Source organism: Elephantulus edwardii, unplaced genomic scaffold, assembly GCF_000299155.1.
Source record: "Elephantulus edwardii isolate Elephantulus edwardi_28Jun2011 unplaced genomic scaffold, EleEdw1.0 scaffold00072, whole genome shotgun sequence".
NCBI lineage: Eukaryota > Metazoa > Chordata > Mammalia > Macroscelidea > Macroscelididae > Elephantulus > Elephantulus edwardii.
The window spans coordinates 5,166,530-5,238,265 of NW_006399822.1; the positions used below are offsets into that span (position 1 = coordinate 5,166,530).

The 71,736-nt window shown below is 44.9% G+C and overlaps 2 protein-coding genes across 2 annotated transcripts; one reads left to right on the forward strand and one right to left on the reverse strand.

The window, feature by feature from the left end:
• Positions 1–515: 515 nt before the first annotated feature.
• LOC102866331 (estradiol 17-beta-dehydrogenase 2-like) lies at positions 516–39,764 on the reverse strand. Its single transcript, XM_006888804.1, has 5 exons — positions 39,494–39,764; positions 16,532–16,744; positions 12,850–13,035; positions 4,360–4,497; positions 516–868 (listed from the first exon to the last, which is right to left on the reverse strand). The coding sequence occupies exons 1-5, from the start codon at positions 39,762–39,764 to the stop codon at positions 516–518; spliced, it is 1,161 nt and encodes a 386-aa protein (XP_006888866.1).
• Positions 39,765–67,180: 27,416 nt separating this feature from the next.
• Positions 67,181–69,524, forward strand: SDR42E1 (short chain dehydrogenase/reductase family 42E, member 1). Its single transcript, XM_006888805.1, has 2 exons — positions 67,181–67,248; positions 68,411–69,524. Exons 1-2 carry the CDS (start codon positions 67,181–67,183, stop codon positions 69,522–69,524), a joined length of 1,182 nt encoding a protein of 393 aa, XP_006888867.1.
• The last annotated feature ends 2,212 nt before the right edge of the window (positions 69,525–71,736 follow it).

The following is a 71,736-nucleotide window of genomic DNA, read 5'->3' on the forward strand; positions in this document are numbered from 1 at the left end:
GAATAGGATGAGTCCTCAGAAGAAGAGCATACACTTGAGAAGACACACAAAGTGGCAGGGGCACTGTGAAGACAGGGACAAAACCAGTGAAAAGAGAGAAGGGCACTGAGGAGCCATCTGACATTTTCTGTCCTTTTCTCTTTTTCCTCTTCTATGCTAGCTGGCACTGGACCACCCTTGATTTGAAATCCAGCTCTGTCATTGTGAGCTGTGGAAGAGTGGACTCAGAACTTAGCCTCTCAATCTTTAATGCCCTTGTTTATTAAGCAGAGGTGATGCTACTTTACTCAGGTCCTTGATAAGAATTAGTTGAGGAAATACTTTAAATGTATCTGTGCAGAATAGGAGCTCAACTCTAACATTCTCAGTGGAAGTCACTACCATGTTCCAGTCTTTTAAACACAGAGTCCTAGCCAACCAATAGAGTCCATATGGAATGCCTGGGCAGAAGAAATTAACTTTACTTGAAATTTCAAAGTGGGAACATTTCCCCCTCATATGAAGTCTATTGCTGCCTATGTGGCTTTCTTCCAGACAGGCATGCTTAGACTTCTGGGCTTCGTCTTGAAATCTACTTCTTTATAAAGATAATCGAACACCACAGTGGGGACCAGGGAGATGACACAATGCCACAGAAAGGATGACTTTCCTGGCGTATACAGAGCAAAGGGGCTTTTCGCAGCGATTGCATGGTGGACATCCAGAAGCAGGGGTGTGTAGTCAGCCTCACCCGCTCTGTCAAATATGCGGATGATATTTCGCTGGGCAAGAATATACTCCTGGCCATAGTCCTCCAGCACATCAGGGGACAGGTCATCCAAAAGACTCCTCTCCAGTTTGTCCCACGTTTCTTTTGTGCCTGCAATATCTAGGACAAGAGAAGAGAGACAGGTGAGCCGGGTTCCAAAGAGGGAAAGATCCCAGCAGGGAAATCCTTCCCCTGGAATGATGGAAAGCCCACAGCTCCCGTTTAGGTACTGATCTTTTCAAACTTCTTGTGATGTAAGTGAAACTGCAGAACAGGATTGGTTTTCAGTGCAGCAGTTCACATACAACTTCATTTCATGTCACTGAGTAAAATCCACAAAGTCTTCCCATTTCCCCCCTCCACCATGTTTATCATTTCTATTCTTCCTTTATTTCCTTTCCACACCTGTCCTCTGAACTTTATTATCTCCTGGCCAGCACTGCCCATTTGACTGCTCGTGCCCCAGCCCTCTTTTAAATGCATACTCCTAAGGGAGTATGCTACTCTATAAATTTTTCTTGAAAGCTACATCCAGAAATGGGCCCCAGTCCCCTCTGCTTTCTCTATTACAAATAATGCTTTGAGAAGAACTACTCAGAGCCAAAGTCTCGTGTCTGTTTTTGTCTTATAAACAGGAGTTCCCCTGGTGTGCCCACCCTGTCAGATGGCAGGGCACATACGTTGTGGGTTGTGATAACAGGTGATTTTCCCAAAGGCTGCAGATGTCCATACAGTCTCCTGCGAAGCCTGAGATTTCTGGGAGATGGCCTGGGGACAGGCCTTTGTGCAGTGGAGCTGGGGAGCTTCACAGAAGTGTAAGCCAGTGAAATCCAGTTAGCCTCCCACAAACACAAATGGGTTTAGTGGCTCAATTCTTTCTTTTTTCCCCTATTGTTCTTTTGTTTGGGTTTTTATTCCCCCCTACTAATTTATTTACAAAATGCGAATAAAAATTTGAACAAATTCTTTCAATTTCTCTCACTCCCCCACCTATCAAATTGTACAACCCAATGATTAATCCCCTCTCCCCCGACCCTGCACATCCACATCCCTCTGTTCCAGCCCCTCCCACCCTGCCTGGATCCCTATACTCATTCTACAATAACAATTTTATACAATATTTATCCTTGTGGGACTGAGTTAGTTCCCTCAGCATATTGCTCCCCAGTCCCTCCCAAGTTAGGTAATAATTTACAAAGTTATTGCTCCTGCGTGCTGCATAGTATTCCATTGTGTGAATGTATCATAATTTCTCAGTCCATTTGTTTGTGGTTGGACATTTGGGCTGTTTCCATGTTCTTGAGATGGTGAATAATGCCGCTGTGAACATTGGTGTACAAATTTCAGTTTGTGCCTCAGTTCTCATATTCTCAGGGTATATTCCAAGTAGTGGAAGAGCTAGGTCATATGGAATTTCTCTGTTCAGCTTTTTAAATAGGTACTAAACTGCCTTCTAGAATGGTCGCACCATTTTACAGTCACACCAACAATGTATAGAGTTCTTTTCTCACCACATCCTCTCAAACATCTATTACTTGATGCCCTGCTAAGCTTTGCCACTGTTCCTGGAGTGAGATGGTGCCTCATTGTGGTTTTGATTTGCATCTCTCTTAATAGTGGCTCATTTCATGTCTTGAAGGTACAGCACATCACTAGCAGGAGTGATTGTCCTGACTAATACTCTGGAGGCTCCCACTTCTTGAAAGATACATCTGTGTGAACCACAGTTCCATTAACTACTTTCCCCTCCTGCCTCCAGCTGGACATGGGTGTTAGGTGGTTGGTGGTCGCATTTGTTAAACTGCACGTGTGTGATGTGGCTCCTGTGCACGTGGTCTGTTTTGCAATTTGGAAAAGTAATACCTTGACAGCAGTTCCTCAGAAATGTAAATGCATAGTGTATGGGAGCACTGAGTCTCCATCAATGGTGATAAAACAGTATGGGAAGAGATGGTGAGGACGGGGTCCACGCCATTGAATTGTGCCTGTAGGCATGGTTGAATGTGTAAGTGGCTGTGTACATTTTCACCGAGATGAAGGGACATATTTATGAACTGGTATGCCCAGGTGCTTCGGAAAGAATGTATGCGAAGTGGCTAGCATAGAAGAGCACAGAAATGCCAAGTCATTGCCGTCAGGTGGGACTCGCTCTTGGGTGGGCTACCAGTGGGTCTCTGCAGCTGTAAGTGCACTGGAAGGGATGGCTCATCTTTCTCCCTTGGAGCTGCTCGTGGCTCCAAACCACTGGAAGGGTCGGCCTTTGGGTTGGCATGTCACTCCCTACAGACTGCTCCATGAGCAAGGGCCGCCTGCCCTGAATGATAGCTGTGACCATCACAGATGATCCTCAGATCTGGAGTCAAAGAGTGCTGTGTCACCAAACTCTTCAGCCCATTGCCAGGTTCAAGCTCAAGTGAGCGCCTTCCCTTCTGCCCTCTCTCAGCCAGCTCTCCTCTCACTCTTTATCCCCTTCTTTATCTGGTGTTCTTAGATTAGTATGTCACCATAGCTAAAGTACCCAGAGTGATTTAACCAAGCTCTAGTCTGGGTATTGTGGTGAAGGTGTTTTGTTAAAATGTTGTTGATATTTACAGTTCGTTTATGGCAAGTAAAAGTGATGTTTATCAATAACTTGAGCAGGACTCATGAAATCTGATGAAAGTCTTAAGAGCAAAAACTGAGCTTTGCCTCAAGGTTACAGCATCAGTCGTGAATTTCCAGCCTGCCCTCCAGACTTTACAGTTACCAGTCCCTACAGTCACCTGAGCCTGTTCCTTGGCATTAGGTTTCTCTGTGTGTATGTGTACAGATAAGGCACTCTAGTGGCTTAGTACATTACATGTAGTGCTGTTAACCTAAAGGTCAGAGGTTGAAATACGCCAGGTGCTCTGTGGATGGGCAATTTCCTCCTTGTAAGCTTTACAGTCTCGGAAACCAAATGGAGAGCACTGTGAATTGAACTGGCCTCACCAGCAGTGGCTCCCCGCGCACACGTTTGTTAACATTGGTGTGTATGTGCCGAGTTTCTGGACATCATCCAGTCTTCTCGGACTCATGGAGACCCTGTGTGGGTCTGAGTGGAACTGTCCTCCAGCAGGTTTTCAATGTGACGGGTTGTTTTTTTTTTTTCAGAAGTAGAAGGCCAGGGCTTTCTTCTGATGCACCTCTGAGTGGATTCTAACTTCCAATCTTTCAGTTAACTGTCAAGGATGATAGTCATTTGCACCAACCAGGGATCAGAGAAGGAAGCAAAGGTTGAGCCCATCCTAAGAGAAGAGATCTACCCATCTCAGTGCTCTCTGGCCAACCAGTGAGGGTTTCAGTTGGAGCTCTGTTGGGAACAGAGGCCTAATGAATTCATTCACAGGGAGCCCTGGTGGGACAGTAGTTATGTGCTTAGCTTCCAACCACATAACAGCAAGTTGAACGTACGCGGCACTCAGTGGAAGGCAGACGAGGCAGTCTGTTCCCTTAAGGATTACAGCCTCGGACCCAGGGCAACTCTGCTCCGTCCTAGAAGGTCACTGTCAGAATTGGCTTGAGGGCAGTGGGTTTGATTTGAGTCTGGGGTATTCCTGAATGACTTGAGATGCCACGACTCTGACACTTACTTGTTTTGAAGCCTCCGGGGTGAATGACAGAGACTTTAACTCCCCATTTGAGAAGTTCTTGCCTTAAAACTTCCGAAAACATGGTCAGAGCTGCTTTGGAGCTGGCGTAGGATGCGACCTTCTTCATTCGGATCTTTGCTGTAAGAGTGAGGAAAAACACCACGTCTGATTCATTTGTGCCCGTGATATTTAAACAGCACCAGGACAGGCTGGGCCGCAGGAGCAATGGTCTCACCGACAACCCTCCTGTCGGCCCACCTGCTAAGTCATCTCATTGTTTGACTCCCACAGAGGCTCCCTCTCAGCTGGTCCAAGGGTGAACCCAAGTCAAATCTCCCGCCCACCCAGCTTCTAAGCCTAATGTGGCCGAGGTGAGACAAAGACCCTCCATCCTAGTCTTGACCTTCCAGCCCAGACACAGGGAAGGTAGTGGCTTAACTTGGTAGTTCCAAAGTTGCTGTAGGGGGCGCTGTTGGTGGTTCAGATTGCTAGAACTCACGTTCCATACAGGAGACCCAGGATGGACTCCCAGCCCTCACTCATGACCCCCCCCCCCAGAGAGGCGCACCACCCTGTCCGCCACTGTCAGTGCAGATCAGACTGTTCTGATCCACAAGGTTTTCACTGGCTGGTTTTCAGAAGGCGAGCGCCAGGCCTTTCACCCCAGCCTGTCTCAGGCTAGAAACTCAGCTGAAACTGTTCACCGTCATGGCAGCAACACACAGGCCTGTACAGACAGAGAAGTGGTGGCTGTTTCCGATGTGTTGACAGCAGTCAAACCTAGGCCTCTTGTCACAATGTGATGGGTGGAGGGAGGGGTGGGTAAAGGAAAGGGGAAAGATCTGGTGTGAGAAACAATGTATAGGAATTTTGTAAATAAGCCCGTATAAAATTTAAAAAATATTGGAGGGAAAAAATATCTCATTGCTGTAGAGTCAGAACTCTCAAAGCTGACTCTCCAAGGGTTTTCAGAGGCTGTGAGTCCCTTGGGGAGACTGCCATCTTTCTGCCTTGGACCTGCACAGGAGGAGGGGGTTTGACCACTGACATCCTCTGCCCTTGGGAACGTGGGTAGAGGCCTAACAGTCAGAGACAGGAGAGAGGCCCTAAGGCCACTTTGGTGTCATTTTTTAAACTGTGAAGCAGTAACATAGTTTATTTTATGCGAAATATGGGATATTGTTACTATCAAAAATGAAATTAGTAGTTTAATAAATTTATAAAGTTGTTAATGTTATTTAATCTTTCCTACTGAGCAGTTTCTCCTACCCAATGCCTTAACATTGTCATGTTACCATCTTTTTTTAAAATGTATTTGCTTATAGCCTTTCATGCACTATATTTTATATAATTAATTACACCCCCTTCTTAAAGTCCTCATAGATTGTTTGCTATTCCTTCACTCCCGCCATCAGACCACTAGCCTCTTCTATACTAGTAACCTTCCTTCTTTCTGCTGCCTCCTTCCCCCCTTTGTTTTCTTTTTGAAACATTTATACACATCTTGTTCTCACAGTAGTGATCTTACGCAGTGTTTATCCTTACGTGACTGAGTTATTTCACTCAGCAAAACAATATCTGTTCTCTCTCATGTTTTATAGTGTTTTACAAAATCGTTATCATTCCTTAGTGCTGTATAGTATTCCACTGTATGTCACAATTTCTCAATCCATCTGTATTTTAAACCAGGCTGCTCGTTGGAGGCAAGGATTCTGGGGCTTTGTCTGACATACTTTGGACATGTTGTAAGGAGAGACAGGTCTTTGGAGAGGGACATCATGCTGGGTAGAGTAGAGGGACAGCACAGGAGAAGACCCTCTATGAGGTGGATTGATTCAGTGACTGGGGTAATCAGGATGGGTGTGTCAGAGGCAATGAGATTGGCACAGATGCTGCTGTACGCCCCTATTCTGCAGAAGACACCTCCTCAAAACAGTGCTGAGTCAAAGGCCACCCCACTCTGTTGGTTTGAATCCCTTAGCAGCTCCATGGGAGAACGATGATGGACAGTCTCTTCTGGTGTCATTTACAACCCCAGAAACCTGATAAAGGTCACTTATGAGTTGATTCTGACTCAAGGGCAATGAGTCCAATCAGTAGTGCTGATGTTGAGAAGTCCCACCCTACAACAGACAGAACATAACCCCATTTGACAGAAGCTGAAGTGGAAGCTAGGTCAGTGAGATGACTGCCCCAGGTCAGCCATTAGACAGAGAGAGTTTGTTAATTTCCTGTCAGTTGACTGTCTGCGTGGTAGCCTGTGTGGAAGAGCACAGAACCCTGCAGTCTGCACCAGGCTCGGAACCACTGCACATCCTGTTGTGCAGTCGTTGTGCCAGTTCAACTCCTGCAGGACCTTTCTCATGTCCACTGGCCGTCTGTCCATTTGTCACACTATGGTGACTTGCCATCTGTCTGTTTGTCATACTGCAGCAGCTTGCATGTTGCTGTGATGCTGAAAGTGGTGCTGCTGGTGCTTCAAATGCCAGCATGGTCACCCTTGGGGGACTGGTCTCAGCAGAGCTCCACACTAGATAGACTGGGCAGAAAGGCCTGGCAGTCTAATTCCCAAGACCCACCAGCGGTGATCTGAGCAAACAAGGAGGCCAATGTCCACTCAGTCATATAAAACTAGTCAGTGGTTGATCATCTGTCACTCCTTTGTCATCTCCATGTAAGCCCCTTTATACCCAGCTTTGAAATATTTGCTTTTGCTGGAATCAAAATTGTCTCCCTACATGCACATAGAGTAACTGCTCAGAAGAAACCTTTTGCTTTCTAAAAAAAAAAGATCAGCCAGGGAATCAAGAGCAGAGACTCAAGCCACTGCTCCAGTTCGCAGTCGTAAGGCCAGAGTTGTCTCCTGTGATTCACCTTTAGCTTCTCTCATTCCAGGACAGCATACACCCAGGCATCGATATTTACTTTGCAATTTCCTAAGATGCAGAAGAGCCAGGAAAGACCTTGACCCCTCACAGACATACAGATTTTTTTTTTTCACTTTATACAATCATTCACAGTTGCTACCTCCTACCTTAAATCCTTAGTTAAACATTTAACTCGATTGCCTTGCTGGAATTGGGTTAAAGAACTATACCGTTTGTGTGGGGCACATGGTATACCTGCCAGTACAGAAAGAGAAACACTAGGTGTGGTTTTATTTGTGACGAGGTATTTCCTGGGTTTATCAGCACATGTTTTGCTGTGTGGCTATGAACAGTAGGAGCAGAGATAACTCAGTGGCACAGGCAGGGGCAATGAACCAAAGGCCACAGGTGCCCATGAATCAGTCTCTTGCCAGATGTCATGGCAGACTGGGTTTAAGATCGTTAACCTTCACCCAGGGGAGCTCTGGTGGCCTAGTGGGCAAGAAATTTCACTGATAACCCACAGACAGGTGGTTTGAATCCATGAGCTGCTTTACAGGAATCTCCCGTGCCATTGGCAACCTCTGAAAACCCGCTGGAGGGTCAGCAATGAGTTGGCTCCAGCTCGATAGCACTTCACAACAACAACCTTCACTGAGAGCTCTGGGTGCCAGTCCTCAGGCAGCTGCACTGCTAACCCAAAGTCGGCACCTCTTTAAGGGTTCGAATCCACCCTCTGCTTCTCAGGAAAAAGATGGCACATCTCCTCTCGTGTGATTTAAAGCCTCCCAAAAGCCATTGGAAGTTCAGCTAGGAGTCACTTCCTACTCAGTGGCAATGAATTTGAGGGGAACTTTTGTTAGCTTTTTGGTTTGGTTTTGTTTTTTTATGTTAACCTTCAGTCACTGTGCCCCAAGCCCAGTGTTGACATTTGAACATGCGTCATTTCATCTCATTGCTCCCTCAGCTGTTTCTGTTACCCCATGTCAGGATGTTATGAGCTGCTAGGTCAGGACCCACTCACTGATCCTCCTGCTGCTATTTGGCTGTGAGTCACACAGGAGGAGACTGCCCATCTTACTCCCACGAAGCAGCTGATGGATTTAAACAACGTGCTTCTGAGCTGGTAGTGCATCTCTTTACCCAGCAGGCCGACACAGCTCCCATGTTAAAATGAGAAAGCTACGAATAGAGATTCTGGAAACTGCCCAAAATCACACCATGATTATGAGTAGAAGGCACAGGATGCTAGTCTGGCTGGTCTGCAATCACTCTATTCAGCTGTATTGTCTGTGGCTTAAACTTGACTCTTTCTGCATGTTTGACCAAACGACATCTCTCTTCCCTCCCTCTCTCTTTTTTTCTTTATGGATGTGAGATGTGGCAGGAAAGGGTGCATCCTTGCTGTGACTTCCTTTACCCACCCTGATGCCTCCCATGGGAATGGGTTTAGTTGTGATTATATTGACCCTCTTACTTCCTGAGAATGGAGTAAGGTCAGTGAGGCTGATGGGAAGAGGAAGATGGGAAAGATCCTGTGGGAAAGTCACTTCAGGTTCTTTGGGGGGCTGGTGGATGGTGGTTCCAAATGGTGCAGTTCAGCCATCGGGGAAGAGGCAAATAGTGAAGGACATGAAAACACAAGTCCATAGTTCAAATACTAGTTCTAGCCAGAGAGCCAGTCACTGAACTCTTCTGAACCTTGATTTTCACAACTCTTACATGAAAATGGTACAGGAAGCTCCGATGTCTTAGTGGTAAGGAGCTGTGCTGCCAACCCAAAGCTTCAGATCTACCAGCTGCTCCTCAGGAGAAAGCAAAGCAGTCTCCTCGTGTGTTCCTCTGAAAGCCCACTGGAGGGACAGATAGCATTTGGTTCCAATTCAATGGAACATAACAACAGTGCTTGCAGCAAGCAACCCTGGTAGTGCAATGGTTAAATAATTCAGCTGCTATCCATGACACCAGAGGTTCAGTAAGGGCAATAGGAACAGAGGTAGCTTGGCGTCACAGGCATCGGTGTCACAGACAGAGGCAAGGGCCAAAGGTCCCAGGGGCACATGGATTAGTCTCTCTCCAAATTCCATGGCAGACTGACCTGTGGACCACTAACCTTCACCCACGGGGGCTCTCCTGGCCTAAGGGCTGATTGCACTGCCAATCCAAAGGCAGTCGCTCCATGGGAAAGAGAAAAGTAAGACTACTTCTGCAAACATCGACAGTCTTGGAAATCCTATGGGCTGTTCTGCTGTGTTCTGCAAGGTGGTTCTGGTTAATCCTTACTACACAGGGCTACTGGGATTACATAGCTGATAAATCAGTTGCCACTGAGTTCATTCTCACTCACATGTTAGACTATAACTGGGTCTCCAGCACTGATTCTTTTGGAAGTAGATCATCAGGCCTTTCTTCTGAAATGTCTCTGCAACATACTCGAACCACCAAATTCTTGTTTAGAGGTGGGCATTAGCTATACCATCCCAGACTCCGTATGTCTGAGAACAGCCATGTTGTTGTCTGGTCGAGTTGAGTATGACTCATGGCGACCCTGTGAACAACAGGCTGACCCCTGTCCTCTCCTGTGCCATCCTCACACTTCCTGACACACTAAAGCCCACTGCAGCAGTCACCGTGTCAACCCACCTGGTCGAGGGTCTTCCTCTCCTTTGCCGTCGCTCTGCCCTTCTGAACATTCTGTCTCTCTCCCAGGAATAGCCCTGCTAGATCAGTGGTGGTCAGAGGTAGAGGGCAGGGAAGGGTGAGGAATGAGAGATGGTCCTTAATAGGTACAAGATCTCTGTTTGGAGCGATGAAAATGTTCTGGAATTGGCGAGGATTTTGATTATCCTAAATACCACTGGATAATGTATTTATACCACTTAGGGTAAACCTTGACTGTTCTGATCTGATATTGCAGTTCACTTTCCCCTTCTCTAACTCGGAATCTTTGCTGTTGTTTCACAAAATGCACCATTATGTTCTGGGAGTGCCCCCTTTTATTCTCCACAGAAGGAAACTGTATGTATCTCTTAGGAACTGTGTACACTCACCCCATCCATCTTCTCACAAGCCCTCCACCCTGAATGATAAGTACACTTCCTACCTCTTCTGCTTTCTTGCTGCTGTAAAGGACTAGTCTGTAGTCCTCTCACCGCCTCCCGTGTAGCCCTTGTGCATTTTACTTAAGTGTGTGCCAGATGATAGGGGAGCTCTGGTGGCTTAGCACTGCCAGCCTGAAGACAGGTGCTTTGAATCTACTAGCTGCTCCAGAGTCCTACAAGTGAAATTACTCCTAAAAGTGAAATTATTCCTAAAGTTTCTTGAGGCCACTGTGATTCAGAGTTAGGCATCGTCAAGGACGTATTCCTACATTTGGGTGACTGGCTGGATGGGAGAAAAGACTTAGAGGTCTGGGGGGATAGAAGCCCAGGAGCTTCAAAGACGTGAAGGTGGAATGGTGGGGAGAGGATAGAATGAAGCCAAGAGAGCAAGTCCTGAGTACTAGGAATCTTGTTTCAGACATGTTGACTAGGTCGTCACGGTGAGGACATAGGTGGAAATCGTAAGGCTGATCGTGGAGAGTGACTGAGCTTGGACAGAAATGAGGCATGTTCTCATTGTAACACTCAGAATTCCCTCTACATGGAAACACGTTTAAAAGGAGGACGAAAGCCAGGTTTAGAGATGACTTCAAAGGCCATATAGAAGGTATGTGAATGGCAGGCTTGGCATTTGGGAGTGCATTGCTCACCCACTAATTCATGTACTTTTCATTCATCCACAAGCTAGCATTTACTTCATTCATGAATTAATTACTCAATATTGGGCATATTGTACATAGAACACAGAAAAGTGATTACTAGAATAAAAATTCTCAGTGAGCAAATAGAAGAAATTCCCTGGTCAGTATGTCAAGGTGAGTAAAATGCAGTCATGTCACTGAGGGGGTCCTAAGGTTGTAGTGACACTAACAGAGAACGTGATTCCAGGGTCCACAGCAGTGCTGGCAGCACTAGTTGCACTGGCAGGGGTGGACAGGTTGGTACCGTGGTGTTGGTCAGTAAAGTTGTAGCATTGCTAGGGTTGGCGTCACTCAAAACCTGGTGTGGTCACTCGTCCACACTGCCGCCTACATCTTCCCTTTCCACTTCCTGTCACTCCTGTATCCACCAGTTCTGGTACAAGCAGGCAGGCAGGCAACTGTCCCTACCACTGCTGAGGAAGGAGGGTCTCTGTCTCGGTTGACGGAAGACAGTAGGAGGCTCGGGGAGCTGTGTGGAAATACCATGCAGCATGCCGGGGTGGAGCTGTTCCTTCTTCCTGTGGAAGGGGGCGGAATTTGTAGGTCAGCCCTGCCCAGTGGAAGGTTCTGTACTGGGTCACACCAACCCTAGTGACACCACTGAGAAAGTCACTAGACACTCCAGTAAGTACATGAGTGAGTCAGGAATGCTTTAGACTTCCAGAAAGACCAGACCATATCAGAGAACTGAGAAAGGTGAAGTATTCACACATGGCATTTATCTGAAGGCTAAATTCAAAACAAAGATGAAGTGCCAGTGCTGAAAATTAGTTTCTTCAGTATTACTTTCCTTCAGCAAGGCAGAAAGAAATTGGAAATAATATGTTGAGATTCTCAAACAAACTGAAATACCATGCTCGTTGCTCCTGACCATCCCACACACATTCTTCTCATCTCTGCCTCTCTCCTCCTCCTTTCTCCCTCCCTTCTACCTTCTTCCTTTTACCTCTCAGGCCAGGCCAACCAACAACACTGCTGAAACGCACTCATCAAGCAATTGGTTCCAAGAGAGTGGCTTGGGCAAAGCCAGGAAAACAAGTAAGTTGGACAGTCATAAGTGTCCAGGAAGTACAAAGACCCTTCAAACAGAAATCCCTGTAGAACTATTAGTCACATTAAAAAAAAAAATCTAGAAATAAAAATCCAGCTAGTTGGACTCTTTCTTCTAGAAAGAAGCAGCTTACTTGGAGACCACTGATTAAATAGTACAGAGGAGCACCTCCCACCCTCTGGTTGAAAGAGCGCCTTGAACCCAGAGCCCACCCTATGAGTGTGACATAAAGCAGAGTAAGACCTTCAAGAATCACAGTTTGAAAAACGTTTGTCCTAAAAGAAGAGACGTGAAACATATATACATAAGCAGTACACGGAAAAAGGAGATCGTTCAGACCTTGGTTCAAATTGTTGACTCTTAACCAGAGAGAGAAAAGGTGTATCCTATCTCAACAGCATAGTGATTGCCAGTCACCGGAAAAACATTATTAGGTGGTGAACTTAGACATGGAACCCTAACAATGCAAATAGAAAGTATTAGTTTACACATCTTGCTGGGGACAATGGAAAAAACCCGAGTTTAAGGAGAATTAAAAACAAGTTACCTACAATGCTGACAAGGGAGATTTTTCTTTTTAAATCTAGGGAGTGTATGTTGGTCATTTCATTGTGAAGATGTATCATGAATGGACTAACTAGAAGGCATTTTGTTTGTACAAGACAAGACTTGAAAAGAATGGTTCTATTTGTATTGAATGTTCCATTTGACTAGCCCCAGTCCAGCCCTGTATGAACTCACAGTTTCTTGTTGGACAAAGACCGACTTACCTGCCATGCTGCTGATGTTCACCAGCCTCCCCTTGGATTTCCGAAGAAGAGGCAGAAACATCTTTGTGACTGCTACAGGACCAAAGAAGTTCACGTCCATGCATTGTCTGAAGTGGGTGATGGGGACAAGCTCCCCTTCAGCGGGGAATCCAAGGATCCCTGCATTGTTGATCAAGGCCCACAGTCCTAAGGACACAGAGGAATGGCTTTACAATGGGCAAGACAGGAGAGTATGAGGACTTCTTTGTTGCTATTTTATGACTGGGGGGAATATGTACACAGATAATTGGGTTCTCATGTAACCGCTTCTGTCTTGTTCAGTGACATTTGCTCTGTTTTCCATGGCATATCAACATTCTCATGATTTCCCTTCTGCTTGTTCCGTGTCTATTAGTCTCACCTGCTCTCATCTTTGCCTTCAGGTAAAGGTTGAGTATTTTGTCTCATTCAGGTAGCTCTTTAAGCAGCACAGTACTTACCGGTGATATTGTTTGTTTCCCAAGCCTGTGTGTTATTTAGCTGAAAGGTGTCCTCGGGACGTCTCAGGGTGATAGAAAGACCTGGAGTTTCCTCCTGTCTCAGTCTAGTACGTCTGACCTATCTATCTATTTAATTAATTAATTAAAAAAAAGAGTAGTATTCTCCTTCTTTGTCTCGTTCTATCTGGAATTGCTTATTGTATCCTTGATCAAAAGGAAAGCATAAAAATATTTAACACTCAGGCTTGAGATTAACAGCAATTTCTTTGAGATTTAGAACAACAGACAGTTTGTTGAAGCTCCTAATCTCACCTCTGTTAACTATGGTGATGGATAAGGTTGTTTCAGTTTAGCTGCCATGACCCTCTGCTGTGATAGTTACAATGTAGTCATGCCCTTGATGAGATCTGATGTGATGTAATTTCCTCTGCTATGAGCAGTTGAAAGGGAGTTTCTTTTGGACTGTGGCCTACCTCGAATGTATATGGGTTTTCCAGCAAAATTTTCTTGTTTCTTTTGCTGAAGTTGCATCCGACCTTGTTACTATATGACTTCGGGTTCTTTGGACTTGATGCAGTGGTCTGCCATATTGCCTGACAATCTTGGATTCATCAGCCTCTGCACCCAACAGCCCACCGTCTGACTCACTAATCTCTGGTTGTCAGGAGAAGCCACCAGTCTGACATCTGTTCCATAGCAGTACACCAGCGACTGCATTCAATGCTGACTGATGACTCAGCTCATTACCATTGAGTCAGTGCTGACCCAAAGCGAACCTCTGTTGGATTTCTGAGGCTGAAAATCATGAGGAGGAAGCTCCCTGTCCTTCCCCTGAGGAGCCACTGGTGCGTTCAAACAGCCAGCGATGTTCAGCCTTTGAGTTACCAGCGCAGCCCACTCCACACACAGGACAGGCACCAGAGCCCCCTGCTTATAGCATTAAGCTAATGAATGGGCAACAGGAGCCAGTGCTCGTACTCACTTTGATTCTAAGTGCTCTTTTAAATTATCTACATTTATACACATTTTACCGTTCTTTTCTTAATTGCATTTCACAGATACTGTATATTGTACGGATTGAAGGTTTGTGACCACCCTGCATCTGTTGTCATCAGTTTCCCAACAACATGTATTCACTCCTGTTTATCCATGTCACAATTTTTTTCAGACTTTTCCATAATGCTCTTACAAGCTCAGAACTTCACTACCATGCGGTGAGAGTGTGAACGTCATATGCCCTGAGAAATCCAATCCCTGTGATCACTTCATTCCATGGTCACTGTACGACAGTGGTTGGGAACTGAACCTGCCACTTCCAGAGGAAGTTACACTGATAAAGGCTGCATTTGTCTATCAGTTCAAATCCAACCACAGCTCAACGGGAGAAAGAGGGGGAATCTCTCCCCGTGATTTTCAGCCTCTGAAACTCAGTGGGAGGTCAGCTGTGGGTTGGTTTTGACTTAATGACAATGAACAAATGGGTTTTTCATGCTTGTTTATTGGTTTGGCTAATCCTCTAGCTTGGAAGCAGGAGTGGCATCCACTTCTGTAAATAGCTTGCCTCATGAAACCCTATGAATCTAGAGAGAGGATGAAAGTCACGCAAGTGTCGAGGGCTTTCGTTCATCGGGTCGCTATGAGTCGCCTCCGACTCAACGGCACTTAACAACAACAAGTCTTCTAACTATCCATAGAAACAGATAACATTATTCTCTTTTAGCTAGTACATTAGCTTGTAAAGAGGATGTACACTGCACGTACTGAAGGCCTCATAGGAAATTCCAGAATAATGCAAACACATGAGAAGATTCAGCTAAGAGACAGATCAAAGTCCACCGCTGTCAGGTTGTTTCCAACTCATATTAACCCTCCCTCACGTTTGCTAGGCTGTAAATCTGTAAAGGAGGAGAAAGCTGCTTGTTAACCCTCCCTCACATTTGTTAGACTTTAAATCTATAAAGGAGGAGAAAGCTGTCGTTAACCCTCCCTAACATTTGTTAGGCTTTAAATCTATAAAGGAGGAGAAAGCTCATCGTCCTCCCTAGAGCTGCTGGTGGACTCAAACTGCTGATCTTTCGGTTAGTAGCCCAGTGCATTACACACTATGCCACCAAGGCTAAGAAGCAGAAAGGGTACTAACCACGTGCCTTGTACACTTGAACCAACCCTCTGAAGCCAGCTGGCCTTGCCCATGGTATGACCAGGTTCACTGCCTCTCTTGCTTTCGCAGGCTTGGATGAGGCTCTGTCATTTGCATCCAGAGGAGTCCTAGTGGCTACAGACTTCTCACCCTCACAATGCCTGGTGGTGAGGAGTGGGAAATAAACAGATAGCTACAGTGGCACATGGGTGAATTAAAGAGATCGTGAATGTGTGCCTTCAGGAAGGCCATGCAAAGGTTACAATGTGCTGGAGCTGGGTCTTCTGTGGATAGCTCTGCAGCTGGACAGAGGCACAAAGCTTAGCAAAAGGGAGTAGAGGAGAGCCAGACATTTCAGAAAGAGGAAGGAAGCTGTGTGTGCGAAATGAAATGAGCACATCTTGGTGTTGGAACCATTTACAGTTTACTGAGAAAACCAGCAAGTACTATGGGGTTTTGCAGGGCCCACTAAATCTAAGACCTCTTAATCTTAATGACTATGGGAGTCCTTGGTATACAGTAAAGAAGTTGGTGGACAGATCTCCTATTTGCGTGTTTGTTCTGTTTTCCTCAGGGTACATATGTTCCTTGAGAGCGCTAGTGGCCTAGTGGCAAGAAGCTGCACTGCAGACCCTAAAGCATGTGGTTTGAGGCTACCTGCTGCTCTGCAGGAGGAGGGCAGTCTCTTCCTGTATAATTAGCTGCCTCCGAAAACCTGCAGGAGGGTCAGCTATGGATGTCACAACTCCATTGTACACAGCAACAGCACAACAACATGGAGCTGCTAGCCCAACGGTCAGCAGTCTGAGTCCACCAGAGGGAGAAAAATGAGAAATCAGTCTAATACAGTTTACAGTCTTATGAGTTGGAATGAACTGAGTGGCAGTTGTGCCTTGAGTATACAGTAGGCACTTAGCAGACATGTCTTCAAGCTCAGCCAGTGGCCAAAGTGAGTAGAGAGTGATGGTAACAAAAGGACAGAGGCAGAGGCAGGTGTCTGTGAGGAGGGAATTCTGGAGGCTAAGAGGAGTGGACAAGATGGGAGACGCAGCTGGAGGCATACCTCTGTCCTGCACCTTCTCCTCCACCTTTCTCCGGGCCTCTCGTATCTGCTCTGAGTTGGTGACGTCCATCTGGATCACGGAGAGCCGAGAGGAGCAGGTTCTTCGCAGTTCCTCTGCTCCTGATCCATTCTCGTTCAGCACTGTCGCAAATACCGTGAAGCCCAGCTCATCCAGGTACTTGGCCAAGCCATGACCAATCCCGGAATCAGTACCTGCAAAGGGTGAAAGCCATAGAAAGTAAAACCAAAGAGATGAGAGCATTGATTTCATAATGAAGTTGTGGTTTTGGTGATATTTATTTCTCTGTTCTCTGAAAAGGAAGCTGGATTGAAGGCATTGGCAAAACATAAGACCTTAGGAACGGATAGGATACTGAATTGACTTGTTTCAGTTAAAAGATACAGCCTTGGATGTGCTCACCAGTCTGTGCCAGGAAATTTGGAAGACAGCTCTCTGGCCAACAGATTGGGAGAAGTCCATATTTGTTCCCATTCCCAAGAAAGGTGATCCAATTGAATGTGGAAAACTCTCAAACAATATCATTGATATCACATGCAAGCAAAATACTGCTGAAGCTCACTAAAAAATGGCTAGAACAGTACATAGAAAGGGAGCTACCAGAAGTTCAACTGGGATTTAGAAGAGGCTCTGGCACCAGGAATATCACTGCTGATGTCAGATGGATCTTGGTTGAAAGTAAAGAATACCAGAAGAAATTCTATTTATGCTTTATTGACTATGCGGAGACATTTGACTATGTGGATCATAACAAGTTGTGGCTGACATTGAGAAGGATGGGAATCCCAGAGCATTTAGTTGTGCTCATTTGAAACCTATACCTGAACGAAGAAGCTGTTGTACAAACAGAGCAGGGGAACACTACAGGGTTTAAAATTAAGAAGAGAGTGTGTCAGGGTTGTATCCTCTCATCATACCTATTGTATCTGTATGCTGAGCAAATTATTTGAGAAGCTGGACTCTATAAAGAGAAATGGGGCATCAGGATGGGAGGGAGACTCATCAGTAATCTCTGTTATGCAGATGACACAACCTTGCTTGCTGAAAGCAAGGAGGATTTGAAACACTTGTTGCAAATCAAGGAATGCAGCTTTCAGTATGGATTGCATCTCAGTATCAAGATAACAAACATTCTTACCACTGGATCTATAGGCAATATCATAATGGATGGAGAAGAGATTGAAACTGTCAACAACTTCATCTTACTTGTATCCACAGTTAACACTGTTAGGACCAGCAGCCAGGAAATAAAGAGATACAATGCACTCAGAAAGTCTGCAGTTAGGGACCTCTTCAGATTATTGAAGAGTAATGATGTCAGTTTGAAGACAGAAGTGTTTCTGATTTAGGCCATGGTCTTTCAAGTCACTTGCTGTGCATTTGAGAGCTGGACAATGAATAAGGATGACAGAAAAAGAGTTAACACCTTTGAACTGTGGTGTTGGAGAAGAGCACTGAACATCCCTTAGATAACCCAAAAACCAAATATGTCTTAGAGAGGGTGCAGCTGGAATGCCCTCTGAAGACAAGAATGATGAAGTTTGCCTCACGTACTTTAGACATATTGTTCGAAGGGGCTATTCCTTGGAGTGGGACATGATGCTTGGAAGCGTGGAGGGTCAGCAGAGGAGAGGAAGACACTTGATTGATGTGGTAACTGCTGCAGTGGGCTCTAATGGTGGATTTGAGCCATTAGAGAGACATAGCCTTTGGATTGGGGAAACAAATCCCTATCCCACTAGAGCTCCCTCTCATAAAGATTTTAACCCGGGAAGCCCCATTGTGCTGTTCTACTCTGTCTGGTACGGTTACTGTGGATCAGAATTGACAACACCCAACAATGATTCAGAATCGACCTAATGACAATGGACTTGGTTTTTATTTGGGGAAATAGAAAGAAATGGGCTGATTTGTCAGGTGGCATGAATGGTCCAGGAATATGGAGGCCAAAGAGGACTGGAGGGGGGAGGGAGAGGACTTGAGAAGAAACTCGAAACATCCAATTTGTTGTGACTTCCATCACTCCATAAGATGGTTGGTAAAATATTCTGTGCAAACTAGTAAGACTTGAGAATAGCTTGTTGTGGGGTTGGGTTTTTTGGGTTTGTTTGGTTGGGTTGTTGTTGTTTTTTTTTGAGACATAACAAAATATGGAGCCTTGCTTCCAAGTAGGCTCAGGGTAATAACAGAGGCTGCCTACAAGGGTCCGTTCCAGGTGGGTTGTAGAAAAAGAAAGCTCTTGGCCATCTGTGCGTTTTGTGTCCAGGCTTTACCCTAACCTCGGCCTTCCCTCTTAGTGGCCTAGCAGTAAGGACTTGGCGCTGCCAGGCCAAAGATAGATGGTTCAAATTCTCCAGCTGTTCCGGGAGAGAAAGGGGGGCAATCTCCTCCTGTGAAGTTAATTTATAGTGTCTGCAAACCTCCTGAAGATTTCATCTGTGAATTGGTTCAGTCTGCCCCTATAGAGATGGCAGCCTTCGAGACTTTATGGATAATTCTTTTTGGTCTTGTAGACTCACTATGAGTCAACATTAATTTGTTGGCCATAGTTTGGTTTTTGTTTTATGGGTTAGGGATGGTAGGGGCAGTAGGTGGGTATCAGGAAGACCTATATGATGATGGAGTAGTTGTGTCCTGATTGGAGTGGCTGGTCAACAGTCTACATTCGTCATAAAATTAGGTAGAACTGGACACAAATGTGGCAGTGCCAACTTGCTGATTTTGTAACTGTGCTACAGCTAGCTGCATCAGATGTCACCACTGTTGGAAATGGAATGAAAGGAGCAGTAAATCTTTCGATGCATCTTTGTAACTTTCTTTAAATGCATAATTATTACAAAATTAAAAGTTTAAAAAGGTAATGACTCGTTGCCAGTTCTGGAGACTGGTGACCTATTGAGTAAGAGGTTGTGCTGCCAGCTTGAAGGCAGGCAGTTCGGATCTACCAGCTGCTCCACAGGAGAAAGATGGTCAGTCTCCTTCCATGTGATTGCCAGCCTCTGAAAACCCACTGTTAGGTGAGCTGTGAATCTGTTCTGACTGCATGGCAGTGGGAGGGTGAGTTACAGGTTCTAGGTCTTTGGACCATCATCATGGGAGACATCAAGATCAACTGGTATAACTTCATACACAAACACAATGTTCTACACTCCACTCAACGAGTTGCAGCTGAGATCTTAAAAGTTGCAAGTAGCCATCTAAGATGTAATTATGGGTCTCTTCCTTGCCTAGAACAAAGAAGAGAAAATGAAAAGCAAAGATGGACTTAAACAATTAAGCCAAAGGACTAATGGACTAAATGACCTGATGATATTTATGTTATCTTTGGGGATTTAACCTATTTGATGTCAGCACCCTGTTTCTCTGAGTGCCCCTTATCACAGGAAACTGACTGAAGAATATTTCTCCTTTTGCTCATTTAAATTACATTCCATCCTTTCTTTCCTTTCTGCCTTCCTGTTGCATTCACTCAACAAATATTCACTGAGTGTATTCTGTTAATCTGTACTGTTTTAGGCAAGAAACCATCAAAAAGACAAAAAATCTGTGTCTTTATTAAAAAAAATCATCTGTCTTCATGGAGATTATATTCAAGTAGGGAGAAGAGAGATTAAAGAAACAAGTAAACTGTGTAGTATGTTAGATTTTCCTGGAAACCCAAAGCAAGGGAGGAGGCTTCTTTCTTTTCTTCTTTTTGTTTGCCTGGCTTCTTGCCTGCATCAATAGGTGCCTATTATGCCCAGATAGAATGCTAGAGGCTAGAGGGACAGGGAGTTACAAAGGAGGAAAACAAAACCCAGCCACATCGCTAGAAAGCTCACGGTGTAGGGGGAGCACCGCCTGTACACACCTAGAAGACAGGAACACACCCTTTTGGATAAGGTGTCTGTTCTCCAGCTGCTGGGTTCCAGTACCTGACCCTACCTGCTGAGCCAGGGAGGCATCAGAGAGGAGTTGAATTTCAGATGGATCTGAAAGAATTAATGGCAGTTTGCCCAGGAGAAAAAAAACCAGACCTACAGCACGTCAAGTCCAGCTGCTCACAGCCCTCAGTCAGGGTTGCCTAGGATGGAAATTTTTACCACAGGAGACTGATGCACCCCTTCTCCCATGGAGAGTAGATTCAAACTGCCTTCATTTTAGTTTTTAACCCAACACTTCATGCACTGTGCCTGTAATTAAATGATGAAATGCATTAGGAAAATCTGTGGCATTTCATCAAAAGATCGAAGAGTCTCTTTAAAGTATTAAAGAGCAGATATGTCATTTTGAGGAGTAAGGCATACTTGAGCCAAGCTGTGGTCTTTTCAGTCACCTCATCTACATGTGAAAGCTGGATAATGAATAAAAAAGGCTGAAGAATGGTTGCCTTTGAATTGTTTTGTTGGCAAATAATATAAAATAGACCACAGACTGCCAAAAAGAGCAAGCTAGTTTGTCTGGGAAGAAGTTCAACCAGAATGTTCCTTAAAAGTCAAGATGCTAATATTTCACCTCACATATGGGGCAGGTTATCTGGAGGGGTCATTTCTCAGAGTGGGTCATCATGATTGGTAAAGGAGGAGGTCAGCAGAAAAGAGGAAGATCCTTAACAAGAGAGATTGACACAATGTCTGCAACAGTGAACTCAAATGTATCAACAATTTGAGGAGAACCAGGGCCGGGCAGTCGTTTTTCCTATTGTTCATAGTATCACTATGAATTGGGACCAACCCTGTGGCACCTAACAGTAGCAGCAATAATAAAAAATATAAAATGTTTCCATTGCCAGTTAACTAAGAAAAGCAGGGGTAAGACTTGAACCTATATCCTATATGAGTCTGAAGTGCAATTTTAAAACTGTTTTAATCCACCATGTTCTGAGTATAGTAAATCTTTGTACATCAATGGCCAGTATATTTTTCAACCAGTGGAGTTATTTGAGGCAGTAAGAGTCCAGCCCTGGTTATTACCAGCCCTGGTGTCTCAACAATGAAGCACTCAACTGCTAAACATAAAATCAGCATTGTGAGCCGTCCAGTAGAAAATGGGACAAAGATTGGCAGTCTGTTTCCAGAAAGATCACAGCTTGGAAAAATATATGAAGGACTTCCATTTTGTCACATGCAGTCACCATACATCTGAACTGACTCCAGACAGAGTAGAGAAATTGTCTATTTTTCCATTTTTAATATTTATTTTATTAATAATAAAAAGAAATATACTATATTTTTATTATTAAAGTGTATAAAGAATAAGTGATGAATTTTCAGACCAATTCCACTCACAGCCAGCATGCAAACTGATGAACAGAATGTATCCAGTTTACAGAAATGTTCCTTTGCCTTCTTCCAGCCTTCTTCACTCCTACAGGGTACCTCTTCCCCCATTTCTAAGAGCAAAGACAAGTTTACCTGATTTTCCTTTAAATAAATGGAATCATGCATTAATTTCCACAGGGCGCACATTTCTTTGACTCATTTTCCTATGCTTCCAAGTAGTTGATTTAGCAGAATTTTCTTTTTAAAGATCCCAGCCATCTACTTCACAAACAAAATTATAAGTAAACTAATACCTGTAAGAACACGTTAAGCAACTACATAGAAAAATTAATAATTCTACATTACTTCATACAAAGTAAATTGACTTAAGAATAATACTGAAAAAGGGCTGACTTCTGGAGAAAAAGCCGAATTGACCCCCGTATCCTGAGGTGGCTTCATTGCACCACTCTCTTAGTTTTCTTTTCAAAGAGTTCATGTCCCCGTAGATCTTTTTCACACGAAAAGTGTTTTCCTGGCTGACAGCATGCCAAACAAAGCCACTCACTCACTCATCTGCTTTTAAATCTAAAGGAGCAAGATGCTGCCTGCCAGACTTGGCTCGTATACTGTTCCTGGACCCACCAAGTCTCTAGTTGATGGAAGTTTTTATCTTCTGTTTTATAAACAATCAACTGCCATTGACTTAGCTCCTCAGGACAGAGAGAGCCCATCCTTGATGTCCATGCCAGCACCTGTCTTCTGATGTTTTTGTAGACACTATTCAAGCAAAGCTGGCTTTCCCTTAGAACTTCCTCACTCCAGGATTCCTAACGGGTCAGAAGTGGTATGAGGAGAAACCTGTTTGCCAACTCTACTCAGACACAGAATGGTATATGATTTTCTAGTTGGAATTGGGCTTTTCATTTCTACTTTGTTCTTCCCACATCTCTCCCCAAATCCTAAATTTTCTCTAGCTCCTATTTGTCTTAGGTCTAATGCCCTGTCTGGATTTCAATAACCTCTATAGCTTTCTCACATCTAGCCAAACATGCTGTATTTACGGAACTCAGGAACTACCTTACATTCCAATTGGATTAGTTTCTGCATTGTCAGACACAGGTCCCTGCATTTAGTATCCTGTGTGTTCCTGTATATTCTAAGATTTATTAATTCACACATTCTTCCAACAGCTGTTTCTAAAGAACCTACTGTTTCATCCATTATTCTGGCTTACAGGGAAAGAGCAGTACATCAGATTCTCTGAATGCCCATCTCATAGAGCTTCTGTCATAGATCGAGATAGGAAGCATCCAACAATCAAGTCAATGCATATGGCAGCAAATAGTGGAGTGTGCTAGAAAGAATAACAAAGACTGAGGAAGAGGATGTCACATTCTGTAGGAAGGTATGAGAAGGCGCCTGGGAGGAGTGGAGAGGATGTCTGAGGGGATGGTGGAATAGGCAAAGGAAGAATACAAAGCCTCTCAGACATGAATATGGGTGGAGGGAGAAGAATGAATGGGGAAGAAAAGCCCACGAAGTGAAACAGCAGTAGTTCTGGGTCAGGCCATGTGGGGTCTTCAGAGCCATGGTGCTCTACTAGGGGTGGTTCTACATTCCAGAGGGCACTTGTTAAAGTCTAGAGACATTTCTAGTTTTCACATCTGGGAGTGAAAGTCTTCCAGTGTCTAGTGGGTAGAGACAAAGAATGTGGTTAAAGTGCAGAGGACAGAGCCACAACAAAGAAAGATCCGGCCCAAGACGTCAACGGTGCTGAGGTGGAGAAACCCTGGTTAGGATAAAGGTGCGAAGGCGAAGAATGATGCAGAAGAAGTAGTAAAGTGTGGGAGGAAAGCCACAGCAGATGCAAAAGCTGTAATGCCAAGAAAAGTTGGCACTTCAGGGGATGAAGGATGAGAGAGGCAGCAAGGGCAGGACCACTAAGTCCTGGGAGAGAGATTGGGTTTTATTCTTGGGACAGTGGAAAGTCCTTGAAGGGTTTTAAGACAGAGAGGAGTATGTGGCTCCTTTGCTGAGAACGTTTAGAAGGACAAGTGTATAATGAAAGTGGTGGGAGCAGACTAGAAGACACTCTAGTCATCTTGCTAGAGTGAATGAGAGAGGGAAGGCAGAGAAGGGGGTGTATCAGCATGTGTTTGAAAGCAAGTATTACAGCCCAGGGGATGAGCTGGATTTAGAGGGAGAGGGAAGGAGAAACAGAAACTAGGGAGAAGTTCTTGGGGCTCAGATTCCTGAAGAGTGTGTGATAGTGCAACTTATAAATTTGGGAGGCTATTTGGAGGAACCTCAAAACAAGAGCTCAGTGTTGGACATGTAAAATCTGAGACACACCGAAGAACTGGGTGCATAAGGTGTTGGGAAGAGGTGTTGCTTTTCCAGGGCTTTGGACTGTGATTCTCACATGGTTGACTGTGGAGTTGGTTCGACCTTCTGTTGACGTAATACATAACCGAATTGAAAGGCAGCCTAGTCCTGTACTGTCCCCAGGATTGTTGATATGCTTGAGCCTATTTTTGAAGTGACTGTGTCAATCCTCTTGGGAGGGGTGGAGATTGGCCTCATTTTTTCTGACTTTACCAAACACGATGTCCTTTTGGAACTATTGGAACCAGATCTGGTCTATTCTCCAGGTCCACTTAAAGTCTCATGTCCGTCAGAGTCCTCAGAAGTTACAAGTTGACGACTAAGACCATCTCTCCACCACTTCCTTGTTGCGTTTTCACCGGCACTCTTTGCTGCAGTAACCTGAAATGCAGAGGCACACTCTCATTCCATCCAGTATCTGCTGCATGTTGGATGATGTGCACAAACCTCTGCCTTGGAGTTATGCTCTCCAGGTCTGTCTTGGAGATGTGGGTGAACATCATTGCTTATATCTTGGGCCTAATCTCTGTCTAAGCTCTTCTCTCTGAAATTTTTTTCTCTTCAAGAGTTTCATTCATCTTGTCTGATATAGTGGAGTAACCTCATTGTATCTCCAAATATTGGGCTATTCCATTAATTCCAGCCCCTTTTTTCCAAATGTCCCCTGGCCTGTTAGGGCCAGACAAAACAAAGAGAATATGATGAGGAGGACCCTGGGGGGGGGGGAATCAGGAAATGAAACAAAGCAGGAATCAATAGAGCCAATCAGCATGTGACGGCAGCAGTTAACCCATTCAGCAAGAGCCAATGGAGATGCATCAAAACCCCCACCACTTCCAAGGGTGCAAGTATTGAAATGAGACCAGGAAGTGCCAGGCTCTACACAATCAAGGAGCTAAGAAGGGAGAAGGGGCTCCTCTCATCTTATAAGGAAGACCAACTCATCCTCTGAGAGTGTCCTTTTCTTGTTCAATTAACTTTCCTGTCTTTATCTGTCCTTCTACCTGTGTTTTATGTTCTTTCTCTGCTCTGTAACATTAATTTTGGGAAACAACCTTGCTAGATTGTACCCAATCACTAAACCAGGCCTGAGAACCTCCCAGTCTTCTAAAACTTTGTGCCAAAACCCAGTTCTCCTTCTCCTGCTGAAAACACGGAAATGTGAATGAGTGTCTTTCTTTTTGCCTCACCTTTTCTCTCTGAGCATTGAGACAGTCTGTTCCAGGGTTGTAAATCTATTTCTGTATGAGTCTTGTATAATGAGTCAAGTCTGGAGATAAGAAAATTCTTTCCCTCCTTTACAGATGTGTGAGACCAATTCTTATGCCATTCAAGGTTCCAAAGGGAACTTCCCTCACATAAAACTGATTTTCTTGGTCAGACAGGCACCTATAAGGTTTGAGTTCCTGGTGTATGTAAGGGCTCTGGATAGGTTGCATCATCCTCCTCCTGGAGACACCTGAGACATTACGAAGAAGTTGAGCGCTGGGAAGGTCACCTTCTTTGTGAACTGACCCCAGCAACCATCACTCTGAGTCACCACACTGCTTCCTGCTTAGTTAAAGTATCTCCTGAACCTCCAAATAGTCACCCCCCAGATGACATTGGTCTTGCTTCCAAAGCCTTGGCCCATCACCTTTTTAGGCTGCTCGTCACTTAGCCACAGTCTTATATTGGTTTAAAACCTTGTCAGGAGAAACAGCCTTCTGGAGACTTCCTAATCTGCTAAGTCTGTGGAGTATAGGAGCTCTCTTTTCTGACCTGCTTGTTTAAGAAAAAGAAATTCTGTATTGAAGACATTGGATACCATATTCGATTACTCTGTTAAAACTATCTTGCAGTATAGTTTTTGCCCCTATATGGAAACTCTCATTGCAACCCTGGGAAATATAAGACCAGACACCTATTCATGGAGGGGTAGAAGATCTCAGCACTTGCACCCATCGTCTCTGGGAATGTCACAACTGGAAATAAGAAATATAAAAATTTGGGAAAGAGAGAGAGAGAAAGGAATGGAGTATCTGCCAGAATCTGTGGCTGGCAGTACTCAGCAGGCCCTGAACGGTCTGGATAAGACAGAAAGATGTGTATCTCTCCCTGCAAAGGTTTACTATAGTAGGAGACACCCTATTACACCTAGATATGGAGTTTCACTTCCCTTGTGGTTGTGGGACGCCATTCCTTGAGGAATAGATGGACTCCATCTCCTCAAATAGTCTCCCCATATGTCTTCTTAAAAAATTGAGAACAACTAGATGTCAACAATCTGAGGAGGTCAAAGTTTAAATAACTCTGTAATGAAATCTGGCCCCAATATCTCTTAGAGGATTGTTGAAAAAAATGGCTTGTTAATGGATTTCTGATGTACAATTATATTTTGTAAATGAATCTGTTTTGTAAAAAGAGAAGCAAAAAAAAGAGAAGCAAGTGGTCTGAAGTCCTCTATACTTAGATTTTTTTTCTTTCTTTATTAAAATCCCCTGTTTTGTGAGTCCTGTGTGGAACCAAGCCATTCTGGTCCCATCTCCACTAGCATGAATGAGAAATAGCAGACTGTGACTCCAGAGAAACGGTCATGCCATCTTATACTCCATCAAGTACAACTCCTAATTCCCAAAAGAACCCTCCACCTTCCTCAGACAACAGGGGCCCCTTAACTCTTCCGGGGCATTCTCTCTGTATCCTTTCTCATCACCCTGCGTGAAGTAGCCCCACCAAACGGTGGGACCCCGCAGGTTCATACGCCTTTCAGCATGTCTCACTTGAAGTCTTGTAAAGAAAAATTTCTTTACACACTCATGAAGGTTTATAGAGGAATTTTAGCATTTGATTAAGATTTTTTAAATTCTATGGAGTGACTTAAATGTCCTCCTCTCATTCTACTGCTCTCCTGATGAGAATCAGTGAATTATCTCAGCAGCCCAGCATCAAATGGGTCGTTTTCATGCTGGTAACCAGAATCTAAACCCTGGGAGTATAGCAGCTTCCCTCTAAATCCGGGATGGAATTATTAGATGGGACAGCAGGAAATAGGACAGGTTGCCCGAGATAATATGCACACTTGTCTAAGAGAGAGTATAGAAGAGATCTAAGTTAAGCTAGTATATTTTTCCAAGCTTGTAGAAATTATTCAGAATGAAGAAGGGGAAGGTCCCATTGTGTTTCCAGGCCATCTAGTAGAGGCCTTCAGGATACGCTAAGCTAGACCCTGAGTCAGCAGAAGGCTGGTTAATGTTGAACTTGTGCTCTCTAAAGCACTTGGCCGTGGACACCCACAGGAAGCTGCAGCAGTGTGCCATCCACACCCAGGAAGATTCTAATGAGCTTTTTAAAGATAGCTATTATGGTTTTCAATAACTGTGACCTGGAGAAAGTTGGGAAAGGATGTCAAATGGCAAAATTAATTGAGTTAATAATTATTGCTCAGCTCCCAGACCTGTACGTAAATAGATGGTGCACAATGGCTTGTTTTAATTGCAGCCAAACAGGGCATATCAGAAAGGAATGCAAATGGGCACCTCAAAATTACCAAATAAAGGAGGGAACAGAAAATCTCTCACTTGCTACTGGTGCAGACAGAGGCCTAAGAGATCAGGCAAGTGACTGCCCACAGCACCCTAAGATCCAGGTAGTATCAGAGGAGCATGACTCCAGTTGACAGGGCCCAGGCTTCATCCAAGACCCCATGCTGACTATATTCTTAGGGGACCTGTAGGTGATCTTACAAGTGGGCCTTTATCCTTTCTGGTCAACAGAAGAGCGTCTTTTTTTGCACTGTCTTCTTTTTTTTGGGGGGGGGGAGGTGTCACTTTTCCACTTTCTCCCAGATTGTGGTGAGAATAGATGGAAAGTCAAGGGAAAGATATTTTCCTCCTCCACTGTGGTCACAGAATAATACTATAATTAATCATCCCTTCTTCATTATACCAGAGACCCTAGTTCCCTTGCTAGAAAGAGATTTCTAAACTAAGAAACATAGTTTAAGAAACTTAAACTAAGTTAGGTGCAATTCTTGCATTCCAAAGAGATTGTGGAATTTTTGTCCTGAAAATAGTACCCCATGCCACAAAAAGATAAAGGTAACCCAGTTGCAAAATGGACACAGGATATGAACAGATACTTCACCAAAGAAGACATTCAGATGGCCAACAAACACTTGAAGAAATGTTCAAAATCCTTAGCTCTAAGAGAGATGCAAATCAAAACAACTATGAGATATCATCTCACCCCAATAAGAATAGAAAATTAGAAGAGCAGCAAACAACAAATGCTGGTGAAGTTGTGGAGAAACTGGAACCCTTATTCACTGTTGGTGGGAGTATAAAATGGTGCAACTACTATGGAAGGCAGTATGGCACTTTCTCAAAAAGTTGGAAATAGAAATATCATTTGACCCAGCAATTCCACTACTAGGAATATACCCTAAAGAAACCATAGCCACCAATGCAGATATATGCACACCCATGTTTATTGTGGCTTTGTTCACAATAACGAAGAGTTGGAAACAATCCAAGTGCCCATCAACAAATGAATGGATAGAGAAGCTGTGGTATATTCACACAATGGAATATTATACAGCACTGAAAAACAAAGAACTCATGAAATATTCTACAAAACGGGTGACCATGGGCAATATTATGCTGAGTGAAATGTCTGCATTAACGCCACTGTTATAAAACAGGACTGACATCAGGGTTGGGGGAATTAAGAAAAGAAGGGATAAATAATGTACACTGTGTTGAAACAGATGAGGGAGAGAACTGTATAAAAGGAACATATGATTAGGTATTATTGGCATGATAAGAGTCCAGAATAAAGAGCTACATAGTAATGGTCTGTAGTAATGGTCTGGGGAGTGAGGGGGAATGTGTAACAATGAAAGAACTTTTTTCCAAAAAAAAAAGGCAACTTGGCGGGGGATAACGGGGCAGGAAGGAAAATGTGCAACAATGAATGAATGGAAATTCAAGTTCTTTATAAACTTTCATTAAAATACCAATTTAAAAAAGAAAGAAAATAGTAGCCCACAGGCAGAAGATTTGCCACAAGACCTCCAGGACTTAGATCCTACGGCAGAGGCCACAGGCGTCAAGAGCAAGGCAGGCACCTCTTTAGTGGTTGTGTGCCATCAAGGTGGAACTGACCTCTAGCTGGCCCTCCAGTGGGTTTTGAGATGCAGTAAACACACAGAAGGAGATTGTCCATCTTTCTCCATGGAACAGCTGGTGGATTCGAACCATGTACTTTTGGGATTGCTGTGCAACTTCTTACCACTAGACCCTTGAATATAGAGCTGCATTAATGCCTGTTTTTCCCCATCCAGTACTAAAGAATCTGATTTTGAGTAACCGACTGCCTGTTCCCCTCAGGAGTTAGAATGGGCCCGAGCCAAGGTTTTAGTTATGAGGATGCAACTAGTTGGTGGACTACAGAACAATCAATGTTCATACTCCAGTCATTTTTGTTACTGTGGTCCACTGAGTCAGAACTAACACGTATCTGACCCTCTAGTGAATTTTTCCAGGCAGTAAATCACATGAGAGGAGACTGCCCATCTTTCTTCTACAGAGCAGCTTGTGAATTAAAACCACAAGCATTTGGCTTGGCAGTGCAACTCCTAGACACTAGCCACCAGAGCTTACCCCAATCATTAGCCCATCAATTTGTTTCCAGTTCCCATCAAGATTTCTACAGGAAAAGATTAATATTCTGTTTATAGAAACTAGTAGGTCACCAGATGAGTGTTGTTGTTGTTGTTGTTAGGTGCCATCGAGTTGAGTATGACTCATAGCAACCATATGAACAAAAGATCTGAACCTGTCCTGTGCCGTCCTCACACTTTGACACACACGAGCCCACTGTAGCAGTCACTGTGGCAACCCACATAGTTGAGGGTCTTCCTCACCTTCACCGACCCTCCACCCTTCGAAGCATCATGTCCTTACCCAAGGAATAGCACTTCCTAGCAACATGTCAAAAGTATGTGAGGTGAAGCCTCATCATTCGTGACTCCAAAGAACACTCTGACTGTACCCTCTCCAAGACATAATTTTCTGTGTATAGAAACCTAGTAGGTCACCAGACAAGTGGACACTATAAACAGGTAACAAGAACTTGTCTCTGCTTTTGACAGAATAACTACAAAACACTGGCCCCTCATTTCCATTGCTAAAAGTTAATGAAGAGGACAGTCTCTGGGAGATGACTGGCATATTGATTTCACAAATAAGCCAGCTTGTAACAAACACAGGTACCTATTAGGCATGGAAGACACCCATCTGAGCCTTCCCCACTTGAACAGAGAGAGCACTAGAATTGGCCAGAGCACTATTGCAGGAAATAATTACCCATTTTGGGCTCTCCCTGAAATATCCAAAGTGATAATGGCCTGACAGTAATTTTTAAAATATCTCAAGAAGTAGCAGATGCCTTAGGGATTTCATAACATTTACATACATGTTCTGACTCATAAAGTTCAGACAAATATGGAATATGCCCTGGATTGCAAAAAGAATGAGCAAATATGTGGTGAAGAGAGTGCAACCGGAGTGCTCCTTGGTGGCAAGGATGATGAAGCTTTACCTCACATACTTTGGGCATGTTGCTAAGAGGGTCTATTATTTTGGAAAAGGGTCTCCTATTTGTAAAGGTGGAAAATCAGCAGAGAGGAAGACCCTCAAGCAGATGACCTGACATGGTGATTGCAGCAGTGGGCTCGAGTATGTCTGAATTGATGAGGATGGTGCGGGATAGAACGGTGTTTAGATCTGTTGTTCATAGGGTCACCATGAGTTGTACTCAACTTGACAACACCAGACAGCAACAGCATGCAAGTTATCATTCTTCAAATGCTCAGGTGCAAATTGCATCCTGTTCTAGGTTTTCAGTAAATATTATCCAGTTCTATAAGATTCTCACTCAGGGCCAATTGGCAGCATCAGGATGGATGGTGAAGAGATTGAGATTGTTAACAACTTTAGTTTGCTTGGCTCCACAGTCAACACTCTGGACACCAACAACCAGGAAATTAAAAGTATTGCGATGGAAAAGTCTGCTGTTAGGGACGTCTCCAAACTTCTGAACAACAGTGGTGTCACTCTGGAGACTATGGTGCGCTCGATATAGGCCATGGTCTTTGCAATCACTTGTTATGCATCAGAGAGTTGGACAATGACCAAGGAGGATAGAAGGAGAATTGATGCCTTTGAGATGTAGTGTTGGAGAAGAGTATTGAATATACCATGGACTAGTAAGAAAATGGACAGGTTCATTCTGGAGAGGGTTAAACCAGGCTGCTCCTTGGAGGTAAGGATTCTGAGGCTTCGTCTGACATACTTTGGACATGTTGTAAGGAGGGACCGGTCCTTGGAGAGGGACATCATGCTTGGGAGATTGGAGGGACAGTACAGGAGGGGTAGACCCTCAATGAGGTGGATTGATTCAGTGACTGGGGTAGTTGGGGTAGGTGTGTCAGAGATGGTGAGATTGGCACAGGATAGAGCAGGGTTTAGGGCTGTTGTGCATAGGGTCGCTATGAGTCACAGGCAACTTGATGGCACATAACAACAACATAACCAGACTACCACTGACAAGATGTGCCTCAATAGATTCTAATATGAGTAACAAAACCAAAATAAGGTAAATAATGCACTCATAATGTGAGCCAGCTCCTTTGGAAAGGGTCTAGGCTGCTGAGTGACCCATGTTGTCACTCCGTGAGTGACTCCTGTGAGATGTGTTGGGAGTGCAAGCTCTAAAACAAGTTTTCCTGACATCGGGTGAGAGTGATGGTCTGCCACACCGTGTTCTCTAACTTTTTACTGTCCACCATCCTGGAGCCTCCTGCTCAGCCGAGAACGGTACAGGCTATATCATCTGTATTAATCCCTGTCCAGCAGGGTTAGTAACTACTATCAGAACTACTAGTAACCCACTGCTCTGAGTAGCTAACCCCATGCTTGAGCCTCTAAAATATCCTCACACGCTATGTACCCCTCCCAGGTATATCTAGATGTGTGGAAGACCTTTCCCACCTAACATTAACAAGCCACAGCCAAGAACAGCCCAGATGGGATGGGGGATTTCTTGCGTAGACCAATGGCTCCATGGGGGGAAAGGCACTTTAGGATACACAGAGCCCAGTGACTAAGGCATGCAGATGTGTCATACTCTCCATGTACCTATTCCAAAAGAACACCAGCCTCCCGAAAGACACTGGGGCTCATCTTTCTACAAAGATCTAAGAGCAAAGTTAGAGAAATGTTAAACCCATGAGGACGTTAGGAAGCTACCCTAACTAATCTCAGTCAGTCCTTGGGAAAGATCACCACGTCAGCAGGGGAGGCTTGAAAAGCAGAGCAGCAGAGCACTAATCACACTCCAAACTGATCACAGAATTATAGAGCAGCCCTGGATGGCTTGCTGGCAGAGCAAGGAGGAGTCTGGTTTTTAGAAAATATATCCTTTTGTGTTACGTAAACACTGTAGGGGGAAAAGAAATGAATGTCAAAACACATATTGAGTCAGGCTACATGACTGTTGGTTCAACCACACAGTTCATCCATCCAGAAAGCACTACCAACTTAGCTTTTCTAACTCCACCACTAAGCCCTTTAGCTACCGTTATATTACTGTTACTCTTTGTTCTCTGTCTGTTTAATATGCTTTCTAAGGCTATATTTCCAGAATACAAGCCTTTCCAACAGAAAGTAGTGCTAATCCAAGGATACTGCCATTTGTCTTGGACTGATCTTGGAACAGCAAATCCTTCATCACCATAAAGACCCAAAAAAGAGAAAGATTAGTGGCAAAACAGGTATGACTACTTCCCAAAGTCAGCAGGAAGCTGCCAGAACCAATGACACCCAGTTTTCAGTATCCATCCCGCTCGGTGGGGAATGTTAGCGTTAGAGAGAGTAATGACAAGAATGGCAACAAGGATCAGGGAAGAATCAGAAAATTAAAGGAGCAGCCAGTGAAGCCAGTCAGTGCAATTCCAACGCTCAACCAGTTTGGCACAAGCCTATAGAGTTGTACCAGAAAGTTTACCATTGCAAAGGGCATGGGTATTCAAATGAGGCCAAGACGTGCCAGGCACTATAACCAAGGAACTAAGCCCTCATCTCATGAGGTAGGCCCACCATAGTCCTCTGAGAATCTCTCTCTTTTGTTTAATAGTCTTTCCTCTGCCTTTAGCTATCCATCCGCCTGTGTTACACATTCTTTCTCTGCTCTCATAGCATTCATTTCAGAAAGCAGGGTTGTAAGGTTGTTCCTGATCAATGAAACAGACCTGGGAATCTCTGGTACTCTACAATTGACAAAGTCATCTGTATGTGACCCTGGCACCTCCCATTCCATACGCCTGAGGAAAAAGACATTACCCCAAAGTCATTTCCTTCCTATCAGCCTCTGACAATGCCTTGCTTCTCCACCCATCTCAATTGCTTCACAAGTAAATTGGGGGGAAAATAAGTCTACATGTTGACTTCACAAAAAGCCTGACACCACCCGGTGAAGAACCTTGCATTTATTCCAGTAGAATATAATTGTATGCATTCCAGTGTTCTTTATGTCTCGTACGAAGACGGCTCATGGTCCTAAATCGGAGTCAGCATTTCAAAGTCGTGTCAAGACGCTGCTAATAAACCAGAGGACGCCCAGTAGAATAGCGACTCTCCGGAAGCTGGGACAGGGGAAGAATCACAAAATTATTTTAAGATTAAGATCAAAGAAGATTTAGCTACAAGAGGATGCATTTTTTACACTTTTCAAGGACTGTTATACAAGAGTGCTTTGATCTAGGTTATGTGACTTCCAAAGACGATCCAAGCCCAGTAATGAGTGTTCCAATGAGGAATAGTTTTGTGTGTTACAAGGAAGACGCTTATAGCTACAAGTGTTGAGTAAAAACATAAAGGTACCTACGTGGTGTAGTTAACACATTCAGCTGTTAGCCAAAAAGTTGAAAGTTTCAATCTACCCAGAGCCACTAATAAAAAAGGTCTCACGATCCACATCTGGAGCACAGTTCAACTCTGACACGTATGGGGTCACCAGGAGTAGAAATTGACCACAAAGGAACTGTTTTTGTAGGTTTGGTTAGCATTGGTGTTTGTAGTCATTAAATGCCGTTGAGTCAGCTCTAACTGACAGCAACCCTGTGAACAACAGATCTGAACCTACCCTGCCCTTTACCAGCCTCACCGTCTCTCATATGTTCTACCTCGTTGTTAGAAATCACCGTGTCATACTGTCTTGTTGACTCATAATATAAGCCACAATTACCTCTTCTGTGTGGTCTCCATCATTTAATTGCTCAAGATTCACCAATCTTAATCTTCAGACTTATGCAAATTGTCGTTTCATATTTCCATTTACCAATAACCTTTGCACCTAGGCCACCCTTCATTATCCTCAGATCATACTCATCACATCTCTTAAGTCAGCGCTCTCTTCCAACATTCCTTTCTAGTTCTGTCCCTGGGCTAATAGTAGCTGTAACTCTAATGCAACTAATGAGAACATTAAGAACAGATTTTTGGTGGTAGATGCTTTTGTCTAGATTCAGTCCCTTCTCTGCTAACTGCTGGCTTTGAACATAGAGTTTCCTTATTTATAAAATATAAATTATAAAGACTGTGAGAATCATAGAACAACGTTAAAAACTGTATTAGTCTCTATTCCATTGTCAATGTTTATTCCTTTCAGTAGGCTAATGTTAATTTCAAAGGAACCCAAATCTTATAGTTAGAACAATGGTATAAATACTGCATAGGGTCATTGTTGTAAAACAGGACTGACATATAGGGGTTGAGGGGGAGACTGAGAAAGATGGGATAAATTATGCATACTGCATTGAAACAGATGAGAGAGAGAACTGTTTAAAAGGTATATAGGATTAGGTATTATTGTCATGACATGAGTCCAGAATGAAGGCTGCATTGGTGGAGTGGACTTGGGGGGAGGGATTGAATAACAATGAAGGAATTTTTCATTTACATTTTAAAGAGGAGAACGAACCAGAGGGGAGGGGAGGGCAGGGATAAAAGTGCAACAATGAATAAATGGCAATCCAAAATTTCTGTAAATTTTCATTAGAATTAATAATAATAAATTTTAAAAAAGAAACTTGAGAACTCTAGTTGAACTGTTTAATATCAAGAAGGAGTTATCTGCCTTGGGCTCTTATTTTACAGCACAAAATAATGTTGTTCGGTGCCATCAAGTCAACTCCAATGCAGAGCAGTCTTACGCACAGCAGAGTGCACCTCTGCCTGAACCAGCCCTGTCCTCACAAGCTCTCATGCTTAATTGAATTAAGCTCCTTCTCTCTGTCTCTGTGAGTTGCAGTGAGCAGCTTGCTGTGAGTTGCAGTGGCAGTGAGCTCTGTGCACAGCAGCTGTGTAATCAGTGAGTCTGGTAGACCTTCCTGGAACAGGAACCCTGGTGGCACAGTGGATAAGCACTTGGCTGCCACCCAGAAGTTTTCAGACTCACTGGTCCCTCTATGGGAGAAAGGTACAGTTGTCTGTTCCATAAAAACCTATAACCTTGGAAAAACTATGGGGCTATTCTATTATGCCCTATAGGGTTGATTACTTGGAAGTGAGTGGAAAGTGGTGGGTTTAGTCTTATTTTTGGAGAAGAGTTTTAAGGGGCTTGGATGGCACAGAGGTTAAAGATATTGGCTACAACTGTGGCAATTGGACAATTAAAACAGACATTTGGGGGGGAAAGAAGAACGAACTGGGAAGGAGGGTAGAGAAAACAGTGCAACAATGAATGAGAACCCAAAATCTCTGTAAATGTTCATTAAAACTAATAAAATTTAATAATAATTTTTTTAAAAAAGATATTGGCTACAAGCCAAAAAGGTCAATGGTTTTGAAATTCCATAGTATTTCAGTTGCTTCACATGCTTGTAGAATTTGGACAGGGAATAAAGACTAAGCAAACATTGATCCCTTTGAATTTTAATGTTAAAGAACACTGAAGAACACCATAGACTGCCAAAAGAACAGACAAATCTGTCAGGGAGAAGCGCTTCCAGAGCACTCCTTTGCAAGAAGAATGCTGAGAGCTGGTCTCACGTATTTTGGCCATGTGGCCAGGAGAGCTCATATTACCTTAGAGAGGAGTCTAATCACTCAGTTGGAGAAAGTGTGGCGGAATGCTGCTATAAATACTTGCAGCCTTGGAAAACCTAGTAGGTAGATTCATACTGTTCCACAGGATCCTTACGAGTGGCAAGTGGCCCTGTGGCAGGCTTTTTGGTTCATTTTTGTTGTTTGATTTTGGTTTGGGTCTTTTTGTTTTATGCTGATGGGTAGGGAAGTAGCATCTTACCAAAACAAGGCCTCAAAGAAAAAGAAACTTGTAAACTTATGTTTTTCCTTATGAAAACTTTTGCTGGACTTGTAATAGAACCTGTAATTAAATAACAACTAAAATGTTCCTTAATCTCTTATATTCTCTCTTACAAGTATTTTGTTATATAATTCGCTGAAAAAGACTACATAAACTTGCCTCCAGTGAGACTGAATTAGTTCACTCAACATAATGCTCTCCAGCCTTTCCCTTTATATAGAATTTTACGAAGTCGTTGCTCCTGCGTGCTGCATAATATTACATTGTATGAACGTACCACAATTTCTCATTCCGTTCATTTGTTGGTGGACATTTGAGCTGTTTCTGTTTTTTTTGCTATCATGAATAATGCATTGGTGTACTAATCTCCATTTGGGTCTCAGTTCATTTTCCTCGGAGTATATTCATTCCTAGCAGAGAAATAGCTGGGTCGTACGGAATTTCTTTGTTCAGCTTTTTCAGGAACAACACATGTACAAAAATCCAAAGGGGCCAAAGGAGGAAGGCGTGGGGCTGCAGGGGGCAGAAATCACGAGGTCACAGAATTTGGTGGGCAGAGGGAGGGGTAGAGGAATCAGGAAAGGCGGGGTATTGGTGGGCACGGATCAATCAATGACAGTTCCCTGTAATACTTTGCCTTTTTTGGTTACCCTTGATATTTCAGTATTTTATATAATACAATCATGCTGAACAACCTTAGGGACCTACCATTTTGTTTTGCATTTATCCCTATACCAGAGTTTAGTTTTTAAGAGAAATATCCAGGAGCAGAATTATTGAGTAACAAAATATTTATGAATTTTTATATACACCATCATATTATTTCTTCTTTTTTTCATCTCCCTCAAAAAAAAAAAACACCCACACCCCAATTTAGAAGCATAAGCCACCTTGAAACAGAGGCTATTGCAAATCAGAGTTGCTTCTGAATTACCGAATTCTGGTCTAAATAAACTATTTCTTGTGTATTGTTTTCCATTTGTGAAAAGGTCGTGAAACTGTAGAATTACACAGAGCAGATGGCATTCTATGTGACAAAGGGCTTAAAAGTGACAATTCAGTCACCTTGAAATATATGTAAGCTGCCTTCATCGTGCTAAGCATTGTAATTGCAAAGCACTTCACTTGGGAATTCGCTAGTAAGCTTGAGCTGCCTAATTAGTCTTCCTACCTGACACTACATGAATTCAGTGGATACCAGCAGCTGCTGTGTGTGGCCTTCCTCTGACTTGGGTGGAGAGGGTATGTTGATGCGTGCCTACTGGGAGGGGAGAGCACACATGAAAAGATTCCTCTTTTCCCCACAGTGACTTTGAGGTCTGCCTTGCTTTATCCTAAAATTCAGCATTCCCACTTCTTAGCCTGTAAAGTGCTGCTCCCTGAAATGGATTTCCCAGGAATCTTTGGACTTCATCCAGAAGATTTCATTCCAGTAGTGTCAAGCATGACACTACTGTTGCTCTTGTTTTCTTATTCTTTTGTTTGTTATTTGTGTGAAAGTTTACAAAGCACATTGGGTTGTGGGGTTTGTTGTGTTTGTTTTTTTTTTTTAATTCAGCCATTCATACCATTTTGTCCCATTGTATCAATTCTAATCCATGCCTTGTCTGAGCATCCAGTCATTCCATGTTATCTGTCCTTTCACCAGCCCTAGTAGGTGTTTATGATTACTGTTGCTTTGTTTACTGAACACATGCAGAAAGCTTTGTTTTGCCACACACCAGTGGAGAACACAGGCACACAAATGGGTGCACAGATGTATATACACACACAGCAAATCTAGCCTGGCGTTATTCTCAACTCCAGAGTGCTTACTTCTTTACAGCAAACAGAACAATAGAGACTTTGACGGTTGCTTTGTACCCTTTCCTGCATCCTCTTATTCTAGTGTAATAAAACTCTGCCAGTTTTCCAGCTTTGCGTGATGGCAGAGGTTTGTGGAGATAAGCACTTAGGATTGGCCGATTTGTCAACCTTTGAAATGTTTGTTATCATTAAGGAAGCCTCATTTCCGTAGCTTTCAGCTACCTCTACCCATGTTGACTTTTCTAATCCACAGGACAACTAATATGTGTGACAACATAGAATTATTAGAGCCTGTTTGTCTCTGAGCTGTGGAAACCATTTGTCCCGGCTGCATCCCACATCTGCCTGCCTTCTAGCAGTGCACAGTCAGTAATTCCTGGCTGGTAATTCCTCCACTGATGCCTTAACCTCAACAGCAGCTTATGGACCAGAATCACACCAGGTAATCCTAAGTCAAGTCCATCTAAGCACAGAATGCCTCACAACCAAGCAAACCAGTTTTACAACTCAGTCGAATTTTAATCTGGCCTCATACATGCAGCTCAAAGGGGGGGAAAATGCAAAGAAATGGAAAACCTGGAAGCCTGAATAACAAGCACCTCAATTTCCGTAGATCTGCCTGCTTGATCCAAGTAAGCAGTGCTACATGTCAGTGACGGTGCTAAGGAGAAAAGGCTCAGATGGGGTCCCAGGCTCTCCCAGCGGCCAAAGGAATGTGGGTCATACAGCAGAATCACTCCAGGGCACAAGGCAGCCAGGCTTTGTGCAACTCCCTTGCATATCACAGCCCCAAATCCCAGCAAAATACTACTTATCCCGGAGAAACCACCAGTACTTTTATGGGTTCCACTAAGTATACAGAAGACCATCGCTGTTTTTCCTATTCATATTTACACAGGGAGGAAGTGGGGAACGAGCTCAGGGATATTTGCCGCACCTGCCTCCTGCCAACACCCACTTCCCGTGAACTTCCTAGGAGAAATGCACCAGAGCAAAGTCAGGAAAATCACTTGGGCAGATTATTTTGTGCATTCCATGCCCAGCATCCCGATTTCTAAGCCCCATTTTGCAAAACCCTAAAACAGCAAACCCCAGCGCCATGTCCTGTCCCCATTAAGAATAGCAGCCCCGTCCACTTACCTGTGATCAGGATGGTCTTCTGTTGCACAGGTAACAGCTCTTGGCTAGATATGTACTTATACAAGAAGAAACATGACAAGGAGAAGAGAACCAAGCCCCAGCAAAGAGAGGAACCAAGCAGGCAAGTGATTCCCCAGAGACCCGCCAAGCAGATGGTGCGGTTCCACATCTGCCCCGGACTCTTCTTGAGTTTTCCAAAAGCCATTCCTCCCAGCACAGCAGTGATGGCCAGGCAGAGCCCCGCTGCAGGGTCAGAGCAGACAGATCCCATTCTCAGCTACCAGCGAGCCCAGTGGGCAAAGGCTGACAGGAGGGGGTCTAGGCTGTGTGAACACAGAGGCAGGGAGGGAGGCGGAGAGAAAATCTTTGGCACTCTTTGAATGAGCAGGAATTAAGTATACTCGAGCACACTCATTGTCCCAGGGGGTAAACGGATGTGAAGTCAGTTATAAATCCTAGGAGGTGTCCTCTTTCAGCATTTCTTCCACTCCCTGCACATGCTCCCCTGCATGTATATACTCATGTGTGCATGTGCACAGATTATTCATTAAAGGGCAGCCCCACCTTTGGACAAATAACATAGCTGGATAATGATTGACAGGATTAGAACTAATCAGTAAACAGTAAAATGCTGAATTGGTAGGAAAGGTATTGGAAGTTAAAGGTTATCACTTTCTATATCCATGTCTCCATCTGAGCTTGGTGAAAGGGTTAATAAACGTCATGGATTGAATGATGTCCCCTCGCAAATATGTGTCAGCTCGTCTGGGCTATGGTCCTCACTATTCCTCAGTGATGTGGTAAAGAATTGTGGCCGTTACAAATGAGGTAATCATCCCATGATGTGGTTGAATGTGGTAGAGGGATTAAAGGGGAAAGATACAACATTCTCACTCGGGCCCCAGCCCTCATCCAGAGTAAAGGGGGCTTCCCTGTGCTGCTGCACTGATGAATAATAAATTAAAAACCAGCCGTTTCTAACAGCCCATAAGAATGTGAGACATTTTAGGATATACTCAGAACCGACTCTTTTTTTTTTATCTTTAAAAGTATTTATATAAACATAATTTATAATACTTCTCTTTTTTTCCTTTATATACAGTCACAGAGTCGTAGTTATACATCTAGGATTTCCTCAGCTGTGCCTCCACAGCGCAATCTGTACCGACCAGTTCTCCAACTTATAGTAGGGTCCCATAACGCTGACAAGAAGATGTATATCGTCATGGATTCACGGATGAACCAAGCTACAGCATAATCAAGTTTTGAAAAACACAGTGTCCCGCCCTGGACACCCCTAAATTGAATGTAGTCAAATATAAACCACGCCAGGCAATGACACATGAAAAATACCATAATATCCCATTGAAATACATGGTGGGCAGCCCATCCAATAATTAAACTGGCAACAAAGCACTCTGATATTGGCTCACAAATGATTGTAGCAGGAAGCATGTTAATTCGTAATTTGGCCCATCTGATCATTCTGGATTGAAATTGAGAAATAGAATATGAGCCAGAGTTTTGCATTGCAACTTGAGTGGATATCGCAAACTTCCAACCTCGGTCAGCTATTGCTTTAGCCATAAAGTAATCAGAACCGACTCTTAGCCGACCTTCCAGCCAGTCCTCAGAGGCGATAGGAGAGACCGCCCATCTTTCTCCTGTGGAGCAGTGCTGGGATTAGAAACACATGTCTCTAGGTTGGCAGCACAACTCCTTAACCACGAAGCCACCAGAGCTCCCTGTTGGGGTTGTAATTACGTGCTTTCAAGTTAGCTGTGTCTCACAGTGACCCTATCCTGCACCATCCTCATTGTCTCTGCCATGTTCAAGTCCAATGCTGTAGTCACTGTGTTAATCCATCTCCTTGAGGATCTTCCTCTCTTTCAGCGACCCTCCACATTTCTTAGCATAATGTCTGTTTTCCAAGTACTGGCCCTTTCCAATAACATGCTCAAAGGATGTGAGAGAAAGTTTCATCATCCTTGCCTCCAAGGACCACCTTGCTTGTACTTTCTTCAAGATAGATTTGCTTTTTCTTTTGGCAGTCTTTGGCAAATTCAGTATTCCTTGTCAACACAATTGTGTTGACAGAATAATTCAGAGGCAGCAGTTCTTCTGCAGTCTTCCCCATTCTTTGTCCAACTGAAGCAACTGAGAAAATCATTACTTGCATCAGGTGTACCTTAGTCTTTAAAGTGACATCTTTGCTCTTAGGCACTTTAGAGAGACCCTTGACAGTAGGTTTTTTCCAGTGTAACACATAATTACTATATCAGACATTTAGTAATGTTGTTGTTGTTATGTGCCATCGAGTTGTTTGTGACTCATAGCGACCCTATGTACAAGAGCCCTGAATGCTGTTCTATCCTGTGCCAACTTCACTATCTCAAACACATTCATTCCCTCCACTCCACTCACAGAATCGATCCATCTCATCGAGGCTCTTCCTCTCCTGCACCGTCCCTCTACTCTCCCAAACATGATGTCCTTTTCCAAGGACCAGTCCCTCCTTGCAACATGCCCAAAGTATGTCAGACGAAGCTTCAGAATTCTTAACTCCAGGGAACATTCTGGCTTCACCTTCTCCAGGACAAACCTGTTTGTTCTCCTAGCAGTCCGTGGTATATTCAACACTCTTCTCCAGCACCACAACTCAAAGACATCAATTCTCTTTCTATCATCCCTACTCACTGTCCAACTCTCCGATGCATAGCATGTAATTGCAAAGACTGTAGCCTGGATCAGGCACACCTTAGTCTCCAGCCTGACGTCGTTGCACTTCAGTACTCTTGAGAGGTCCCTCACAGCTGACTTTCCCAATGCAATTCTTCTCCTGATTTCCTGGCTGCTGTTACCAAGAGTGTTGACTGTGGAACCAAGTAAACGAGAACTGTTTAACTATCTCAATCTCTTCACCATCCATACTGATGCTGCCAATTGACCCAGTGGTGAGAATCTTTGTTTTCTTGATATTGAGCTTCAATCAATATTGAAGACTGCAGTCCCTGACCTTCTGCAGCAAGCGCTTCAGGTCCTCCTCAGTTTCAGCAAGCAGGGTTGTGTCATCTGCATAATGCAGGTTGTTGATGATTCTTCCACCAATCCTGATGCCACATTCCTCCTTGTACAGCCCAGCGTCTCGGTTGATCTGTTCTGCATACAGATTGAAAAGGTATGGAGACAAAATACATCCCTGACGGACCCCTTTCTTGATTTTGAACCATCCAGTGTCTCCTTGCTCTGTTCTGACGACTGCCTCTTGGTCCAAGTGTAAGTTTCGCATTAGCACGATCATATGTTCTGGGATTCCCATTCTTCTCAGAGTCAGCCATAGCTTGTTGTGATCCACACAGTCAAAAGCCTTTGCATAGTCAATGAAGCACAGATAGACATTCTTCTGGTATTCTCTGCTTTCTGCCAAGATCCATCTTACATCAGCTATAGTATCCCTAGTACCACGACCTCTTCTAAATCCAGCCTGCACATCTGGCAGTTCTCTGTTCACATACTGCTCCAAACATTTTTGAATAATTTTCAGCAGAATCTTGCTTGCATGTGATATCAATGATACCTTAGTTAAAAATGGCTTTATCTTAACTTAGCAATAATAATGTTATCTTTCTTATAGAACTAAAATTCCAATAGGTTCCTCTGAGAATCCCTTTTGTCACCATTTTTATATCTCGCTTGGCAATTTATTACTAAACCTCTTTTTTTGACCCTTCTCCATTTGCTGCCATCATTTATGGCCAGGAGGTAAGTATCCTTGTCACTTATCACTGTCTGTGAGTCCCCTCCAGTGAGTTTCTGCGTGTGTAAATCTTACTAGGAGGAGGCTACCCTTCTGTCTCCCAGAGGAGCCACTAGTAGATTTGAACTGCCAGAGAAGACAGCTCAACGCACTACTGACTGTACCACCAGAGCAACTCTGGTTCTTCATAAATCCCCGTAAATGTCTTGCTCTTCCTTGTTTACTCCATCAGTTTTCCTTCAAAAATGGGTACTAGCAGTAATGTTAATGATGGTCTGCTTTTGCGAGGCTGGACAGCAGGGCATCACCCGCCCCTGGAATATGGGTGAGACCACATCAACCAGTCTGAGACATGACTGCCAAGCAGACCTTCCAGACAGGAGAAGACTCTGTAAAAATATTTCACCTTTTGCCATCTGGCTCCCTCTTTGCTGTTTCTAAGGTGAGGACATCAAACCCTGTCCTCTATATCCAGAGCTCAGAAAAGACTCCCTGCTATTGGGTCAGTTCTGCCTCACAGCAGCTTCCCATCAGCTTTCCAAGGCTGTAAATCTGAGTGGGAGGAAGGAGACTGTCCCTCCTTCTCCCTAGGAGTTGCCGGGGGATTTGAACCAGCAGAGACTCCCAACCTTTAGGTGAGCAGCACCACACACTATGAACTACACCCCCAGAGTGCCTTCTCCTGCCCATAGACTGTACTCCCTATTTCTGACCCCCCACTTTTCCCAGCATGATGTCTTTTTCCAAGAACTAGCCCCTCCAGATAACATACTCAATGTGTGTGAGATAGCTCACCATCCCAGCCTCTAAGGAGCATCCTAACACTTTCTCCAAGACCAGTTTGTCTGTGCTTTTGGGCAGTTCATAGGATATTCAGTACTCTTTCATAGCACCGCAGTTCAAAGACATGGACATTCCCCCCCACTTTTGGTCTTCCTTATTCATCGTCCAACTTCCAGAGGAGTGAGAGGCATTTGAGAAGCCCACAACGTGGATCTGGTGCGCCTGAGTGTAAAGTGCCAAATGAACTATAGATTTGCCCTAAACCACAGCCTGCCACTAATAAGTGCCGAGGAGTAAGTGGAGGCCACAATGAGGTTCATAGGTTGTAGAGCACTGAGAGGAGGTCTAGCTTGGGCAGGAATTGGCTCAGCATCATGTTCTGTAAGAAGGTCCCTGGATGGCACAAACGGTTTGCTTGCAACTGCTAACCTAGAAGTTGGTGGTTCATATCCACCCAGTGAATCTCAGACAATTAGAGCCAAGAAAACCCTATGAAACATTTTTACTCAGTGACACATATAGTTCCATGAATGGTGTGCACAGGGTGCTGGCTACCAGTCAAAACATCAGCAGTTCAAATCCACCAACTGCTCCCTGGGAGAAAGATGAGCCTTTTCCTTCAGTGCAGATTTATACTCTGGGAAACCCAACAGAAGCCTAAATCAAATCAGTGGCAGTAGATTTGATCAACAGCAACAGAGACCTAGACAGAAGTGAGGAATCAGTGTCTGTCCTCAGAGCAGCCTACCTCAGGGGATCCTGGCGGTGCTACCACAGGTCCTAGGGGAACCTAGGCGGGCACAGGAGAGAACTGTGTTGTGGGCGGTGAGGGTGATGAAGTAGTTAGGACAGTTCTATATGGAGCGACAGTCTCTCAGCCCCATGGACACTTGAATGAAGACATCTTTCTGAGTCCATGCCAGAAAGTTTGGGGTGCAAATCCACTGCCATCCAATTGATAGGGATTCATGGTAACCCACCCCATGAGGACAGAACAGAACTAGGTTTTTAAGATTGAATCTTTAAGAAAGTAGACTGACAACATCTTCCTCCCATAAAGAAGTTGGTGGGTTTCAACCTCCCTTTGATTGGTAGCCAACTGTTATAACCACAGCACCCTCAGAGTTCTTCAGGGGTGTGCATCGGATGAAGATTGGATGAAGCTTCACTATCGGAACTTCTAAGAAGCACCCTGATGCACTTCCTCTAAGACAGATGTGTTTGTTCTTTTTGGCAGTCCATGAGCTATTCAATATTCTTCTCCAACACTGCAATTCAAAGGCATCCATTCTTCTTTGATCTTCCTTAGAGCATGGTAGAAAACTCAGATGTCAATTAGCATAGAGTTTTAGACCCCTGGGTATACTGACATGTGTAAGCTGAGCTTACAAAAAATATTTGTGTTATAACTAGCAACAGGGGTATTTCATTAAAAAAAATACATGTCTTCTGAAACATTGCACAAAGTTTTTCAAGCAGTCATTTTGGTGTTTAGCTTTCTCTTCAGGTCATCTGGTGAAGCTTGCACCTCCAGCACTCTGCTAAAGACAGCACAGAGCTGTGTGACCTGACCTTCAGGAACCTTGTTTTTTTCCTCTGTAAAATGGAAAGGTGAGTCTTGCTTCCTAAACTCCTTTGGAAAATTGAACCACTCCATTCTTGTATTGTGCTTGGTCCTAACAGGGACTCAGTGACAGCAGCTGTTGTGTTGGGTTTTTTTTGGTGGGAGTGGTTTCCCTTCTCATATTTTTATTGATTTGCATACATCCGTGTATATTGTGTTTCATACATGTACTTTGTGTTTTGTACAATCTTTCATCTACATTATGCTTTGTTATATGCATTGTGCTTTATACAATCATTCACATTTTTTACATAATTACTATTGATCTATGCCTATTATCACCCCATCTTTTCCAGTCCCCATTGAATCTTTCCTATTACTTCACCTCCCTTCATCAGCCCACCAACCTCTGCTATCCTAGAGATTTCCCTCCTTCACCTTTTCTACCCCTTCTCCCTCTCCCTTTTGAGTATTTATACACATTTTGCTCAGTTATCCTTCTATTTTTACAGTAATGGTCTTATGCAGTATTTGTCCTTATGAGACTGAGTTATTTCACTCAGCATAATTTTTGCTAGACTCTGCCCCTCAAAGGACAGCAGCTGTTTTCATCAGAGTCAGGAAACTCATCATCCCTTCTTACCCGTGTTCTATGGGCAAAAAGGGAGCTTTAGCTAGGGCCCTCCTCACTCATCCTTTCTTCACATAGTTCTTCATATAACTCTTCCTCTCTCCTCCCTCACACGTCTACTTAACTGTGGCCTGTGCAGAGAGGACTTCCTCACCACCGAATGCCTTCTAGTACCACTCTACTCATCACAGTCATGGTACTTAGGTTTCTTCATCATTGTTTATTAAGTTTATTCAAGTCTAAGTCTGGGATTTTTAAATTTCCTATTTCTCTATTAAATCTGAACAACAGGCTTTCTCCATGCTCACTCAGGTACTTTGGGGCAAAAACTGCTGTCTGACCATGTGGGACCCCTAAACTCAGGGAACATGGACACCCTGGGCCTCTTGACAGAGGTGAGAAGCCACTTCCAGAAGGAATGCAATTTGCTCTTGTAGACTCCTTCCATCTTACTTTGTCATTGGACAGTCTGAGTACCTGGAGAGACCTTCCCTTTAGAGTCAGACACGGTCACCACTTCTTCAGGTGTGATACCCAGTACTGGTTCTATATCCTTGTCCCCTACTATTTCATCCACTGCATTTCCCTTTCTGGAATGCCAGATTTAGGAAGTTCTGTGTTCTCTTTATGATGGTGGGGACTATGGCAGTGGGTATTAGCAGTGGTTATGCAACATGATTGGTGCAATTGATCTCACTGAATTGTATATGTAATAAAAAAAAAGAGTTGGATTGCTAAACATGATGTTCTCTGTATTTCTTAAGGGCTTAAAAAAGTTAATACTTTATTATTGTTATTATAGCTTTAAGCGTAACATTAACTATGCCACCAGTTCTACACATTAAACTGTAAAATAAAAAATATTTTCTTCAATTACTACATTAGATCCAATTACACCATAAGGAGTCCCAAGAAATCACAGATGCACGTGATAGAATCTTTTTAATGAGCACACCATGTCCCACTGTAGAAAGATGGATGTTTCTCACTCTTTCCCAAGCTCGGCAAGGTCGTGCCTTTATGACCTCTAGAGGCTTGGTTCCTGCGGGCTTATTTTCTCAGCTCTTTCGCGTCGTGTTTTGGACCTCTCCTGCTCAGTCCTCATGCCGATTGCCTGTTCTTTCTTCACAGTACAGGGTGGTCCGACTGGTTACTTACTGGATGTTTCACTGTTGTGGCTGTGGGATGAGGACCTTCTTCTTTGTTGTGTTTGATACCTTCTCACCCTTCCACAGCAATTGATATTTGAACAGAAAATAAGAATAAACAGGAACAGAGTCACAGTGAGTCAGTTGGCTCTTGGCCTGAGCAGCTTGTCTGAGTGAATAGAATCCTCTATGGGTGTCCGATACTAGTGTTTTTACCCTAAAAATTGCAACAACAAAAAATATGTATGGAATCCTGGGGACACCGTGGTCAGAGTACTCCTCTGTTAATCAAAAAGTCAGTGGTTCGAACCTGCCAGCTGCATATCGGGAGAAGGTTGTGGCACTCTGCTTACACAAAGATTACAGTTTTGGAAACTCGGTGAGGCACTTCTCCTATAAACCCCAAACCCACAGCCGCTGAATCCGTTTCAACTCAGGATGACCCTCCCCTGGGTTTCTGAAACTAAATCTTTGTGGGAGGAGACTGTCCGCCTATCTCCTAGGGGCAGCTGGTGTATTCAAACTACTGACCTTTTGGTGAACAGACCAACACATTGCACACTGGGCCACCAGGGCCCTTAAGCTCACTTGCTATGTGTATATATCTTGTTAGTGGTTACTCAGCTGTTCAGTTCAAACCCACCAACTGCTCTACAGGAAAAACAGGAGACTCTCTGTTTCTATACAGATTATAACCCTAGCTCTCCTAGTTCACAAAGAGTAGGAATCAACTTGATGGAAATGGAGAGAGAGAGAGTGAGTGTGTGAGTGAGTGTGTGTGTGTAATAAAGGGAAGTTTAGTCCCAGATTATGAGACTTGTGAGAGAGATAGCTGTGCTGGACAAGGCCTTGCAGAGACTCAGGTTCCTTCAGTGTCGTTGCTCCAACATTTCCTACACGCTTGAAGCTCAGCCATCAACCAAAGTGAGTGACAGACGTGAGAAGGGTGTCAAAAGGGCACAAAATTTCTTTACATGCACACAAGACAGAAATTGTATACATTCCTGGAAGACGTTACTTCCACTCCGATTGTACTGCAAAAAGTTAGCCACGTGGGCTCAGTTAGCCCCAGGAGGAGGCTGTTCAGTGTAGTTTTCATTTTACCCGTTCATTCATGTGCTAACTGTTGTTACGTGTCATTGGGTTGGAACTGATCCACAGCTGACATTCCAGTGGATTTTCTGAGACACAGATTGTACTGAAAGAGACTGCCTGCCTTTCTTCTGCAGACAGGCTAGAAGACTCAGGCCTTTGGATTGGCAGTGCAGCTCCTTACCACGAGGCCATCGGAGCATGCCTCTGTGATTACTGACATTGGACAGATATATGCTGAGCATATATTGATATTTGTTGGTATAGTGTGTTCTTTGGTGTGGGTCAGGAATACGTTTTTTAAGAAAACCTTTTTCCGAGGTATTCTGTAGTCATATTTGTTGAGTGGTTTCCTGAGACTGAATCCCACCTGTCATATGGTGTAATGAATAATAACCCTCACAGATGTCCTTGTCTCCAGAACCTGTGAATAGCATTACTTCATTTTGCTCAATGAGGTGCAGATGTGATTAGACGAAGGTTCTTTAGACGGGAGATTTTCCTGGATTATCCAGACGGACCTGATCCCAAGTATCATGAGTGTCCTTACAGGAGGGAGAGGCAGGAGAAGACTAAACTACAGGAGAGAGAGAGAAGACCATGGGTAACAATGGAAGAAGAAGAAATGGATTTGAATACGCGATGCTGCTGGTTTTGAAGTTGGCACAAAGGGAAAAAGGAAGGAAAGCAGAAAATACAGTCTGGAGTCTAGAAGAAGCCAAGAAATGCACTTTCCCTTGGAGCCTCCATAAGGAAGTCACTGCTGCCAGCACCTGGTTGTTATCCCAGTGAGACCTGCATAGGTCCCTGACTTCCAAAACTTGCAAGAGAATAGTTGTGTGGTGTTTTAAGCCATTAGGTTTGTGGCCATTTGTTACAGCAACAACAGGAAATTCTTAAGCCATAACTCATCACCATCAAGTTAGTTTCAACTAATAATGATGCTATTAGTAGGGCCGAGGAAAGCTACTCCATCAGGATGCCGTTTTCACTAAGAAAATTCCTTCTATGTCTTTTGCCCATTTTGTAATTGTGTTATCAGTCTTTTACTGTTACTGCTGAAGGCCCAGTTGTTGTTGTTAGGTGTCATCGAGTCGCCTGCGACTCATAACGACCCTATGTACAACAGCTCTGAAATCTGCCATCCTGAGCCAATCTCCTTGACTCCAACACACCAACCCTCATTGCCCCAGTTACTGAATCAATCCATCTCATCTGGGATCTTCCTCTCCAGCACTGTCCATCCACCCTTCCGAGAATGATATCCTTCTCTAAGGACTGGTCCCTCCTGGCCATGTGCCCAAAGTATGTGAGACTGCTTCAAAATCCTAACCTCCAAGGAGAAACTTGGTTTCACCCTCTCCAAGACAGACCAACTTGTTTTCTTGGTGGTCTATGGTATGTTCAAGACTCTTCTCCAGCACCACAACTTAAAGGCAGCAATTCTTCTTCTATCATCCCTAGTCATTGTCCAACTCTCTAAGGCATAGCAAGCAATTGTGAAGACCATGGCCTGGATCAGGTGCACCTTAGTCTCTAGACTGACATCTTTGCATTTCATCAAAACTAAAATCGTCACCACTAGGCCAATATGCAACATCATGATAGACAGCAAAAAGACTTGAAGATGCCGATGATTTCATCTTGCTGGGATCCACTTCAACACCATTGGTACCAGCAGTAAAGAAAGTAAAAGATGTGCTGCTTTGGGGAAATCTTCTGTCAAGGACTTTTCTTAAGTTTTAAAGAGCAGTTATGCCAGTTAAATACCAAGGTTGCATCTGATTCAAACCATAATGTTTTCACTTACTTGTTACACATCTGAAACTTGGACGATTGCAGAAGAATTGATGACTTTGAGTTGTGGTGTTGGGAGATGAGTCCTGAATATCCTAAGGGCTTCCAAAAGAGTGAACAAATATGTCCTAGAGAAGGTACAACCAGAATGCTCCTTGGAGGCACAGATGGTGAAACTTCATCTCACTTAACTTAGGGCATGTTGTCAGAAGAGGCAGTTCTTTGGAGAAGGTCATAATCCTTGGACATGGAGAGTCAGAAAAAAAGGGAAGAGACCCTCAACAAGATAGATTGACATGCAAAAATGGGCTCAAGTATACCAGATAATGAGGACGACATGGGATTGGGCAAGGTTCACATCTGTTGTTAATAGGGTTGCTGTAAGGGCATAGTTGACTCAAGGGTTCATAGTGCATAACAACTAAATGATTGCTTGATGCATGGTCACATGGCCCACAACTCTCCAATCAGAGTCTCCCATGGCAATTTTGTTAGAGTTAGCAGCTAAAGCAGTCTTTTTTCAAGAATCTAAGTTATAAGAAAGATGTTGGCTTGTAACCAAGAAAGGAAACTATCTTATTAAGAGTCAGCCAAGTAGAGGCAAGAAAGATAGGAAGACAGTGCTCTAATATTTGAGGCCTTGAAGCTGGATTCATCTTCTGAGCTTTTGGCTACAAATGCCAATCATTCTAACCTTTGCTGAAGCTAATTTGAATCTGATTTCTGTGCCTTGTAACTGCAGGAATCCAGATTAACTCAAGTGGTATGTGTCCATCCAAGTTGGTAGCACAGTGCATTTGTTTGGCTGAAACTAAAAGGTGAAGCATTTGAACCCACCAGAACTGTCCACTGTCCAGTCAATCCCAACTCAGGGCAGGCTTCTATCAGTTTCCAAAATTGTCAGTCTTTACAAGAGAAGACTGTCTTTCTCTCACAGGGCAACTAGAGGACTCAAACCACCAGCCTCTCAGTTAGCAGCCCAGTACATTATGCACTATGCAACAAGAAAAATGAGGCAGGCTGTTTCATAAAGATTTACAGCCTCGGAAACCCTGTGTGAACTTCTACTTCACCATATGGGGTTGCTATGAGCTGGAAGCTACTCAGTGGTCATGACTATTCATACTTGTCAATCCCTGAAGACACTGAGGAATGAAAGTGGTAGGTATAAGCCTGCTCTCTCAGGGGGTCTTTTGTGTCCTTTTAGAATTTCAGTAGCTTGAGCCCTGAATAGAGAGTCCTTGGGCAGGAAACTCAAGGTAAGATGTAGTTTTAATCAGCATTATCCAAATGTTTTGCTTAATCAGCACAGTGAGAAGCTAGAGTAGTAATAATGAGCTATTTCAAAAGTTTCTAGGAGGAAAAAGAAAATCATTGACCCAAATTGGATGCTTGATAATTCTAAGTGCTATAAATGCTCATAAAAGAATGTGGAGACATGTAATTGCTGAATAAATATAACAGTCATTATGTTACTTGGAGGGTTCTTTTAATACATTACGGGAGAAAACATGTTATTAGATCCACTGTAAGTAGTAAATGCTTATTACCATTCCTAAAACAAACCAATTCTTGCAACCATTAACCACCATTAAAAGTAGCTCTATTTTTTTTCTTTTTTTATTAATTTTTTTGCATTAGTGGAATAAAATAGATTTTTCCAAGAGATAGAGTATGGAGTGTCGAAGAGACAGAGGTTAGAGATCTTCAATTTGAATCCCAGTTCCATCACCGAGTAGTCCTATGACCTTGGAAAAGTCTCTGCCTCACCTGTGCATAACATGAGACTATTACAAGGAATTTCTTCTCTACGTAGAGTTTTAGTGAGTGGTAAATGCCTTTTAAGTCATTGCTTCTCAATCTTCAGTGAGCATCTGAATTACCAGAAAACCCAAAACACCCAACCCACTGCTGTCACCAATTCCAGCTCATAGTGATTCTCCCTCAGGTTTCCCAGGGCTCCTGTGTGCGGTAATGGTGAACCCTCATCTCACATACCTGGGGCATGATGTCAGAAGGAGCTAGTCCGTGGAAAAAGACGTCATGCTGGGAAAGGTGGAGGGCTAGAGGAAGACCCTCAGGGACATGGATTGACACAGTGACTGTGATGGGCTCAAGCAAGAGCGAGATTGTGAGGGTGGCACTAGGTGGCAAGGTTCATCTCTGTCATTCATAGGGTCACTGTGGGTTGTTGACTCTACAGCCCCTAACAGCAACAAACTTTAATGGGAGGAGACTGCCTTTCTCCCATGGAGTGGCTGATAGGTCCGAACTGCCAACCTTTTGGTTAGTAGCCCAGTACTTAACCTAGTCCCACCAGGGATCCCATATAAGTCACTAGAGGAGCTTGGTAAAATGTAGGTTCTACAAAGGCAGAAATAGGGCCAACAACAAGGTATTTTTTTGACAGAGACGAGGGACATATGTAGAACATTTTTTATCCAATTCACACAAAAACTCAGATTTTCTGGTCTGTAAAAGATTGGAGAAATTCTCTAAGACTGTGGTCTAAGAGCCTTCTGACTTGGAATTGAGGCCATTTCCAGAGACCACCTTCCAGCCAAAGAGTAGATGTTAGTGTTTGTGCATGCCCCGAGTTGGAAGCCACTCATAGCTGGCCCTTCAGTAAGTTTTCAGAGGCAGTGATTACACGGGGAGGAGGGAGATTGCCCATCCTTCTCCCCTGGAGCAGCTGGTCTGTTCACACTGCATGCCTTTGGAACTGCAGCACAGCTGCTTACCAGTGTTGTTAGGTGCTGCGGAGTCGAGTATGAGTCATAGTGATCCTACGAACGATCTGAACCCTGTCCTGTTCTGTGCTATCCTCACAATCTCTGACACACTCAAGCCCACTGCTACAATCACTCTATCACCTGACAAAATCTTCCTCTCCTTTGCTCCACCTTTCCAAGTAGGACATTCTTCTCTAAGGAGTAACCTCTCCTAGCAACATGCCCAAAGTATGTGAGACAAAGCTTCAACATCTTTGTCTCCAAGGAACATTCTGGTTGCACTTTCTCTAAGACAGATCTCTTTTTTCTTTTGGCAGTCCATGGGATCTTCTTGCTATTAGGCCCACAATATAAACAGTAGCCCCAGAGGGCAGTGTCCCTTCGAAAGATCAGTTACACACAATCAAAAGGACATTTACACAAAAGCAAAGATGAGAAGACAGGAAAAGACAGAACATTTGAACCAAAGAAAATAAATAACATGAGAGAGTATGTGTGTGTGTGAGGGGGGGCTGTCAGGCTGTCTGTGAATATATACATATAGATGTGTGTGTGTGTGTGTGTGTGTGTGTGTATGTGTATGTACAAATATATGTACTATTATAATAATGAAGGCACACTAGTCAACAAAGCAGTTTTAGCCCTAATATACAAGACAGTTCTGGATTAAATAATGTGATGCCACATTGTTTTTCATATCTAGTCCAGCTGCTCAGATTATTTGCTTAGCATAGAGTTTAAACAGAGAAAGATACAGTCCTCTGGCACCATGTCCAGACCAAGACACATCAACAGCCTGAGAGATACAGATGGCACAACCTTGCCGGCCAAAAGTGAAGAGGGATAGAAAGACTTACTAAAGAAGTTCAAAGGCTTTATTATGAAATTCACCTCAACACAAAGAAAACAATAATCCTCACAACTAGAGCAATAAACAACGGCATGTTAAATAGAAAAGAGAGGGAAGCGATCAAGGGTTTCCTTTTTCTTATATCCATAATGAAGTAAAACAAACAAACAAACAAAAAACAAAACGGCACGTCAGGTTGGGCAGATCGGCTGCTACAGGTCCCTTTAAAGAGCTAATGAGCAAGACTGTCAGAAGACTAAAGTGAGCCTGACCTAAACCGTGGTATTTGCAAACGTTTCCGTGCGAAAGTTGGATAACAAATAAAACCAAAGAGTTGATACCTTTGAATCACAGTGCTGGTGAAGAATATAGAAAAGCCTGTTGTTGTTGTTGTTGTTAAGTGCCGTCAAGTCTTAGGCGACTCATAGTGACCCTCTGAACTAAAGTCCTCGACACTTGTGTGACTTTCTTCCTTGCTCCAGGTTCATAGGGTTTCTGGAGGCAAGCTGTTACAGAAGTGTAATAATAAAACCACTCCTGCTTCCAAGCTTATTTTAACTGGGGAGTGTCACCAAACACCGTCCACCATGGGTAACCATGATCGCATTTGACACATCAGTGTCACAGTGTTCAGCTTCACAGTGACCACAAGTTACCTCTACACATATGACCTAGAAGAATGTTTCACCAAAAACAAAGATAGGCCTTAGGGCGCGGACTAGAGTCCCCCACCTTTGGCTTGGTAGCATCAGTTTCTAAGAGCGTAGAGGCTGCCAAAAAGAATAAACAAATCGATCTTGGAGGAAGTACAGCTCAAGTGCTGCTTCTTTTTTTTTTTTTTTTTTAGCTCAAGTGCTTCTTGACCACAGTCTTTGGAAAACACGTGATGGCGATGTGTGAATGAAAACAATATGGGTTCCTGAGAGACTGAGTTAGTGCCTTAAACCACTGCAGTTTTGACATTTATCTGGGTTGGTCTCAATTCCTACCAGCTCCCTGTAGAAGACCGTGAAATGCTCCCTTGTCCTTTTCTTTCCACACAGTCATCGCCATGTTTGAGCCACTATTGCTTTCATGGATCAGTTCATCTCATCAAGGGTCCTCCTGGCCTCATGCCCTCTACTTGACTGAGCATGGTATCCTTCCCCAGGGATTGTTCCCTTCTCATAATGTGTCCCCACCAAGTGAGACAGGCCCACATCTAAGGAAGATTCTGTCTGTACATGTAAGATTTATTTGTTGTTCTAGCAGGCTGTGGTATATCTTCATCAGTAAGCACCATTCATATGTGTTGATTATTCTACAGTTGTCCAACTCTTTTCTGAGATTCTGAATATTACACTGTGCCTATTTAAATTCACTAGAACTACTCTCAATTACTTGAAACCCGAAGAATCTGCCATTCCTCTAAACTTCTGATAATCTGATGGGTGTGAGAGGGCTGCATAATGTCTAAAGGGATTATAATGAGGGCAAATTGATTCCTTCTAAAATTTATCCATTGTCGGGTTATATGATTGAGCAAAGGGGGCAGGGAAGAGAGCCCAACAAACATTGACAGATACTCCTCTCCTGCAGTGCTGAGTCAGAATTCTACAAAATCATCTTATTCAATGCAGTGTGAAGCTCAGTTAATGATTTTCAGTTTTCCTTGAAGACATCTGTGCTTGGCTTGGAAGAGTGGTTGGTGGCACAAGTATATTAATGGTTGGGTTCTTGTGTATACTCCATCCACAGCGAATCCAGGCATGCCTCTGAGGACCCAGAAGCCCCAGAAGGAATTCATCTTCTGCACTCCATCCAGAGTTCCCTAGGAGTGCTGTAGGGGAAAACATTTGTCTGCTAAACTAAAGGTTAGTTTGAACGCACTGGCTGCTCCAGTTTGGAGAACCTATGGGACAGTTCTCCTCTGTCCTGTAGCGTCACTGTAGGTAAGAATTAACTTGATGGCTGTGGTTTTGGGTTTGTTTAGTTTTTCTTGGTACTGCATTCTCACAGGGGACTCTGGTCTGAAAACCACAGAATCATCCCTTGTCCCTTCCTTTTCCCTTTGTCTATTCGGCATGAGCCCAAGCAGCCAGATCAAAGCTGTCCCATCAGGACCACTGGGCACAAGCACATCTCTGCCTTCCGAATGAATGCTAGATGACAGCTAAAAAAAAGCCAGGAAAGTAGCTGATGACAAAGACTCACCCTTCTCCTAGAACTGATAAGGTTCATAGTCACCCCTTGCTTACTTAGGGCAAGTTCAGACACAAAAAAACCTTCAATACCATTATTTGAAACAGACTCCAGTGTGTTTTCCAATGTAATCCGCAAGAAAGGAGACAGACTGCCTTTCTCCTATAGTGCAACTGGTGGATTTAAACCACCTCTTTTTAGGTTGCTGGCACACCTCCCACTAGGCCACTAAAGCCTTCCCCAAATTCCATTCTTGACCTCATAAATGTATAGTAGAATCATTTGTCCTCATTTATTGACCCCAAAAAAAGTCAAGTTGACAAAATGTTGGTTAATGTTCTCCCCTTCTCTAAGTCCCTGAACTTTGACCCACCCTCACTTGAACCAACAAACATATACCACCCACCCTCGCCTGAATAAACAAACATACCCCCACCCTCACCTGAATAAACAAGCATATACCACCAGTTGCTGAGAACTCAGTTCTGACCCCAGGCAGCCCCGCGTGCCAGAGCAGGGCAGGGCGCTGCAGGGCAGGGGAGATGTGGGGTGACACACTTCCTGAGCTCACCTGGGGACCCCTAAGACAGCCCCCACATGAAGAGCAGAGCAGGGCTCTGCAGGGCAGGGGAGACGTGGGGTGACACACTTCCTGAGCTCACCTGGGGATCCCCAAGGCAGCCCTGCATAGCAGAGCAGAATGGGGCTCCATAGGGCAGGGGAGATATGGGGTGACACTTCCTGAGCTCACCTGGGGACCCCTAAGGCAGCCCTGCATGTCGGAGCATGGCAGAGCTCAACAGGACAGGGGAGACGTGGGGTGACACACTTCCTGAGCTCACCTGGGGACGCCCACGTGGGGGGACAGGCAACCTGCACATCATAGAGATGGGGAGACCTCCGGGCTTCCTAGAGCGACCCGGAAGTGCCTGGGGGAGCTGGTCCGACGGGTCGGGCGGCGTGAGCGGAGGTGGCGGGCGGCGGTGGCGGCCTGAAAGCCGGGATGCTGGTCCCCGCGGTGCCAGTACGTCCCGGCCGTCTGTCCACGCCGCCCGCCACCTGCTGCCACCGTGAGTGGGCTGGGCGGGAGGGTCTCCGCAGGGACCCTGGGTGCGGCCGGTGGGCGTGTTGCCGCCCGATGTGGGGACGCACCCGGCTTGGAACCGGCCACGCTTCCCCGGTGCAGACGAGAGCCCGAGTGTGACGGCAGCAGCGTGGCTTCCGACTGTCGGAGCTCAGGCGCCCTGCGTGCCACGTGCGCTGCGAACCCGAAGGTCTGCGGTTCACATCCACCAGCCGTCCCAGGGCAGCCTCACAGCCTCCAAATCCCGACAGGGGGTCACTGCGCCCAGAGACTTGATGCTTTCATATGTGTGGTTTCTTCTTACTAATTTCGTTTCCTTTTTTCTTTTAAAGACTGCAGAACCAAGGCTGAGCCTCCTTGCTGGTAACAGGTAGTTATATCTCGCTAACTCGGGTAATGGGGTAGGTGTGTCAGACGATGAAGTTGGCTCAGGATAGAGCAGGGTACAGAGCTCTTGTACATGGATAGTGTCGCTGTGACTTGCAAGCGACTGGAAGGCACATAACGACAAACAACTTGCATAACTTCTTTTTAATTGCTCTTTGTAAAGGTTCAGTGCTATAGAGTCCGTTGATTCCAACTCATCTCTTGTCACCTGCACAAGGCAGAAAGAGCTGCTGTAAAAGCCATCAGGCAGTGAAGTGTGGGAAGCAGGTCACCAGGCCTTTCTTCCCAGGCACCTCTGAGTGGTTTCAGACTACCGGCCCCTCTACTAGTTGTAGTCCAGCGCTGAGCTGTTTGCGCCACCCCAGGACTCCTTTATACGGCGATGAACCTGGGTAATGTAGTGGTTAGAGCATTCTGCTGTTAACCACAGAGTCCAAGGTTGCAGTCCACAAGGTGCTGGGGAAGATGAGGAGGTCTGCTCCTGTGAAGTATTACAGCCTCGGAAATCCTGTAGACAGGTCTCCTCTTTGTCCAGCACCACCAGGAGACAGAGTCGCCTGCACAGCACCAAGTTTGCTTTTGGGGATTCCTTTGTATTTCAGGGAGCCCAGCTGGCATCCATAGGAGGTAGCTCAGCTGACAGGCAGTGCCTCTGTCAGATCAAACCCACCAGCGGTGCCTAAAGAGAATGCTAGGCCATCTCGAACTGACTCAGCTGAGCCTCCAGGGGCTTTTCAGAGACTGTAAATGACACAAGAGGAGATTGCCCCCTCATGCTTCCAAGAAGCAGCTGGTGGATTTGAACCACATGCTTTTAGGTTGACAGCATGACTCCTAACCTTTAGGCCACCAGAGCTCCCTTGTGCCGTTGATAATCTCCAGAAAATCTGCTGGAGCATCAGCTGTGAGTGAGTTCTGACTCAGTGGTAATGCGTGAGTTAACAAGACAGAGTAAAACTTCCCGAAAGGGTCCCCAGTAGTGCTGGGGAGCTGGGCTGCTAACGCAGAGACTGTTGGGTTTCTCAGAGGGTCTTCCTCTCTGGTGGTTGGAATCAGCCAGTGGCTCCATGGGAGAAAGCTGCGCAGTCTCTTACCCTACAGTGTGCAGCCTCAGAAACCCAGTGGAGGATCCTCTCCAAGTCGTTTCTCAACTTAATCCAATGAGTTTGAAGTTTCTAATCATAACAGAAGCGTTTCATGGAGCTACCTGGGGAGTTTAAACTGGTAACCTTTGAGTTGGCAGCTAATTGCTTAACTATTGCATCACCAGGCTTTCCTTTTAAAGCGCCTAGCTCTTGATAGATAAGAAATGTAGCTGTGTTACTGTTCTCCTCAGCGTCCTTTCCTTGCCCATGGTTTGGAACCAGTTCATAGCTGACCTCCTCTTGGGTTTCTGAGACTGTAAACTGCGTGGGAAGAGACTGCCTGCCCATCTTTTTTTCTGATCTGCTGCTGGTGTATTTGAATCACCAGAGTTGCTCAGCCTTGGTTTAGCTGCACAATCTCTTCTCCCTGCCCCCCCAATCTCTTATATAGTACACCCCCTCAGATCATGTTATTGTTGTTGTTAGATGCTGTCAAATACAACTCATAGCAGTGCCATGAACAACAGATCTCAAGCCTGGACTGTCGTGTGCTTTCCTCATCATCTGACAGATTTGAGCAGTCATCATATCAGTCCATCTCCTTGAGGGTCTTCCTCTCTTTCACTGACCTTCCCCTTTCCTGGCGTGATGTACTTTTCTAAGGAATAACTCCTCCTCTAGCATCATGCCCAAAGTATGTAAAACAAAGCTTCACCATCCTTTCCTCTAAGGAGCACTTTGGCTGCATCTTCTCTAAGACATATCTGTTCTGTTGTAGTCCATGTGATATATTCAGTACTCTTCTCCAATACCACAGTTCAAAGGCATCAATTCTTCCTCTGTCATCCTTATTCATTGTTCAAGTCTTGGATACATTGCAAGCGATTGAAAAGACCATAGCCTGCATCAGGTGTACTTTTCACACTGTTATCATTGTTCCTCAGTAATTCGGAGAGGTCCCTGACAATTGTATAGAATCCTTCACCGTCAAGCTGAAATGTAGCTGTAGTTGGATAATTTCTATTTTAGAGAGGATGAAAGAACCAGATTGGTTCGTTGACTCACCCAGGGTCACAGTGGGATTGATGGAAGGGTCAAATCTGACCCCCAGCTTTTCCAACTAAGGAATTTTTATATACATCACGGTTGCCTTTGCCAGAAGGAGACTGGAGGCCAGGATTTGGAAGGCCTATTCTGGAGAGACTGCAGAAGTGTTGACTGTAAAAGCCCCATAGGACTCAGGCCAATACAGGCTTACTTGATACTTGAGTCGTGTGCTGTCTGGTTAAGAGGATGAACTGTGGGGCAGACCCCCTGGGTCCCACTGGTTTGGAGTCCCTGCTCTACTGTTTGCAAGGATTCCAGATCAGTCCATTGGTGTCTCTGAGCCTGCTTTCCCATCTTTAAAATGGGGGCAGCAATGTACTGCTCCGAGGATTGTTGCCAAGGTCATGTGAAAGGGCATCACCCAGATGCCTGGCACACCAAGCCAAATTCACTGCTGTCAAAGAGGATTTAAACTCAGCAACCCATAGAGTTTCCAAGACTCCTCTGTGTTGGTGCAGGCTACCATACCTTAACCAAAATGACGGGTGAGTTTTAACCACCAACCTTTAGGTAAGTGACTCAGCACTTTAACTACTGCGTCATTAGGGCTCCTGGCGCACAGTATGGGCTTCATAAATGGAGGGAGGCTGCTGTTACTTCTGTGCACCACAGTGGCAGATGAGTGGACCCCAAGAGGGACAAGTGCTTCCACGCAGATGTGACAGAAAGGAGTCTCCATCCATGCCCTGGGTCCACAGGCCACCACGTCCACCTTGTCCCTGCAGATCCTCCTTGAATGGTTTGTGCTCCCATGGATTTTATGGGATAGTTGGGAAATGGATGGAAATAGCAATTTAAGTTAATTGCATTTGTCGTAGCATCGTGAAGAAGTATAAAGATCTTTTGGGGGGGGGGTGAGAGAGGGTAGCTGGACAGGAAGATCTACTACATTTAAATGCAGTCCTCATGAGTTAATGACAGCTTCCTGGAATCCTAGTGGTGAATGGAGACACCCCTGTCTACCATGAGTATCCCAGCTTTTCACTCAGCACAGTGTCCTTCCTTCGTACTCTTCTCGAGGACGTTCTGTCCTTTAGATTTTACATCTCACATCCTGTTAACCTGGGGCTGGTTCCTCTCATCATTGTCTCTTAACTGCTGTTGCTGTGGCCCTGACTGCATTCAGTTAAACAGTTTTCAGGTTATGCGTGGAATTTGAACGGGACTGTTTCATCACTCTTCTTGTCCTCTGTGTTCTCGTAAACTCGGTGCAGGAAGAACACAGTTATCTCTCATCTCTGCAGTCATTTATAAGTCAACCACAGATCTGACCCTTGCCCTCTCCTCCATCATCCTCAGAGCCTCTGGTCAAGCCCCTGGTTACAGTCCCTCTGTCAGTCCATCTTGTTGAGGATTTCTCTCTTCTCTGACTCGTCACCTTTCTCTGTCGTTTTTCACATTCCTCCTGATAAGATATCCAAAGTACATGTGACAAAGTTTCACCATACTTGCCTCTGCGGAGCACTGTGCTTCCACTTCCTCCAAAACGGACTCTGAGGAGCATCCTGGGTGCACCTCCTCCTGTTGGTTCTTTTGACAGTGTGCTACTCCCGACCTGCAAAAGGCAGAACCTGTGTGAGGCAGACACCTATCAGAAAAGGTAAATGAACATATTTTCCAGTAGGTGAGGGAATAGTAGGTCCATACTGCAGTCCATCAGAGGCAGGAAACTTGGGAGAACTGAAAAACCAAGGAAGTCCCATCAGTTTCCAGCCCTCACAGGTGTCCTTAGTGTATTTTTCTCCCTTAAAATAAACACAGGAGAATTGGTAGCACAAATGGCTAAGTGTTCAGCTGCTAACTGAAAGATTGGCGGTTCAGACCCACCCTCCCACTGGGAGACTTGCTCTCATCCAGATTCTAGCCTAGAATAGTCTAGATGGAAGTTCTTTGTCTCATGGGGTCACATGAGTCAACACTGATTGGGTGACAGTAGCAAAATGAAATAGGTTTATATTTTCTTTTTCTGAAAATCACAGCCAAACCACTGCCACTGAGCTTTGGTTCCAGCTTGTGGTGACTGTCATCTGACTTCCAATGTGACACATCTTAATGAGAAGAAATTTCCCATCTTTCTCCTGTCAGTTATCTTTATGGAAGCCGTTCTAACTTCCCCTGGCTCCTCTCTGCGTCTCCACGGTGAGATGCTAGAGGCACCTGGATTTGTAAATGGCAATGAGATGCATGTAGGATCAGCATGAATTCAGAGATGAAGGGACTGTGTGTATGAGGCTCATATGACAGACCCTCCAATTCCACTGGTCTCTGTAAATCTCAAGGACCCTCAGTCATTTTATTATTAACTTTTTATCACTTCCCTGTGAGGTACCACCTTGATTATCCTTCCCTTACCTGAGTATTACCAAGCTAGCAGGCCGGCGTTAGATTTGAGGATTGTTGTTGGGTTTTGTTGGGGTTTATTTTTCCCTATTTGTGCTTGTTGTTAGGATTCCTTTTTCTGGATCTTGCCCTTGACTGTGATTTGTGTCTGCAGAAATGGCTGCTCAGGTCAGCTGTGTCCCCACTACCATCCCTGAAAGCAATTATCTAGCAAAACCACTTTTCCAAGGGGCCTGAAGGTGATTGCGATTATAAATGCTGGTCAATCAATAAAAGGGAAAGAAAACAAGCCATAACGAATCAGAACACTGGGCAGCTGGTTGAAGGATTGTATATACTTACTCTCCCTTTCTGGTTTAGCATTAGAAGCCCTCACTCTAGGGTTCAGGCATTAAATCCACAATCTGCTCTACAAGAGAAATATAAAGGGTTCTGCTTCCGTAAAGATTTACAGCCTTGGAAACCCTAAGGGGGACTTTTACTCTGTCCTAATTGTGCTGTGAAGAGTATTGAATATCTCAAAGATTGGTAAAACAACAAACATTCACTGAACATAATGCTCTATAGTCTCCCATATATAATATTTTTTTTTGTCCTTGTTTCATGCCATCAAGTCACCTAACTCATTGCAACCCTATATACAACAGCTCTGAAGCCCTCCCTATCCTGAGATAGTCTTACAGACTCTGACACATCTACCTGTGTCAATCCATCTCAACCAGGGTCTTCCTCTCCTGTACTGTTTTTCCACTCTTCCAAGCATGATGTTGATGGCCTTCTCTAAGTTTGTGAGATGGAGTTTCAAAATCCTTGCCTCCAAGAAGAAACTTGGTTTTACCCTTTCCAAGATAGAACTATTCCCCAGTGGTCCATGGTATGTTCAGTACTCTTCTCCAGCACCACAACTCAAAGACATTGATTCTTCTTCTGTCATTCTTAGTCATTGTCCAGTCCTCTGATGCAGAGTAATATAGTATTTTACAAAATCATTATTCCTTAGTGTTGTATAGTATTCCATCGTGGGAATGTAATGCAGTTTCTCAATCCCTTTGTTTGTTGATGGACATTTGGCTGTTTTAATTTTCTTGCTATTGTGAATAACACTGATATGAATGTAGATGTACATATCTCCATTCTTGTCTCAATTCTGAATTCCTTGGGGTATATTCCTGGGACTGAAATAGCTGGGTCAGTATTCAGGATATCAATGTTCAGCTTTTTGAGGATACACTAAACTGCTTTCCAGAATGGTTGTGCCATTTTACAGTCCTGCCAGCACTGCAAGAGTTCTAGTCTCTCCGTATCTTCTCCAGCATCCATTGCTTCTTGTCCTGTTAGGAAGGCTTACTTACTTGGTGGACAGTTTCTCTCATCACTCATGGCCTTGCCTAGTTCTTAATGTCCCTTCTTCCTCTGGCCCTCCTAACCAGGTCTGTGACACACCCGTCACTCCGGCGTGGCTGGCTGGTTCTGAGGATGTGCAGGGATGGCCTGGCAGGCGGGCTGGAGCTTTGCTGTGTGAGCTGGCCCCTTCCCGGGTTGTTCAGTGCACACCAGTGTCCTTGGGAAGGGCTGGAAGGTGCATTTCCACAATCAGTAGCATTTTGCTATCCTTGCCTCCAAAGAGTACCCTGGCTACACTTCTTCCGAGACCTATTTGTTTGCTCTTTTGGAGGTCTACGACATTGTTGTTTACAACCCATAGCTGACCCTCCAGCATGTTTTCAGAGTCAGTTAATCAATCAGGAGGAGATTGCCCACCTTTCTCCCGCAGAGCGTCTGGTGGAATCGAACTGTGTGCCTTTAGGATTGCAGCACAGTTTCTTACCACTAGGCCATCAGAGCTCCCTTATGGGATATGACTATCTACTTATTAAAGGTGTTGGAGATGTGGTGTCGGAGAAGGACACTGAATATCCCATGGATTAGGGGGAGGGGGCGAGTCAAGCAGATATGTCTCGGGGAAAGTTCAGCCAGAGTGCTCTTGAGAGGTAAAAATGGTGAAACCTAATCTCATTTGGGCATGTTGCTAGAAAAGGTTATTCTTTGAAAAGGGACATCATGGTTGGAAAGGTGGAGGGTGAGCAAAACAGAGGAAGCCCGCCAGATGGATTCTTAGCAGTGACTGCAGTGATGGGTTCAGATAGGCCAGATGAGGATGGCACAGTGGAGGACAGGTTTCAAACCTGCTCTTAATAGAGTCGCTATGAGTTGTACTCAGCTTGACGGCACCTAACACCACTACCAGCAATGGTTATCGTTAGATACTTGAGCTCATTGCTACAGACACTATGTTAGTTCATCTTGTTCAGGCAATCAACAGTAACAAAAACTAACATGCCCAAAGGATGGGAGATTAAGTTCCTCCATCCTTGCTTCTAAGGGGCACGCTGGCATATTAAGTTGGACAAGTATGTTTATCTTTCCTGAAGGTTCTCGTTACCAGTGTGGCAATTGCTTAGTCAAACTTGTGGAACCACCGGCCGCCTCACAGCACCTTGCTCAGCTTCCCCAGTACATCACGCCCTTTTCCTCTTCCATCTTCCCTTAAGCCACTGAGGCATGTGCTTGTTAACTTTAACCTGCGCTCAGCAAATGATTGGCATCGTGGCAACCCGATACACCAGGTCTAGTTACCCAGAAAGCTTGTCAAGCTGTTTAACCCAGAGCTTTTGAGAGATCTCATCATGGATGTGGGAATGTAGTGTGATCACCTAATGAAATCCCTCGACTTAGAGCTGGAGGAAGAGGACCCTGGAGAAGTGGTGTGTATGGACATGTCCAGCAGCTTGCTGGGCTTTTGTGTGCATGGATCCATTGTTTGCCTTAAACCGGCATACTTGTTTCCAGCTCCACTGTTTGGCGAAAGCCACAGGCTCAGGGTGATTAACTTGTCCGGGGTTGCCTGCTCCAAATTCACATTGAAGACTGTACAGCTTAGTGGCTGAGTCCCATCATCCCAGGGTTGAAGGTAGCCATCAAAAGACACACTCTCCGTGGGCATATGGACTTCCATTTCCTCACACAGAGAAGAGATGGACTGTACGGTGGACATTGCGTGCTTGTGGCCAGCGGTTGCCCCTGTTTGGCCACTGCAGGGTAGATGGTCAGTCTCCGGGCACCTCTCCTGTGCATCACTAGAGACCCCAGTCCCTCCCCGCCAGGGATGGATACAGAAGTGAGGTTGACAAGGGTCCATGTGGTGCCCATGCTAGTACAAAAGCAAAAGGCAGTTTTCTTGTGCTATTACCGGGGGAGAGAGAGTGGCCCATTCCTAGCCTCCTCGTTGGAAATGGTCTAGGCCCAGGGTCTCTGCTTAAGCACCCCGTTAGTAGGGGAAGAGGCAGCCTGCTTCCCCAATAAGTAAGATCTCTTGGGGCCAGACTGTCATTAGGTGTGAGTCAGAAAAGCCTGGGGACGTTCTTACCCTCTCTCTGCCTGCTCTTTCCTAAAACACAAGATCGAGTTATTAGGAGGATTAAGTCATTCCGCATGAAATACGAGCTCAGGTTCGATGCTCAGCTGCCTACCGCAGGTTAACAATTTGAAGCCACCAGTGGCTCGGTGGAAGGAGCTACGCACACACTCATCCCCATCAAATCAGAACCAACTCACAGCTGTTTCTGAGGCTGCAGACAGAATGGGAGGAGATTGCTCATCTCCCCACTGAACCACTGGTGGACTTGAGCCCCCAGAGGCGCTGCCTTTGAGTCAGCAGCACAACTCCCTAAATACGCAGCACCGGGCTGTGCTCCCCGTGTGCGGGGGAAGGACCCAGCATCTGCTGGCTCAAGGATTTCAGCACTGGAAGCCCTGTGGGGCCGGTCTACTCCCTCACACGGGGATTACTGTGAGTCACAGGACAGTCAAGTGCTCATCTTGCTGCCTGGCTCCTAGCAGTAAGCATTATGTAACCGTGCTTTACCGTGCTCCTTGGAGGCAAGGATGAGAAAGCGTCATCTCACATATTTCAGGCTTAACAGAGATGATGAGGAGTGCAGAGGTTAGGACACAGGTCAGAGCTGTTGTTCATAGGGTCAACTCTGTGGCATATAACAAATGTTCATACAGCAGCTCAGTTGTGTTCACCCACTTGAGAGGTGGTGCTTGCACCGGGCCCAGAGCTGGTGGGAAGGAAATGGGCAGTGTTTGTCTGCCTGGGGTCGTACTTCTGAACATCTCCAGTGACTTCAGGACGTGTGTGAGTATGTTCTCACTGCCTTTGTGTCTTCTGTCCCATTTTTCTTCCCTGTAACTGGAAGGAGTTGGTGACCCACTTGTTGTTTTTGAAGCAGGATGGTCTTGGATCCTTCACAAATTGGTTTTTGTTTGGTTTTGTTTTGCTGTGTTTTTGTTGTGTTTTTTTTTTTTTTTAATGTAGTGGCAGAGAGAGGAGAAATGGGCCCCCTAAGCATTGAACACTAGAGCTTGAAAGAATTTAGAAGATGTTCTTGGGGTGGCGGATTGGAAGTGTGGTTTGTTACATAGACGGCCCGCCTCCCCAGGTTTTTTCCGTATGGGGTTATTACTAAGGCCTCCAGCAGCGTGCTGTTTGAAGCAGAAGGTGCTTGAGAATTTGCTTTCAGGCTGTGTCGGGTCTCTCCCTCCCAAATATGAATTCTTTACTAAAAGACTGCTTTTCCCAAAGGATTAGCCATAATGCATACAACTGAAGTGCTTCATGGATTTCAAAGCGTGTTATCTCATTGAACAGTGACTTTGTGGTGCAGGCAGAGCAGATACCATGGTCTCCATATTACATAGGAAGAAATTTAAAACCAAAAAAAATTAAAGGTTGGGAGGATGCCTAAGGTCACACATCTGTGGCTAGAAATAAGTCTTATCACTCCTGCTAGCACAGATCCCCTTGTTTTTTTCAACCCTCAGTGAGGGACCTCCACTGTCAGTTTGTCATACTGTGGTGGCGTGTGTGTTGTGTGACGCTGTGAGCTCTGGCATAGTGATTGCGACAGGGAGCTTGGGCGTGGTGCTCAAGAGGGCAGAGTTTGAATCTGTCATAGATGGGGTCACTCCGAGTCACAGCTTGAGGGCACCTGACGACAAGAGCAGACGTAGCGGGTCATGTTTCCATGCTGATCAGTAGTAACGTTGCATATTTCTTTCTTCCAGGTCTTTTTGACTGTCTCAAATGGACGCTCAGGAATCGCCACAGGAGGTTGCCCTCATTACAGGAGGCAGCGGCTATGTTGGTTTCCGGTTGGTACATCTCAAAGATCTGTTCTTGGAGGTTCTGATTGTTATTGGCTGGTTTGGGGTTTTTTTGGTCTGATATGGAGGTTTTTTTATATTGTTTTTGGGGGGTTTTACTGACAGTTTCTGGGGAGATACAGCTCTCCACAAAGACATTAAGACAACCCAGACTTGATTTTGTGTAGTGTTAATCCAGAAGTCAGCTTTCTCACATACCTCTTTGGGCATTGAATTTAGGACCTAGAGCTGTATTCTGCTTAGAGAAAAAAAATCCTTATAAAGTCATTGAATTAGGACAAGGAGTGAATAGCTGTGTCACCTAAACCAATTTAAAATCAGAAAACTTTCTTTCAGTTATTACTCATTCCAGAGATAAAGGTGGTAGATCCTGGAACAGAGCGGGGGAAATAGTAGTATGTAGATATCCCTGTCTTTGAAGATAAAGCCCTTTAGATTATACTTCAGGGAGCTGTAGTGGCACAGTGGGTTACATGCTGGGCTGCTAATGGAAACGTTGGTGGTTCTAATCCATCATCGGCTCCCTGGGAGAAAGTCGAGGTCATGTGCTCCTGCTGGGGTTTAAAGCTTTGGAAACCCAATAGCAGGTCTCCGTTCTTCTGAATTCATTCAGCAGCACCAGGACCATGCGATTCTAAGTTAAGAAGATGCAAGCAATCTTTTCTTTGAAAATACTGCAGTTATAGTTACAGTCACTAGGTACAGCTCTGAGTCGGATTAACCCCACATGCAACAGCATGGAACAGTGTCCAGTCGCACGCTGCCCTCCCAGCGGCAGCTGGCTCGCGCCCATTGTCACCGCCGTGGTATTAGTTCCATCTCATGGAGGGTATTTTTGTTTGGTTTGCACTGCACTTGACCACACATGACAGCTTTCTCTAAGGATCGGTCCTCCTGTAGCATGTCCAAAGTATGTGAGACAAGGTCTCCCCATCCTCGCTTCCAAGGACTGGCCTACCTACCAGTGCTTCTTCCAGATGAAATGTGTTCTTTTATCTGGCAGTCTGTGATGTACTCGGTGTCCTTTACATCAGTTAGACAATGACTTAGAAAGTGAAGGTGTAAAGAGAGGGGCTCAGAATCAGCCAAGAAAACCAGGGTCACGGTCAAGACCCAGACCTGATGGAGCTGCTGCTTTGTCTCATTTCAGCCTCGCCTGTGCTCTGAGCCAGAAGGGAGTCCAGGTGATTCTGTTTGATATCAGCGGCCCCACGCAGACCCTTCCAGAAGGAGTCAGGTTCGTCTGTGGGGACATTCGCTACCTCTCTGATGTCGAGAAAGCTTTCCAGGATGTGGCGGTCACCTGTGTGTTCCACATTGCCTCGCATGGCATGTCGGGGCGGGAGCAGCTGGAGAGACGCCGGATCGAGGAGGTTAATGTGAAGGGCACGGACAACGTCCTCCAGGCCTGCCGCCATTGGGGCGTCCCAAGGCTGGTGTACACTAGCACGTACAATGTGGTGTTCGGAGGACAAGCCATCCAGAATGGAGACGAGTCCTTGCCTTACCTGCCCTCTCACCTCCACCCTGACCACTACTCCCGGACCAAGACAATTGCAGAGAAGAAGGTTCTGGAAGCCAATGGCACAGCTCTGGAAGGGAACGGTGGCGTTCTGAGAACTTGTGCCCTGAGGTCAGCTGGCATCTATGGGCCTGGGGAGCGGAGACACCTCCCAAGGGTCGTCAGCTACTTGGAGAGGGGGCTGTTCAAGTTCGTATTCGGAGACCCCAGAAGCCTGGTTGAATTTGTGCACGTGGATAACTTGGTCCAGGCCCACATTCTGGCCTCAGAAGCCCTGAAAGCCGACCGGGGCTACGTGGCCTCTGGGCAGCCCTACTTCATCTCCGACGGCAAGCCCGTGAACAACTTCGAGTTCTTCCGGCCCCTGGTCGAGGGCCTGGGCTACAAGTTCCCATCCACCCGCCTGCCGCTGTCCCTCATCTACAGCCTGGCCTTTCTGATGGAGATGGTCCACTTTGTCCTGGGCCGCCTGTACAACTTCCAGCCCTTCCTCACCCGCACCGAGGTTTACAAATCCGGGGTCACCCATTATTTCAGCCTAGACAAGGCCCGGAGGGAGCTGGGGTACGAGGCGCAGCCCTTCAGCCTCGAGGAGGTGGTGGAATGGTTCCGAGCCCGTGGCCACGGCCGACAGCCCCAGAGCCCTGCCTCCAGCTCTTTCGTCCGGGATGCCCTGCTGGCCGTCCTCCTGATCACCGCGGCCCTCCTGTGGCTGCCTCGGTCGGCTGTCCTCTCAGTGTAAGGGACAGTCACTCATCACACCTCAGAGATGGCTTCCCGAACCACCGGCTTTGATGTTTGTCAGTGGTGAGAACTGCCATCACACTTTTCCTCTGGGTTATTGCTGAAGAACGGGTTCTCAGACTAAATCTTCATTTCCTACCTTCTTACTAATCCCTGGGGTGGGGGAGCAGTGGGGGAACAAAGCGAAGGGGAGGTTGAAACGGCACTTCCTGTGCCCTTGTATCTCAGAGGGTGCAGGGGCAGCCTGAGAGCTAGGCTTAAGGTGAACACGGTGGCCTTGAATTTCCCCGAAGCCAAAAATGCACTTGTTTCCACACCAGAAACTATGCAGAGACTTAAAACGCACTAAAATCCAGCGGATACAGGGTTGGATGGCAGCGCACTCTAGGCTTGAAAGAGTGAGGAAGACCCCAAAGTGGGCCGGGGGGCATGAGGAGCAGTGCATCTTGGGAAGAAGGCTCCAGCTGCACAGGTTGGGGGCTGGTGGCGTGAGGCCTTCATGGTGCCTGGGCCCAGGTGCTGCCCTTAGCTGTCGACACGAGCCACCGCCGGGAGCCCCCCTCGCTGCATTCTTTTGAGGATTAAGACAAAGCAGACAAGATGCCACTCGGCACACACAAGCCTGTGTTGATGTTAGCGTCGTTTCTACCTTCCAGAGCGTTCTTGTCCAGCCTGCTGGCATGCCTTTGGCATGCCCCAGAGCCTACAGTTAGCGTGTCTGAACGTCCCCACTGCTGGCAAAGCTCATTCTCTCCAGATAGACTGAAGCTGGGGAAACACTCATGATGAAAGGACGTGATCAAGCTGGATTTGTTTTTCATCAAAAAGTGAAGCATAACTCTAAGCTAATTGGTTTATCTGCTTAGGAATTTGGCTCTCAGAAGGCACTGCCCGAAGAGGAATGTTGTGAACAATGGCGGGCTTGTCTAGCCACCCATGGAGGCACCATGAGAGACGTGCCAGCCACATTGTTGCATGGGACCCCAAGTTAGAGACAACAGAACCAACACATTCCATAGTTCCAGCCACAGAAAGGCTAGCATTGAAGAGGGGCGAGGAGGAGAGAGGGTGGTGGAAAGTCAGGATTGAGTTATTTACAGAGTAGTGCGAGAGATGGGTGCGAGATCACAGCCTCTGTTGAAGATTTCCCAGATGTTTGGAAAGAGCACTGAGCATAACAGTGGTGGACGCCCCTGCCCCATAACCAGGCATGTTCTTTGTGGTCTTCACCTTGGCAGAAGCCTTGAGAAGACTGCAGTTGGCCTCAGTTGGGAATTGAGAATGGCAGTGTTTGCCCTGTCCCAGAGTCTTTTGTGACCTTAAATATAATGTAGTGGAAGTACTTGCAATGCCTAACTCGTGACATAAGCATGAGTGATGGCAGCAGTGGTAGTTTTCAGTGAACTCTTGCTGGAGACTTATAAAGAAAGAGATACGTTTGATGCTGGAATTCACTTGGTGAGTCCCTAAGCCTTCCTGGCATGCCGAGTATGCTCAAGCAGGTGACCACAGGTTTTCAGGCCAACCGTGGCCTGACACATGCGGGAGAGAAGCTGTACCACATGAGTGCACTAAGACGTATCCATTGCCACTGAGGGAGATCACAGACTTCTCCAAAGTAATATTTGTAAGAAAATACCAAAGAGTAATATATACCATGTATCCTTCAGTGTTTCCTTAAGCACAGTAGGTTGAGAGCACACTTTGTTCCCCCATCGTCAAGATGTATACTTGAAATTCAGGATCGGTTGTGGGTGTTGTCGTTGCCTTGGTATGAGACATGTTTTACCATTCCACAGGGTTTGGCAGTTTTTCAATCCCTCCTTGAAACATAGCAGTATAGCTTGGAGATAAGGCTTCGGTCCCAGACCAAAAACACTTGCAATAAAGCACGTGTTGCACTAAAACAAGTCACATGAACTTTCATGTTTCCCAGTGCTTACAAAAGTTAGGTGTATGCTATGCCATAGTCTAATAAATGTGCAGTGACACGAAAAAGCTTGAAATACTGTGAGAATGACCAAAATGTGACCTGGAGAAGCCAGGTGAGCTTGTGATGTTGGAAAAAAACAGCACCCACAGATTCACTCAACATAAAGTTGCCTGAAACTTCTGCTTTGTAAAAATCTCAGTATCTGCAAAGTGCAATAAAGCAAAGCATCATAAAATGAAGTCGGCTTGTGATTCATTGCCTTTACGTGATCTCACTC

Bases quoted from the DNA above. Each gene is read 5' to 3' on its own strand.
- SDR42E1 (XM_006888805.1), top strand. From the start codon at position 67,181: ATGGACGCTCAGGAATCGCCACAGGAGGTTGCCCTCATTACAGGAGGC. The intron at 67,249-68,410 runs GTTGGTACATCT...GTCTCATTTCAG, and splicing joins AGCGGCTATGTTGGTTTCCG to CCTCGCCTGTGCTCTGAGCC.
- LOC102866331 (XM_006888804.1), bottom strand. From the start codon at position 39,764: ATGGGATCTGTCTGCTCTGACCCTGCAGCGGGGCTCTGCCTGGCCATC. The intron at 16,745-39,493 runs GTAAGTGGACGG...CACCCTTTGCAG, and splicing joins GAAGACCATCCTGATCACAG to GTACTGATTCCGGGATTGGT. The intron at 869-4,359 runs GTAAGTGTCAGA...CTCTTGTCCTAG, and splicing joins CCCCGGAGGCTTCAAAACAA to ATATTGCAGGCACAAAAGAA.